A 72,089-nucleotide genomic window follows, 5' to 3' on the forward strand; every position below is an offset into this window, starting at 1 on the left:
CTCGGGGCGTTCCCAGCGGTGTGCGCGACCCGGGTCGGAAGCGGGGAGACCCTGGAGGCGTCCCGAGCTCCCTTCGACTAGGGAACGACGGCGCGGGGGGGGAAGCTGGGCTGGGGGCAGTGTCCAGGAGGGACGGGAGGAATCGGTGTGTTCGTTTTTCAGTTCTTAGACGCTGTTTTTTTGCTTCGTTCAGGGTCCCCGGGCACGTATGTTTAAGGTATTCATGTTGGTGTTTGTTTAAAGTCTGAAGACTTTAACTCTGTGCGCTGTACAGGCCAATGTATGTACAGTCATCCGCTTTAACGGCTTTAGTGTACGACGGCACTATCTGGTTTGGAAGACCAGAATCGCGCTGACAGTGACATTTTACTGTGAAAGGTTTTTCTGCGCTTTGGAAACGCCTTCACTGTGAAGGCCTGAAATTGAGGGACTGCCAGCATATTCTGGTCCTATACCTAGCCACGGTAGTTCAAACTCTGCAATCTTTTTACATCATGTTTCAGATTTATGCCAGGCTTTCTTTCAGTAACGCAGTTCTTCGTGCTTTTTCTCCAAACTACTTGTTTTGAAATTGGTGGGGATGAACAACTAGTTATGAACACACCTACAACTCTGCTCTTAGTCAGCGACTTGTTTGTAAATGCCGTCCTTTGTTTACTGCGTTATGATGGAGAGACATGCCTATAAAATTGAAGACAGTAATGGTCTGAGTGGAAAATCATACACCACTGTTAAATCAGATATAGACAATGATGTGACTTAAATTAGCATTCATATAATCTTAAAAAAGAATTTGTGTTAAACGATTCTAGTTTTAGGTAAAGTAATGGAATAGTTTAAAGGTTATTTAAGTGGATTATCAAATGAAAGACAGGTGGGGTTATAGTTTTGGGGTATTTTTTTAAAAGATTATTATATTTAATCTCTTCTGCAGCCCCTTCTTTTCATTGTCAATCTTTTCACTTTCCTCTATTAATATGTGGAAAATTGAAAGAACTTACTGAAAGAGATAAAATCCAACTATTTTTTAAAAAGCTTTGAATTACCAAATAGTTAAGTTTGCCTTAACGCAATGTTAGGATTATGATCACGTGATTGTCTGCCTTACTGACACATCTTTTTGAGCGAGTGCATTAGTCTGACAGCCCAGGTAGCAATTTCTATTCTTTTTTTTAGATCCTCACTGCAACTCTACAGCTTTCGTATCTGATTTTAGTTCAGCCAAGCACCTTGTTTTCTTCAGTGTGCTACTGCCAGAGTACTCCTCTAAACCTTATGAAAGCATCAGTCTCTAATAAGGGATACTTATTAAAGAACCATGCAGCACCATGTAAAGCAAATAAACTTCCCGTGGTTTTGTACTAATGGTCCCCGCATACTTTTGAACACAAAAATCTCTATGTGCCTCTTATTTAGTGCTTCTGTGGAGACCCTAATCTCCCACCAAATCATATAATACTGCTATTTTGAATGGAGTCAGCACAGCATTTTTTTTTCCTTGTCATTAGCAGGTAAAAAACTTGTTTCCCTAAATATTGATACACAAGCAATGAAATCTTTAGTAAATTTAAAATCTGAATTGCAAAATAGTTGAAATTACAGGTACTAATAAAATATCAATCAATACATGGACTAGTATTTCTTAGAAGAACAAAGCTGTGTAAATTATGTTTTCTTGATTAATTTCAGAGGTTATTTCTCCCAAATAGTGCGATCAGAAAATTTCTCTGGTTGGTTGTCTTAGGCACTTCATAGCTATTTTCTTTCTCTAGATAGTTTTCTCATGGTGCTGAGATTAAGCAGTTCTTTGTCTGTCTGTTGTCTATAAATACTTCCTGTTTTGCTGAGCTGTAAGGGTCAAGGTGTAATAAGGAAGTAAAAAAACCCAATGCCCACTGCCCCACCAAAACTTGAAACCAAACAAAAAAGAAACCCCAACAACACACTAAGCAAACGTGGATATAAAAATGACAAAGGATTATTTTTATTGTTGCTTGACCTCTTATTCTCTCTGTAAGATTTCTAAAATGTGAAGTAGCCCATTTTGTTGTTTAAAGATGGAAGTGTCAAGTGCTTTTATTGTGGGGCAGTTCTATCAGTGCAAAAGGTTTAATAATGTCTGTAAAGTGAAATCTTACTTTAGGATTCTTAACAGCATAGTTTTGCAGATCAGTGCAGGCTTCAGAAACCTATCACAGGTGTTGTGGCATACTGTTTTTCTTTAGTCAAGTGAACAGGGCTGGAAGAAACTCAGTAGGAACTAGGAGATTATTCCCTGACAGAAATGCAAAAGGTCGTCATTGAACTGGTCATTGATACTTCGCTGGAGCTGGAAGGTTTCAGTTTATACTTGTCACTGAATTGTGAATTCAGCTTGACGTGGCAGATGCTGTGGCACAGATGTTTCTTTCAGTATGCTGTGTCTCTCACTCAGTTTTATTCATTACTGTCTGATATCTCTTTCACAGTTTGGTAACTTCCTTGGTGACAATGTTTTTCAGTTGTAATTATGTGTTTAAAATACAAAGTAAGGCAAGAAAATCTCTAGCTGCTTGGTTTTCCAAGTGTTTTAACTTAAATATGCAAGATTTCTAGAAATGTAACTTTTCCCGATCTGTTTGATGATCTTTACCTGAGAATACTTCCAAGACCACAAGAATCAAAAATGGCTGTAGTATTCTAGAAGTACTACAACAAGGAAGAAAAAGCTGTAGTATTCTAGAAATTGCTGAGATATCAAAGATACAAAAACCAGAAGCATGATGGCTGTCTTCAATTTTTGGAGGACAAGGGGAACTACAGATTGGCAGACTAGTCTACTTCCTTTTGAATTCCTGAAAAAAAATCTGGAACAAAAGCCGTTTGTAAGCATCTAGAATATAAACGCTGAATAAAAGACAGCATCAGTTTGTCAAGAAAAATCGTTGAAGTGATCTAACTTACTTCACTGATTGGCCTGCTGTATACAAGAGGATCAGTTGATGTCCCATCTTTGGCCTTTAATAGGACTTCTCTCTTTCTCAGGATGTTTTTGCTGGGAAACAGTTTTTGCTGGGGAAGAACAGCTATGAACAGCTACTGTTGTGATTAAGAAGGCCAGTCCCTTGTCATCTGTTCTTCATGATTTTCATAGTTTCCATAATGAAATAATGTTATTATTAAAGCTTAAGGCATAAATCTAGGAGGAATTGCAGACCCTTTTGAGTGTGGTAGTGGAAAATAAAATGTCTTGAAGATTCATGCGCCGATAGGAGGGAAAAATGTAGAAATGAGTGGAGTTTTGTGCCTGCGCTTAAGAAGGAGCAATCAGCTACACAAATACAGGATGGAGAACAGTGTTGGTTTTCTTGAGGGAAAGAATTTGGAGGATGTAATAAGCTGGATACATGAAAGGAATGTCATGCAGGTTGTACTTCTATTTTTACATTTCAGTAAGGCATGTGAAGCAATGTTGACCCGCAGTTCAGGCCTTCCCAGGTGTTAGCTGAGATACTGCGTGGGTTCCAGCTCATTGTAGAAGGAAGTGGATAAGCTGGGAAGAGTGTCAAGGGCAGTAATGAGAAATCTGCAGAAAGTGTGATACTAGATTGGGAAGGATTGAAGCACCAATTACATTAATGGGCAAAATGAGCAATCTTCTGGTAAAATGCTTTCCTGCAAAGTCTGAAAAAAATAAAACTGTGGTGCACTCTGGGAATTTCTGATTAAAGGGGTATTGAAGTCCACTCTAGTGAGATCAAGATCCTTTCTTCACAGATATTCTCTAATCTTTTTAGCCCTTTTTAAAGAATATGATATTGGAGTGTCTTTGTTGCTAAATTTGGTGCTGTATGAAAGCTCTAAGGAGGTGTGAGGTTTTTTTTTTCCTTCTCTGATGTTTCATTTAGTAACTTGAGTATTTCTGTACCAGGCAGAGTAGTTAATTCATTTGTAATGTAGATGGTCATGAGTGCGGTTAGTCTTGAGGTTGGCAAGGTAATTTAATACTGTTGATAGTAGGGAGTCTCTGAGGGAATTGTGAACTGAGCCCTTTATGGTGCTTATAAAGAGCTGTTAACTGGGTTTGGACTCTAGAGGATTTCATGTTAGAATTTTGACATGTATGTCCTATACAGGAGTAATCAAACTCTTCAATTCACAGAACAAAAAGCTTCTGATTTTCTCTATGTCTGAAACAAAGCAAGAAAATCCTAAGCCTACACAACAGCATACTGATTACGTTGCACTTCCAGTGCCACTCTTTCAGCCTTTGATACTACTTGTACTAATCCACAGCTACCTTACTGTCCAGAAACAGAGTATACCAATAAATACTCTTTCTTTCAGAATGAGGAATTCTCTTAGTTTTGTCACTGTTTAATAGGAGCGTCTTCTGAGCAGTTGAAGGTTGTAGAATATGAGAGAACTCTTCTGAAGTAGTTCATGGATCTCAAGAGAACATTCTTTAGGAGTTCAGGAATTTCAGCCGATACTAGGGAGCTGTGTGCTAATAGTGAGAAGCTTGTCTAAATAAAATGAAGAAACAGAGTTCTGGGTAAGGAACTTAACTTCTTTTGAACTAACAAACAGGTTGAGAGGCAAATGCTGCCTGCCACAGGAAGGCATGGCTTTATAGCCTGCAGTAATACATTTTAAGGCCAGATACAAATACTTCTAGTAGCATGAGTCCCAAGTACAGCTGTCCTGTTAGGCAGGATTTAGTTCATAGTCAGAGGTCCTCTTAAGCATTGCATTCCTCACCTTGTGGATTTTTTTGCATTCAAGTTATTTGTATGGGGAGCTAGTTTTAAGTGCTTTCTCTCTAAAAATTATGATTTGTAATTTTGAAAATGTGTATACATTATTTCAACACAACTCCTATTAGTCATCAGTTGCAGTCTGGTGAAAATCAGGTGTTTAATTTTGTATTTTAAGATTAAAATAGGGACCAGGTGAAGAACAGAAAAATGCAGTTTACTTTGATAACTGCTAGTTGCTTTTGACTTTGAAAGTGACTTAATGTAATAGGATTCAATTGCCTCTCTATTTTAGTATATTCAATACATTTTAATAATATTTTTGGAAGTTACCTCATGGTAATAACTGAATGCAGCATCTCACACAAAAACTTTTCACCTTCTGTTTTGATAGGGACTTTTAAGGTGTTAAGGTGTAGTAAAAAATTTTATAGGTGTGACTAATGAAGGATATGCTGTATAGTTTTTCTTGTTTACCTAGTATAAGGTGTGGTTATAATGAGCACCCAAAGCTGCATATGTCTGATAGCACTGCCTTGATGAAGCTGATATATAGTATTTATTTTCCTTTTTTTTTTTTTTTGGTTGGAATTTCTAACTATACTTTGAATACAAAAGGCTGTTTTCCAAGGAAACAAGAACAGATAAGGTACAGTAGAATAGACAAGAACTTGCTTAGAAAGTAAGTGATTGAGAAATAAGTTAGATATCCTGGAGTGTCCTGGTTCAGCCAGAACAGAGTAAAGTTTTCCCCAGCAGAGAGAGAGGGGGAAGGGATCTCCAGCCGGGTTATCCATACCATGCTGACGTCAGGTCCAGGGGCAGAGCCTTTTCACTTTCGCTTCTGGTGTTGGTTTTTGCCACACACGCGGCGGGTTTGCTCCTTGATCATTTAGCAGTATTTCTCTGTATATCTTTTGTCTTGTTCACTGTTATTGCTGTTTATTGTTGTTACCATTGATACTGTTGTTATTCAGATTGTTCTATCACTCTGTTGTATTAAATTTCTTGTTATTTTGGCCGGGGTCTGTGTTTGACTTCCAGCCCGACCGGCGCGGGTGGGGGAGTGGCAACAGCGACGTGCTCTCTCATCCTGGCAAGAATTAAACCTTGCACATGGAGTCATGATTTACAAATGATCTGGCCAAAATGTAGTAAAGGCAGATAGTAAAGGGATGCTTTGACCTGACAGAAATGCTAATTATTTAATCAACATGTTAGATGAAAGGCAGAAGATAAATGTGCGTGCATCTTTGTTAAGAAACAGGAAGGTAACTTGAGCTATTATCAGAATATGGTGTGCTCTGTGTGTAACAGCCAACATGGAGTAAACATGGTGCTCTCACTATTTGAAAATTAAATGTCAAAGTAGCAAAATGGGGGGAAACAAATCTTTGGGGAAGAATCACAGAATATTTGTCCTGTGTGTCCTCAAGGAGGTACTGGCATTACAAACTTTGAAATTTTTTGGTGGAAATAAGATTACTCTGCTTAGTGCCCTCATCCATAACAGATCTGCTTAAGCAGTTTAATAAGATGTTAGTAAAAGAAGTGGTTCACTTTAACAAATTCTGAAGGGGTAATGTAAATACTTCCTTGAGGAAGTAGTAGCATTTCTTTTTTAAAATTCCAATGAAAAGTGAAAGCACTGAAAATAGAAGAGTGGGGAAGCCATAGCAAAAACTGCTTCTGTTAAATCAAACCAGCTAAAATGGTAATCTTGATGGAGAAGCAAGTCAGCCTGACCATAGGAATAAACGTTTTTTTGTTAATGTGTGAAGTGCCTGTGGTAAAATGATACTTATTAGAAAGGTTAGAAGCAGTTTAACTAGCAATGTAACAAGTCAGTGAAATTTTCTGTACTTGTACATCTCACTGGCCCTTTGCATAATAGCATGCGTGCATGAAGATGTATGTAATTCCTAGGCACTTCTAGCGGTCCTGACTATAAGAGAATAACTAAACACAGAAGGGTGAGCAAAGCAAAAATATATCATGTCAAGACTAATAAATGAATTGAGACTTCCATATCTCCGAACAAGAACAGAAGTAGGAAGGTGAATTAGCTAGCGTGTTGCCTCTCACTACATGAAATTTCAAACCTAAAAGAGGTACATCACAAGTAGACTAGCATATACTTTGCTGTAATTTTATGCTCTGTTAACACTCATTACAGAATTTAAATGCATAGTTGAGGAATGGTCCATTTAAAAAGTTGCTCATTAGCTTTCCAGAAACATTTAATTAAAACCCTTTGTCCAAATCAGTTTATTTCTTTTAAAAGAAAAAAAAAGAGCAGAATGTATTTTCTTTTGAAATTTATACTAGACTTAAAAGTTAGGCTTAGAGTCTAGACATTTGACTTCTGGATCTATTGTATATCAACAAGATGAAGAGAAGTTGCCCTAATATATTCCTAGAAATGACAATATTGGAATGACATTTCTGCAGAGGACTTTAGAGCACCTTGCTGAAAAAATCCTGTTCTTCATCTGGACAGAGTCTTTGTCATGTAAAATAAGAAGTCTATTAATATGTTTTAAAATGTTTTTTTTCTGAATAAATAACTTTCAGAAATTTTAATGTAATTAAATGTCTTTTTGTCTTACAGTTCTGATCTGCTTTCTTAAGTGAGCTGTGCTGGAGTGAACATTCAATAATGAGTGGTGCAGCGCTGGGCCTTGAGATAGTATTTGTCTTTTTTCTGGCCTTATTCCTACTTCACCGTTATGGGGACTTCAAGAAGCAGCATAGACTGGTGATCATAGCAACATTATTGGCTTGGTATCTCTGCTTTCTTATTGTATTTATACTGCCTCTGGATGTCAGTACGGTAAGAAACTTGTGAGATTTTCTGCTTAGCTATGTAAAATATGTACCGTATTTTTTAAAAATCACAATGTTAAAGGACAGTATCTTAAACAGCAAATAAATTTTCTGAATAGTCTCTTATTAATCTAAACGCTTGTTACTTTTTTGCATGACAGTGTCCATGTTTACAATTAATTTTATTTTTTGTTGATCTCATCAGATAACAAATCAATTTAAAATGTTTTAAAATTTAATTTTTTGTTTATACCTTTTTTTTAACCTGTTTAGGCAACATAAAAACACTTCCAGTTTTTTACTTACTTGTCCTTCAGATTGTATGTTGTTTTGAGGGTTTATTGGCATAATTGTTCCCAAATGTAAACCTGGAATACAGGAAACATCTTTAAAAATGGGACTAGCTATTTTTAAATAAATTACACCTTTTTTGGTCACTGATATAAAATTAATTGTCTTTTAGACTATTTATAATCGGTGCAAACTTGCTGTTAACTCCAGCCCCGCAGAAAGTAATGGCTCTTACGTTACTCTTGCTCCAAGGTATGAGCGATATGTTTTCTTCATTGAACTGTTTTTAAATAAGTATTTTATGATTTTCTTTTTTTAAATTATAAGAATTTAAATGTTTTTAAAATGTTTTTAAATTATAAGAATTTAAATGTACAATGTTTTTAATAATAAACAAGTGTTATCTCTGAGGTACGACATTTGAAGATTGTAAACCTAGAGGAAGGTGAGGGAAGAGGTGAAGACAAGTGCCTTGCATCTATTGGTAGTAGTTATGCAATAGTTCTAGCTGATTATCCTAAATGTTGGGGGTTTTTTTTATTTCATGCTAGATTTCTTCTGTTTTGTTGGTAAAGTGATAGAACTAAGCTTTTCAAGCTTATCTATGAGGAGAGGCCTTGGTGAATGCCTATCTTTTCTTCACTATCTTAAGGACTTTAGACTTGAAAATCTAATTTTATATCTTCTGAATGAAGTTAGTAGGCTTGTCTTACATGTAAGCAGCATATCTAACTGCTTATTATAATTGCATGTATACGGTAATTGGAGTTATCTGAAATTTACTGTATTCTACCAAAGTAACAATAGCCTTCTTGCTGTCTTCTGAAAGGAAGGAGGTAACCCCTAAAACATGTCGAGTGTAGGTGGATGTATTCTCTTTCTGTGGCTGCTTTAGTCTCCATTGGCTATTTCCACATCTTGTAGATACGTGCAATGTAGTTAAGAGCATTTAAGATGTCAGTTGATATGTCCATGCAAAGTATTGTCAGTTTTGTTGCCCTAAAGTGGAGGCTCTCTGGATGTATATCCATGGAAGAACAGTAAAATGCCAGACTTAGTGACACAACATTGTACCTTTTATTTAAGACCACCCAGTGTATGTTAACTAAACATAACTACGTAAATGCACAGTTTGAAATCTTTTCAATAGCCTTTCCATTTACCTGCAGTTTCAGAACATGCTGGTGGATGTTATACTATAATATTTGACAAGTATATCAAATAGAAATACCAATTTAAGTAGCAACTGAGCAGATACTGTGTTGTTGCAATGCAGATCTTAAAACTTTGAAACCTTTAGCCACACTACCTGTCATTCTATGGCAATTTGATAGTTTTGCAAATATTTAGGCTGTGTATGTAAAAACTCAAGCTTAACTAGTTTGACCCTGGAAAACACTAATTGTTTCTCAATAGATACTCCTATTAAATTGATTGTATTGTCCTTTGACTCACCATTGCTTCATTACCCAGACAGGTATTTGGAAAAAAAACCCAAGTGTCTTAGTGTGGATAGGCACTTTGTCTTTTGCTCTTCTTTTACTAAAAAGGCTCTCATGGCTTTTACGGGCCCATGAAGCAAACACTACCTGTCAGAAAAGTATTGGCTCAATAAATCAAAGTTTATACAAGCCTGACTAAATCCAGCTGGGTGACAGAAGAAACAGCTAGGTGATGGGGCCCCTAGATGTTTTTTTTAAAACCTGCTAAACTAACTGTGCAAGTTTTAATCATTGCCGGGATCAGGGACCACATGGCCGTTGCCACTCCCCCACCCGCGCCGGTTGGGCTGGAAGTTAAAGACAGACCCCGGCTAAAATAACAAGAAATTTAATACAACAGAGTGATAGAACTATCTGAATAACAACTAACAGTGAACAAGACAAACGATACACAGAGAAATACCGCTAGCTGGTCACGGAAAGACAAATTCCCTCCCATACCAACCAAAGAGTAAGGAAAAAGGGTTCCGCCCACCGGACCTGACGTCAGCATGGGATGAATAACTCGGCTGGAGATCCCTTCCCCCTCTCTCTCTGCTGGGGAAAACTTTACTCTATCCTGGCTGAACCAGGATATAATCCACCCCTTTATTGTATACCATCTACGTCATGTCCAGCTGCCATTTAGCAGTTAACAATAACAAAGTAATAATCTACACAGGCACAGCATAATTTATGGCATGTTCTCACCCAGAATCAAGTCCCCCTGTGGTACACATCGGACCTCCCCATTGTCCTGCATCACCCACCAGGTGCACGCAGGTCCTTGGGCAAAAGCAGTCCCGTGGATGGGTTTACCTTTACCTTTGCCTGGTGCAAGACTAAACCAGACCATTTTTCCCAATATATTCCTCATGCACACCACAGGGACTTTATCCCCATCTGTAGCATGTGGAGGTCTTGACTGAGCCGGGCCAGCTCGACTGGCAGATCCTCTTGTGTTGATGAGCCAGGTGGCCTTTGCTAGATGCATGTCCCAGTCTTTGAAGGTGCCACCTCCCAGTGCTTTCAACATAGTTTTTAACAGTCCATTGTAGTGCTCGATCTTCCCAGAGGCTGGTGCGTGGTAGGGGATATGGTAGACCCACTCGATGCCGTGTTCTTCTGCCCAGGCATTTATGAGGTTGTTTCGGAATTGGGTCCCGTTGTCTGACTCAATTCTCTCTGGGGTGCCGTGTCGCCACAGGACTTGGGTCTCAAGGCCCAGGATGGTGTTCCGGGCAGTGGCGTGGGGCACTGGGTAAGCTTCCAGCCACCCAGTGGTTACTTCCACCATTGTGAGCACGTGGCGCTTCCTGTGGCAGTGTGATGTAGTTGATCTGCCAGGCCTCTCCATATCTATATTTCAGCCATCGCACTTCATTTCGCTGGGGCTTCACCCGCTTGGCATGTTTGATTGCAGCACACGTCTCGCATCCATGGATGATCTCTGCAATGGTGTCAATAGTAAGGTCCACCCCTCGATCTCGAGCCCACCTGTATGTTGCATACCTACCTTGGTGGCCCGAGGTCTCATGGGCCCACCGGGCTATGAACAGTTCACCTTTGCGCTGCCAGTCCAAGTCCACCTGAGCCACTCTAATCTTAGCAGCTTGGTCTGCCTGCTGGTTGTGTCGATGCTCATCAGTGGCCCGACTCTTGGGTATGTGGGCATCCCCATGGCGTACCTTCACAACGAGGTTCTCCACACGGGCTGCAATGTCCTGCCATACTTCAGCAGCCCAGACGGTTTTACCCTTACGTTGTCAGTTGTTCTGCTTCCATTGCTGCAGCCATTTCCACAGGGTATTCGCCACTGGCCACGAGTCGGTGTAGAGGTAGAGCCTTGGCCACTTTTCCCACTCAGCAATATCCAAAGCCAGCTGAACGGCTTTCACTTCTGCAAACTGGCTCGATTCCCCCTGTCCCTCAGCAGCTTCAGTGACTCGTCGTGTGGGACTCCATACAGCAGCCTTCCATCGTCAATGCTTTCCCACAATGCGACAAGACCCATCAGTGAACAGGGCATATCACTTCTCCTCATCCGGCAGCTCGTTATATGGTGGGGCCTCCTTAGCACGTGTCACCTCCTGTTCTGGTGACATCCCGGAATCTTTGCTCTCTGGCCAGTTCGTAATCACCTCTAGTATCCCTGGGCGACTGGGGTTCCCAATTCGAGCCCGTTGTGTTATCAACACAACCCATTTACTCCACATGGCGTCGGTTGCATGATGCGTGGAGGAGGCTTTTCCTTTGAACATCCACCCCAGCACGGGCAGTTGGGGTGCCAGGAGGAGCTGTGTTTCAGTGCCGACCACTTCTGAGGCAGCCTGAACTCCTTCATACACTGCCAGTATCTCCTTCTCGGTGTATAATTAGCTTCAGAGCCTTTGTATCCCCGGCTCCAAAAGCCTAGAGGTCGGCCTCGGGTCTCCCCAGGTGCTCTCTGCCAGAGGCTCCAGGTAGGGCCATTCTCCCCGGCTGCAGTGTAGAGCATGTTCTTAACCTCCTGCCCTTCCTGGACTGGCCCGAGGGCTACTGCTTGGGCAATCTCTCGTTTAATCTGTTCAAAGGATTGTTGTTGCTCAGGGCCCCATTCAAAATCGTTCTTCTTACGGGTTACTTGGTAGAGAGGGCTCACAATCAGGCTGTAGTTCGGGATGTGCATCCTCCAGAACCCAACGGCGCCCAGGAAAGACTGAGTCTCCTTTTTAGAGGTTGGTGGGGCCATGGCTGTTATCTTGTTTATCACCTCCATTGGGATGTGGCAACACCCATCTTGCCATTTATTTCCTAGGAATTGAATTTCCCTTGCAGGCCCCTTAACTTTCTTTTGCTTAATGGCAAAGCTGGCCTTCAGGAGGATTTTAATTATCTTCTTCCCTTTCTCAACGACTTCCTCAGCTGTATCCCCCAATATAATGATGTCATCAATATACTGCAGGTGTTCTGGAGCCCCACCTTTCTCCAGTGCAGTATGGACCAGTCCATGGCAAATGGTGGAGCTGTGGTTCCACCCCTGGGGCAATCAATTCCAGGTGTACTGGATGCCTCTCCAAGTGAACGCAAACTGTGGCCTGCACTCTGGCGCTATCGGAATGGAGAAAAACACGTTAGCAATGTCAATCGTGGCGTACCACTTGGCTGCCTTAGACTCCAGTTCATACTGGAGCTCTAGCATGTCCAGCACTGCAGCACTCATTGCTGGTGTAACTTCATTCAGGCCACGGTAGTCCACAGTTAGCCTCCATTCACCATTAGGCTTTCTCACTGGCCATATAGGGCTGTTGAAGGGGGAGTGAGTTTTGCTGATCACCTTCTGGCTTTATAGTTGACGGATCAGCTGATGGATGGGGACCAGGGAATCTCGGTTGGTGCGGTACTGCCGCTGGTACACGGTCTTGGTAGCAATCGGCACTCGCTACTCTTCAATGTTAAGCCGCCCCACCACTGAGGGATCCTCTGAGAGGCCGGGTAAGGTGGACAACTGTTCAACCTCCTCCAGGGCAGCTACACCAAAAGCCCACCAGTACCCTTTTGGGTATTTGAAGTACCCTCTCCTGAGACAGTCTATGCCCAGGATGCACGGGGCATCTGGGCCAGTCACAATGGGGTGCTTATGCCAGTCCTTCCCAGTCAGGCTCACTTCAGCTTCCAGTAGGGTCAGCTGTTGGGATCCCCCTGTCACTCCAGAGATGCAGATGGATTCAACCCCACTGTAGCTCGATGGCATCAGGGTGCACTGTGCGCCGGTGTCGGCCAAAGCCTTATACTCTTGTGGGTCTGATGTGCCAGGTCATCAGATCCACACTGTCCAGTAAATCCGATTGTCCCTTTCCTCCCCCTGGCTGGAGGCAGGGCCCCTCTAGTCCTGCTCATCATCACTCACTTCTTGAAAGAATGACTTACTGGTCCCCTCAAGAGGGTCAGACATAACGTTCACCATTCTATTCTGCCGGGGGGATTTCTGACTGGACACTGGAGCTGCACTCCTCTTGGAGGATTCCCCTTTCGTGGTGGTCCTCCCTTTCAGCTGCTCTACTTGTGCAGCTAGGGCAGCAGTGGGCTGTCCATCCCACCTCCTTATGTTCTCTCCATGGTCACGGAGGAAAAACCATAGGGTGCCTCATGGTGTGTACCTTCTGCTGCCTTTCTCTTGGGTGCAGAAATGTTTATTTCTAATGGCTGAGACATTAGCCCGTGCAGGTGGAACTTAGGACATGTCCTCTTCCATCTTCTGGACCCTCTGAGACAGTTCCTCCACAGCTGAGACCAGGGAATGTTGAGATGAGGGGAGATTTCCCTCATATTGCCGGAGCTTGCCAACCACTCCATCCACTGTTAGAGTGTGGGTGTCTGTCCACCAGGACACTATTGCCAATGCTTTTGAGTGTGCTTCTGGTGCGCTCTTCAGGAACTTTTGCCACATCAGTTGTGTGCAAGGGGCCTGATCTGGGTCCATGGGTGACTGCTCATCATTCAGATCACCATAGATCATCTCAAACACAGCCAGTTCCCTGAGGCTCTGGATGCCCTTCTCAGTGTTGGTCCATTTGCTCAGCTGACATAGGATATCATCCTTGTAGGGGTACCTCTCCCTCACACTGAACAGGAGTCGCTTCCAAAGGCTGAGAGTTTGAGCCTGTTTCCCTATCTCCCTATCAATGCCAGCATCCTTGGCCAAAGATCCCAGCTGCTTGGCCTCTCTCCCCTCCATTTCAAAAGCACTGGCTCCATTGTCCCAGCATCGGAGCAGCCAGGTGCAAATCTGCTCACCTCCCAGGCGGCCAAAATCTCTCTGCATATCTCGCAGCTCAGTCGGGGACAGAGATGGGACAGTCACCTCTGGTCCTTCCTCCTGTTCCCCTGATGGGCCTGGCTCATCCTCATCCCTCACTCTGTGAACAGACTTTCTGGTATATTTTGTTTTCTGTATTGGGGCGACTGACACTGGCACTGCCTGGCTCTCTGGCTCAGTCTGTGTGCTGGTGGAGGCGACTGAGACTGGCTCTGCCTGTGCCCCCGGTTCAGATATTGTTTGTGTGGCCTTTTCTCCCCCTTGAGGGCAGCGGGTGGTATTAAAGAGGGCACAGTACGCATGGGCAAGTCCCCAACACATTGCAGTGATTTGTGTCTCCTGGGTTTTGCCAGCTTGGTAACACACCCTTTCTAAGCACTCCATCAGTTTATCGGGGCTCTGCATTTGCTCAGGAGTGAAATTCCAAAGCATTGAGGGTGCCCACCAACTCAGGCCTTTGCCCATCTTTTCCCACACCCCTTGCCACTCACTATTATCTGACCTCGGGGCACGTTTCCCGGCACTGCTATTGTTAGAGAAACGCTTCATGGCCAAAACCAAAATCAGGCAGACGTTCAGAAGGCATAGTGCCACAATCACACTGGCTTGCAGGCTCCAGGGGGGGCTAAACCGCCTCAAAGCCGAGAGGATCCCTTCCCCTGGCTCACCCACAGAGGGGGTGATACCCCTAACAAAAGCCCAAAAGGCAAACAGGTGCCGGCCCACCCCCCACACAGCGATACAAAGGCAGCGTACGCGTTCAATAGCCCGTACAACAACATAAGAACCTTTATACATTTTCTACCCATAACAAACGCCACCACAGGGATCATAAACTGGATATAAGGAGTAATCCAGCCGCACCATGCAAACATGTGGGCCGGCATCACAAATATTTTCTTATCAAACAGATACAAAAAAAATTACACCCAACAGATTGCTCTACCACACTCTGGTCAGGGTCTGTCCCTTTTTATTCTTATTCCAATGCCCCACGTTGGGTGCCAATTAATAATGTGCAAGTTTTAAACCTTGCTGGGGTCAGGGAGCATGTGGCCGTTGCCCCTCCCCCACCCGCGCCGGTCGGGCTGGAAGTCAAACACAGACCCCGGCTAAAATAACAAGAAATTTAATACAACAGAGTGATAGAACAATCTGAATAACAACAGTATCAGTGGTAACAACAAACAGCAATAACAGTGAACAAGACAAACGATATACAGAGAAATACCGCTAGCTGGTCACGGAAAGCCAAATTCCCTCCCGTACCAACCAAGGAGTAAGGAAAAAGGGTTCTGCCCACCGGACCTGATGTCAGCATGGTATGAATAACCCGGCTGGAGATCCCTTCCCCCTCTCTCTCTGCTGGGGAAAACTTTACTCTATCCTGGCTGAACCAGGACACTAACAAAAGTTGAATGGTCTTCTGTCTACAGAAATGTTTTTTCTTTGCATGAAGTAAGTACTTTCTGCCCCAAAAGAAAAATTGTAACCTTAAATTTCTTAATTATTTATTTCTCTTTAGTCTTTGAGCTACTGTTTTTTTCTCTAAGAAATCTGTCTTGTCCAGATATTTGCAGTGAGGAGAATGATAAATGTTTTCAAGTGGTGATTCATTTTTTTTTCTTCTGAGACGGTTGATGGTTGACTGTGTACTCAAATACTAGTGTATTACCTCTATGCTATTTTCAATGACCTTTCTAGATAGGGGAATTTATAGAAAGTGGGTTTTCTGCTCTTGGCCCTACAACTAACAATAAGTTTCTTTACATTGTTACAGCAAGCAAAAATGTTTCAAACCATGGAGTTATATTCCTAATGGAATTATGCCAATTTTCTGGCGTGTTGTATATTGGACGTCGCAGTTTTTAACATGGTAAGTAAGGCAAAAAGATATGATACAGATACAGCTTCTAAGTACATCATCTTAACAGTCTCAGCATAGTCTTTAAGAATATATATCACTATTCCACAGAGCTTCTAATCATGTATTATTTGCTAGCAGTGAATTTCTTGAATAGGTACTTACTAAATTGAGCATACTTTTTTTTTTTTTCTCCTTTTCAGGTAGCAACCATTTGCTCTTGGCTCACTTTTAGAGTTGAAACTGAGCAATTTATATATAGAGGTGTTTATGGATACATTGAAAAGAATGAGTTTTAGGCCAAAGAACACCAAAATAATTCCGTGAATTGAGTTGGGTAATTTTTGAGTAATATTGTAAACTATTTGGTTTTATTGTATGTGCTATATAAAGCTGTAGATGTAGCTACAGCAAACAGACTGATTGTGCGTTTGGGTTAGACTGGTGTGTGGTTTCTGATCAACCTGTTATCAAATAATTATTAGATCAGTCAAGAATATCAGGGTTGGTAGTGAGTTCTCAATTAACACAGATTTTTCATTGTAAAGCTAACTGTATTGTTTTTGTCTGCAGCTTGACTGAGGTTTGCCATCAGACCAGTACATCTAGAATAAAAACATATAGCTAGGTAGTTAACCTTGGAGTCTTCAGTTTAAACACCCCTGTCTCAGTATCCTGCCACTACTAAACTACTTTTTTTTTTTTTTTTTTCCTGGTTGGCTGATGTGGTTTGGTTTTGTTTTCTTCCTAGGATTCTGCTACCTTTCATGCAGTCATATGCTAGATCAGGAGGGTTCTCCATTACTGGAAAGATTAAAACTGCATTGATTGAGAATGCAATCTATTATGGCACTTACTTGCTGATTTTTGGAGCATTTTTAATATACGTGGCTGTAAATCCAAACTTCAATTTACAATGGTAAGAATAAGTTGTAAGTACTTGCAGGAGTTCTTAAAAATTGTCACAGGTAATCTCTTCTGTAGATGAAATGGGTCTTTTTAAAAAAATAATTTTAGTTTATCTGATTTTTGATAGGCAGTTGGAAAGTTTTGTTAATTTTTTTATGGAAAGTGTACTTTTGACTTTATAGAAGTTTGTCTTGGTTTTCTGATTTTGATATGTGAGGCAGAGGAATCCTCTTATATTTGCAGTGTGGGTTTTTTTTTCCCCTACAAATGCATTTGCAAAGTTAGTGCAGAAACTTTCTTAGTGTTTTCAGAATAACATCTCTCAAAGTCTGTCAATATTTCCTGTGTAGTGCTTCCATTTACTGTATATTTTGTTTAAGGCAATAAGTTAAAATAATTGGTATTTTTAACATTGCTAATATTCTTCCACACTAGATACAGTTGTAAACACTGTCATGTAATGCCTAGTTGCTTTCCACTTCTGAGTACAAACCCTGGGTTCTGAGGCTGTTTCTTATAGTGACTGCCCTTACGCTGTTTTGACCTCAGTTTCAAGAAGTTTGCCAAGTTCATGTTGTTTCTTAAAGAAACATACTCCTTTGAGAACAAACATTTTTGTCTTCCCTCCAGAGGGGACAGAAACATGGGAGATACAAAAAAAACATGACAACTTTAAATGCAGCCAAGTAGCAGACTGGCCCTTGGCAAGAATTACAGATACTACGTCTGTTTCTGTGAACTTTAAAGCCACCTTGGTACACAGATGCTTCAAGGCTGCTTTCTTGCAGGTGGGGTAGGAGGATATTGTTTGGTTTTTTGTTTTTACTGTTGTTTTTTCCTTAGGAACCAACTTCAGACTATTGGGATAGCTGCAGCAAACACATGGGGTCTCTTTCTTCTTGTGTTGCTTTTGGGTTATGGTTTGGTAGAAATTCCCCGTTCTCACTGGAATGGGGCAAAGAGGGGTTATCTACTCATGAAGACCTATTTCAAAGCTGCCAAACTGACAACTGAAAAAGCAGATGCAGAGGAGAATTTAGAGGATATTATGGAGGTAAGTAACTAGTTTTTGCTATGAAATAAGTGAAAGCTGTTGTTAATTATCTCTGAATTTCTGGGTGTTTGAGTACTTGTGGCAGGAAAACATAAGTAGCATGAACTTACTGTGAAATACCAGTAAATTAAGAAAATCATCATAGTGTGCTACTTAATGGCACTCAATCCTATCTAAAAATCAAAAGATAAATAGGCCCTGATATGAACAACTTGGCAACTTGATAACCATTATTTGTTGTTTTTATTCTTTTAGTGACATTTTTGGAGTTATATTGTTCACAAATGAAATAACATTATAGAGTGAACTTGAAAATACAGTGTACAGATGTTTCACCAGTGTTCATGCAAATTGTGTATGTTTGGTTTTATGCTGTGCTCCAATTATGTTTCTGGATTTCTGAGCAGAGTTTCCAGGACCATTGGCAGGACCATGCTATGGGCCTTTTGAGAAGAGAATATATAGATCATTGTTCTTTTCAAATGGTTTAGTGAGCAATAGGCTCTAATGTAGTTCAAGAACAGAATTCAACCCGTTGAATAGCTATTCCCTGTTCTACTGCTCTGATACCATGGCTTTGAAATAATACTTCTGAAGAGCTGTAGGATAGGGTGGTAGCTTCTTCTGTGATTTTAAAAATGGGGGGTTTCACTTTTCCCATTAGTGGAAACTTCACCAGACTGCCACAACTTCTCAAATATGGTGGATAGTGGCTTAGACACTTAATCTGCTAGTTCCCTCAGGACCCTTGGTTGCATCTTACCAAGTCCCATAGACTTGTGCACCTCGTCATGGCTTGAGCCCAGAGGGCAACTGAACACCATGCAGCCATTCACTCACCCCTTCCCAGCTCCAGCACTGGGAAGGAGAAAATGAAGCAAAAGGCTTGGCTCAGGAATTGAGATAAGGACAGGGAGGTATGTTTCATCCATTATTGCAAAAGACAACAGACTCCTCAGGGGAAGGAAAAAAGAATGTTACTTTAATTCAAACACTAACACCACCACCACCACTTAACAGACAAAGTGGGACAGTAAGAAGTCATTTCCTCCCACCCCTCCCTCCTTTTGGGCTCAGCTCTGCTCCCAATCTCTCTAATTCCTCCTCCTCTCAGTGGTGCAGGGGTCAGAGGACCAGAGGTGCAGTCAGTTCACCACTTCTTCCTTCTTGTTAAGGAGGAAGGGAAACTTCTGGCATTCTTAGAGTGTTCCACGTGAGTTCTCCCCATAGGATGCAGCCGTTCCCAAGCTGCTCCTGTGTGGATTACTCCTGCATGTTGCGGTCCTCACAGTGCCAAACTACAACAGCAGGGACGACTTCTTCCCTCAGAGTCCCAGCCTCCGTGAACTGCAGCTGCCTGCTTTGGTGTGGTGTCTTCCACAGGCCACAGGTCAGCCTCTGCTCCACTGGTGATCTCCGTGGGTGGCAGGGGCACAGTCTGCCCTCTCACCATGGGATACAGTCTCTGTTCTGGCACACCTCCCCGCTTTCCTCCTTTCTTCCACTGACCTTAGTGTTCACACAGATATTGTTCTTGTAACTCCTCCTCAGAAGTCCTCCAACCCCCTCTCAGGTTCTCTTTCTGAAATACATTTATCACAGAGGTGCAGCCACCATCGCTATCCATCTTCAAGCTGGGGAAGCTTCAAGAAGCTTCTCACAGGAGCCACTGCTGTAGCCCCCACCCCTGCTACCAAAAAACCCTGCCACACAAACCCAGTACAACCGTCAGGTTCCTTAGATGGTCTTAAACCTGATCTTCTCGTACAGTGGGCAGTTTTTCATTCTTCCAGTCCCCTTTGCATTCTGCATCTTGGGTGGTATGGCTGGATCACTTGCTGGTGAAGACTGAGACAAAAAAGTTGTTGACTGCCTCAGTCTTCTCCATGTCCCAGGTAACCAGGTCCCCTGTTTCTTTCCAGAGAGGGCACACATTTTCCTTAGTCTTCCCTTTATCACCAGTGTGTACCTATAGAAGCTTTTGTTGTTGCCCTTGATGTCCCTGGACAGATTTAATTCTATCAGGGCTTTGGCCTTCCTAACCTGATGCCTGTATGCTTGGACAGTTTCTTTGTATTCTTCCCAGGCTATCTGTCCTTTCTTCCACCCTCTGTAGGCTTCCTTTTTGTGTTTGAGCTTATCCAGGAGCTCCTTGCTCATCCATGCAGAGCTCCTGGCATTTCTGCCTGACTTCCTCTTTGTCAGGATGTGTCATTCCTGAGCTTGGAGGAGGTGATCCTTGAATATCAACCAGCTTTCTTGGGCCCCTCTTCCCTCCAGAGCTTTACCACATGCTACTCTGCCAAGCAGATCCCTGGGGAGGCCAAAGTCTGCTCTCCTGAAGCCCAGGGTAACGAGCTTGATGTGCACCCTCATTGATGCCCTAAGGATCTTGCACTACCACCGTTTCATGGTCACTGCAGCCAATGCTGCCCTTGAGGTCACATTCCCCACCAGCCCCTCCTTGTTGGTGAGAACAAAGTCCAGCATAGCACTTCTCATTGGCTCCTCTACTACTTGGAGAAGGAAGTTATCATCAGTGCATCCTAGGAATCTCCTGGATTTCTTCTGCCCTTCTGTGTCATCCCTCCAACAGGTATCAGTGGTTGAAGTCCCCCATGAGGACCAGGCCTGTGAACATGAGGCTGCTCCTATCTATCTATAGAGGCCTTCATCCACTTAGTCTTTCTGGTTGGGTGGCCTGTAGGAGACCCTCACTATAACATCTCCTGTCCCTGCCCTCCCTTTAGTCCTGACCCATCAACTCTCGGTCGGCTCCTCACCTGTCCCCAGGCAGAGCTCCCTGCACTCCAGCTGTCACTGACATTGGGGGTGACACCCCCTCCTCGTCTCCCCTGCCTGTCCTTCCTAAAGAGCCTGTATCCCTCCTTCCAACACTACAGTCATAGAAGTCATCCCACCAAGTCTCTGTGATGTCAGTAAGATCATAGCCACAGACTTATTTTGCCACACACTACATTGCCACACTAATCAGATCTCTTTTAGGAGATTTGGAGAGAATCCAGTTTTACTGACAATCATCTGTTAAAACAGCCTTTTATATGCTGAAGGACTGTCTATATGCATTTAGCTTTGTCACACTAAACAAATACAATTCTGTCTGCATAATCATTGTATTTGACAAGATTTCTAAGGCTTTACAATGATTCCTGTCCTCCAGACTCTAGAACTTACATCTTGTTTATAAAGTGCTGTTTGTAACAGCAACAAAAAAGCATCAGAAGTTTTTCCTCTGGTTTGCCAATAGGATAATGAATAAAAGGTAGTTCTCGCTAAGCCTGATAAACTGCTAGAGCCAGTTCTGACACAACTTACCTAGCTTTTAGGTGCCATCTTTTCATTACTAATAAATGCGAAATGGTCTCAGAAGTGACCTATATGGAGATAAATGTGAGGAAGGTACAAAATGAAGTAGTGTAAAATTATATTCATCAAGCTGCTTAAAGTCATAAAAGTGGAACTAAACCAGGTAAGATACTCTTCCTCTTTACCTACAACTGAAGTAAGAAAGTATTTTCCATTTCAACATTTATGCATAGAAACCAATCCTCCACACACTCATAGAATAATATTTCCACACTGGCACTGTGGTTTTAAAAAGAAAATACATATATGCAAAAAAAGTACCTTAAGTTCCCTCTTATTACATGTGCAGTAAAGCTGTGGCTTTTAGGAAGTTTTGTTGGTTTTAAGCATGATGGTTATCTTTTCCATTGAGAGAGCTGGAACTCTTATCTGACCCTGTAAAATTTTTTAATCTATTAAACATAGTCAAACAACTCTTTTTTTTTTTTCAACAGGAAGTCCGTAAAGTAAGTGAGAGTATCAAGTATAATCATCCTTTGAGAAAATGTGTTGATACAATACTGAAAAAGGTAACAAATTGCTCATCTTCAGCCATAATTGTTCAACTGGGAGGGAGTGCTTCCTGCACCTATTGAATACCTGTACATTATTTCCTTTTTCCCTTAACACAAAATCTCTAACTGGCATCTTGTGAATTTCTGACAAGAATTTGAATTGAAATTCTTTGCACAATGCTGTCCTATGATTTTGTAATTATCTACTATAATTATTTTGACATATGTAGTATTTTAGAAACAGAAAAATCTACACTTAGAATGCACTTTTCAGTTCCATTAAATTCCCCAAACATTTCCAAATAATTAGAAAAGAGCACTTGCTATTCCTTCATCTTCCATTTAATTTTCCCTTTTCCTTCTAGTGTCCTACTGAGTACCAGGAAAGAATGGGTAGGAACATGGATGATTATGAAGATTTTGATGAAAGACAGAACAGTTATCCAAGTGAAAAAAGTTTGGTCAAACTTCACAAGCAGGTATACTAACAAATGAGAGAATGCCTCACACTAATGTAGTGAGACTAAATGCTAGTCAAACAAGGATTTTCAATGCACTTTACCTGAATTGCTGAGTATAGTGTGTTTTGGGATTGCTACTTAACAGAAACTTTTCTCAATGAAAGGAAACATAGAAGTTTAATATCCCAAATGGCATCCAGATCAAATTTCTGGATGTGTAAAAAGTGTTCTTGACAGTGTTTTAACTGTCTCTGAGTAAGCGTTGTAATGATTGCTTGACAGTGCATTCTAGAAAAAAAATTGTAATAAAAGCTTTATATTCACTAAGATGCAAAAATAAAGTGGTATGTTGGAAAAAATAGGCTGTTGTTGCTACAGATAGATTGTGATAAAAGAACAGCAAAACTCTGGAGTCATGTGCAGTCCTCTTACCATGTATATGTTTAGAGAATTAACTGCCTGCTTTTAAGAGTATACAGAATTAATGTCTGCAATTCTGTAATGTAGGCATTTTTAAGGGATTTTGCAAGGCTCTTCTCTGTTTCTTGAAACAAGTATATTGTAACCGTAGTTTCTTGGAATTTATTGTAGGTAATTTATTCAGTACAGAGACATCGTCGTACACAGGTCCAGTGGCAAATTCTTTTAGAACAAGCATTTTACCTAGAAGATGTGGCAAAAAATGAAACCAGTGCAACTCGACAGTTTGTTCATACCTTTCATTCCCAGGAACCAGAGAATAAAATTATACAGTATTTCTACACACCAACTGTTGGTAAGTGCTGTCATACAGATTTTGAATATTTAAAGAAGTAATGAGTACTGTTTTGTAAGAACTGATTGTTTTAGATAAGAAGTTCAGTTACAGTAGCAGGGAAGCAAATGTGCATCTTAATGCATTTATGTAATGGAATAGCTATCAGGTATTGACTTACGATCTTGACCATAAGCTTAAATTTCTTTACAACAGTAATATGTTGTAATAGGAATATAAAACTTTGAAGCCTTAGAAGAAGAAAGAAGAAAGAAAAATAACAACTTTAAATTATTTGGTCATGGCTACCTTCTACATTTGTGGGATATTATTGAGGTGGCACCGCTCTTCTAGTAAAGCAGAGGAAAGGACTCTTCGTCTGTCACATACCATACATTAGGAGACATGTCTGCTTGTGCATCTTTTCAGAAAGTGTCTTCTCTTAATCAAGTTTTAACTTTTAATTGGTTGTGTACTAGCAATGAGTTATTTCCAGGATAGGACAGTATAATTTTAGAGTCTAAACTGTTTCTGAGAGGCTAACAGATGAACAGACAAGAAGCACATCACCCATCATACCTGTGCCAAAAGTGGAGTTCTGTTCTACATGCCCCACACCCCCTAGTCCATTTGCAAAATTTGCCTCCCAAATCCCACTCTGTTTTCCCCAGTTGTGTATATGATTCCTTAGAGCTGAACCAGATCTCTGGGCATTGGAAAAGCCCTGAAAAGTAAGTGTGTGACCTCAAAGATTCCAGCCTTTAGAGGGTATGCATGCAAGAAGTTTGTGACTGTTTTTGAGAGGGAGTTCCATTTCTGGCTGTGTAATTTTCATTAACCCATTCCGAATGTGTGTGTGCTTGTTTTTTCCAGAGTGGTACTGGGAATGTCTTCTACGACCGTGGTTTTACAGGGTGCTTGCAGTTGTTCTGGCCACTTTCTCTGTAATTGTTGTGTGGTCAGAGTGCACATTTTTCAGCACAAAACCAGTTTTATCGCTATTTGCAGTTTTCATACAGCTGGCAGAAAAGACATATAATTATATATACATAGAGGTAAGTTTGAGATAATCACACAATGAAATCTTTATTACCATAGTAGATGAGATTGATTTAAAAATAAGTCTCTAAATAATCTGTCAACTTTCAGAAGATCCCTAATATATATAATATCAAACTTTGTTTCTGTGGAGGGAGTCTACGTTTTGCCACTTCTCACAACTCTACAGTATGGGGTGAAGGTGTGACCCAGTTCAGCTGAATATCTTGTGTAGTAATTTGTGAAACATTAACTTGAAGCGTAGGTGTTTAGATTTTGTCTAATTAGCGATGTCTGTGACGTTTCTTTCCTAAACAGGAATTCGCTGCTGACCAGAAATTCAGTCACAGGGGTGGCACGTGTATGAAAAATTTATCAGTAAAGAAACTGAGCTGAAAAATTCCAGTATACTAACAAACTAGGTTGAATTGAACGCACTTGTTTTTATCACTTTTTGTGGGAAGAAAACTGTCAAATCTATCAAGGCAATTACAGCAATTTCATTTACATAGTGAAAAGTAGAAGAATAAATGTTCCTAGAGTCCACTGTGTTAGCTTATATGAAGTGCAGAATGTTACAAGTATCATTCGTAATTTAAATTAGTGTTGTGGTTTAACCCCAGCCAGGAACTAAGCACCACACAGAGACTTGCTCACTCCTTCCCCCCCCCAGTGGGATGGGGAGGAGAATTGGAAAGAAAGGTAAGACTTGTGGGTTGAAATAAGAAGGGTTTAGTAACTAAATAAAATGTAATATAATAATAATTTAAAAATATAATAATTATAATTGTAATGAAAAGGCATGTAATTAAAAAAATAAAAAAGAAAACAAAGATGAAGACAAGTGATGCACAGTGTAGTTGCTTACCACCCACTGACCAGTGCCTGAGCAGTGATCCATACCTCCTGGCCACCCCAAACCCCCCCCCAGTTTATGTACTGAGTATGATGCTTTATGGTTCGGAATATCCCTTTGGCTAGTTCAGGTCAGCTGTCCTGGACATGCTCTCTCCCAGCTTCTTGTACATCTGCTCACAGAGAGAACATGGGAGACTGAAAAATCCGTGACTGAGGATAAGCACTACTTAACAACTAAACCATCAGTGTGTTATCAACATTATTCTCACACTAAATCCAAAGCACAGCACTGTACGAGCTACTAGGAATAAAATTAATTCTATCCCAGCTGAAACCAGCACAATTAGTCAACAAAACTCCTGAAAAGCTCTTCTCAGAGCTGGTGTTACTGTCCATTCTCAAAATGGAAAATTAGACTGCAGTCAACCTGTTGTGTGAACAGACTATGTGCTGAATGCATTAAAACTTCTAGTAGAGTTCTATATTCAAACGATTTTTTTTTTCCCTCAGATGGCCTGTTTTCTTACCATCTTTTTCCTAAGTATCTGTGTTTACTCTACTGTCTTCAGGATCCGTGTATTTAACTATTATTACTTAGCTTCACATCATCAGACAGATGCATACAGTCTCCTTTTCAGTGGCATGTGAGTATGTGGCATATATTTTCCAGATTTTCTGTCAAATAATTGAAAGTTTCCATAAAACTTTGATTTATATTCTTTCATTTATAATCATATGAGTATAAATCCTCATAATCTGTACATCATTATTCTGTGATGTGTCCATTTACGATTTCTTGATATTTCTAGTGCAAGAAATTGTTTTAAATGCTGTTGCCTCTTGCATTTGTGAAGGTTATTTTGCCGTCTCACTCCACCATTATGCTTGAACTTTTTGGGATTGACCCATATGGATGCAACAATCTCTCACAAAAACACACAGCCAACTGCTTATACATCTGTAAGTATAGAAAATGTAATTTTGAGTCGTCTGTATGGTTTGGAGAATAGTAAAAATATTTTAAAATATTTCTTATAGTAAGATTCAGACATTCAATCTCTTCACTAGTATTAAACAGGGTACAAATACTTAGTGATAGACCAGGAGTTTGGTAATGATTGCTAGGGTTCATCACTAGCTCAATTATTTCGTTTTGGTCTCTTTATCCTAAGAAAGTAAAGTATTATACTGAAGAATTCAGACTGTTCTTCACTTCCTAATAGTTTTAGTTTCCACTGTCTTTATGGGACACCTTTATAGATCAGGCAAACCTAACTTGCCACTGAAAACCAGTGAGTTTGGTTTTACTAAACAACAAATTTCTGTAGGACAGCAAGTTATGTCTCATGTCTTAATTAGCAAGTAGATTCTTAGTGTTGTCCAGAGACTCCTTTCACAGTAGATGAAAAGATCCACCAGATTTGAACTGGTTCTGGATTAGGTGAGACAAGATCTAGCATCTTAGAAACCTCTACGTGGATACACTGTTAGAGATGGCGTTTATATCTAGTTGTTCTGGGTCAACTGTCTGAATCAGATCTGTGATGATAATACTTAGTCAGGTTTCATTAACTGTAAAGGATTGTGTGCTTGTGTGTTGCAGACTGAAAATAGTGAGATGGCACAATCTTTATGGATATAGGTAGAATGTATCTGATTAGAGCTTGTTCTTGTGGATTTTTTTTCCAGATAATGGGATCCATGAGAGTGCTGTCCTTCATTGCAGATGGATTCTATATTTACTACCCAATGCTTGTTGTCATTCTCTGTATTGCCACATACTTTAGGTAAGTGATTTGCAAGACAGGTCCGCCATGTTTCTTTACATTAGTAATATTAGTTTCACTGATCAGGAAAAGATTCACTTTTCCTTTTCCAGCAGTTAAATTGTGACACATTAATAAAAATGCAAAAACTAAACCAGTAAGTGTCTATTTATATATGTGAAATGCATGTATTTTAAAAGTATTGACTGTATTAACTCATAAGTGAGTTGTGAAGTTTTTTTCCCCATTAAACTACGTTCCTTGGTTTTGAGATCTGATCTGTTAAAACTCTGAAGCCCATAAGCATTTAGATTCTGCTTTTGAGATTAAAATTACCATGTTTTCAGCAAGATTTTCTAATAACCTAATAAGCATTATCAGAAACTTCAGGTAATGAACTTTCTAACAGACTCATAACAAATTTCTGATCTGTTACCAGACTTCAGTTTGAAAGCATAGTGGTTTAAATCATTTGATCTTGTTTCCCTAAGCCACAGTTTGTTGGCTGGAAGGGTATTTGCAGAAAATACTGTTGTATGCTTGCTTTATCCTTACATTCCAAATATCTGCTTTTGACCACTGTAAGGCATGAGACACTTTCGGTCTGACCTTGCTTGGCTACATTTATGTTCACTTCTTCTATTTTGTATTACCATTCAGTCAGGTGCAACGTGTATGTTTTCAGTCGTGTAAAATGTAGTTAAATGCCTTGAATGTCCAGTAATACCCTGTGTACATTTATAGACAGTAAGACAAGGATCCAGTCCTGGGTTTTCCCTGCTTACCTTTAAGTTAGATGGCAAAAATGGTGGTGGAGGAAAAAAAAAAAACAACCCAAAAACCTAAACGGGAAAGTCAGTGACAAGAAATAGTTTGTGTGACTTCTCATCCATGATGATTCTCGGTGTTGAATGCCATAGTGAAAAGGAAGAACAGAAACTAATGAGGAGGAAGTTGCTTTGCATGAACTTTAATGCCCTCTAATAATTCAGATACATGCAAAACTGTACGTTTAATTAAAATCTGTCAAGGAAAGCTGTCTCCCTTGTTTAATCCAGCAGTCCAGATAGTACAGGAGAAGGAACTTTTCAGCATAAATATACAATTAAGCCAATTTTGAACATGTTAATGATTCTTCGGTCCATAGAGAGGAAAACAAAAACAACAATTGCATTCTCTGGCGTGAATTTGAAAAGGGGAAAGTGGCTATCTAGCTCTAGGTGTATCTTAAAAAAAGGTGGAGCAATATTGTTATTTGACTGCTACCTAATGGATATTGCAAGTGGCAGCCAGCATCCCTGCAGCTTAAGAGTGTGTGAAACGTTTCTCCTGAGTGAAACCTGAGGTGAAGGTGGCTTTCCTATGTTATTACTGTTTCAAAACCACAGAAATCATAATAGGAACAATTTTTACAGTAATTGTCTTCTAGCAAAAAAGAGTCAATGAGATATCATAGGTATAATTTCTGTTATATATGTGAACATTTCAAGCAATTCTCTTAATCATTTGCACTACTCTCAGACTATAAACAGTTTTATCTCTATTTGAATAGGATTATTCTATCACTTTCAGTTGCACTTAGGAACACGTCACTTCTGAATTTTCTGATTTCTCAGATAATATAATAATCTGTCTTCTGTATTGTTTTTCTACTTGAATTGTCCATAAATTTCTGAATAATTTGTTTTACATTTTGCATTGTAGTACATCTAAACTGTTCATTGTAGATTAACAAAGGAAATTGCCTATTCTTTTCCAGTTTAGGAACTCGTTGTTTGAATCTTTTGGGATTCCAGCAGTTCATGGGGGATAGTGAAATGACCTCTGATTTGATTGATGAAGGAAAAGAGCTCATCAGAAGAGGTAAGTTAGGTTCTCTATCCTAGTTTTCATACAAAATATAATGTGTTGCGTTAAACTTGTCTGAAACGTTGCACAAAAATAGCCCCAATATACAGCTTATCAGTAGTTTGTAAACTGTACTGAAGCAGTCTGCTGCACAAAATGCGACAGACTTACAGCATTATGGTTGCTATATACACAGTACTGGACTACACTGACATCTTAAGTGATATATCAGTTTTACTTATCCATTGTCTGAATTCAGATATTTCTAAATATTTTACAGTTCATTTAAGTGATACTCCTCTGAAGTCAGAATAATACCTGAGCAGGTGCTTGTGTAATATGTCGTAAAGGATAGTTAGCACTTAAATTGTCTTTATCACCAACAAACTAATTTTAATCTTTCTTTGTTTAAGTGTGTTGGTTGAGCTGCCCAAATTCTGTTATTTCCTTTAGGATTTTTTTGCTGATTCAACTAACTGGTTTTTATCACAGGAAAGCTTGTTACTCTGTAGAGATGTAATTTTCTGTTGTTTTGGAGAGCCTTTTAATTTTTTTAATGATAATTTTTATTGAAAATGTTTCTTGAAGAAAATAAAAAATGTTTCTTTTTATTGAAAGTCATTAAAAGCTGTTGTGGTTCCTAAGTAATTTTTTCAAAATTTAAATCTCTGGATACAATGTTATAGTATGCAATACTTTTATTCTCCTTTCATAGTCTATGAAAAACAAAACGTAGATTTACTTAGGGTGGTAGTATTTCTTTTCTTGGAGAAAGAGGAATGTCTGTCATTCCCTTAAATGAGGGGTTTCTGTTTCTTTGATACTATGATGTTACACTTCCATCTTAATACCAGATATGGACACAAACTGTTTGGGTCATGCTTTAGGCCTCATAAAATTTCAGGAAGATTTTGATTCAGTAATGCTCAAGTTTCTTTTTAATGTCATACTTTTCCCAGCTATTTTGAAGAAGTTTTGGTTTTTACTTTGCCAGCTGATATCCAAATGTTATGCCTTGGTGCAAGATAATCATCATGATGAATTCACTTCAATGGGAAACTCCATAATAATAGACAAGCAACTTTGTCTTTTGGTTTTATGTAATTGTATAAGCCATATATTTCAATAAGAATCTTTGGTAGATTTTCATTGTTTTGTTTAAAAAAAATATTGGTAGTGATTTTTTCTTGTATGGAGCTCAGATTATTTTTCTTTTTTATATTTATAGAGAAAAGAAAACGACAAAGGCAGGAAGAAGGTGAAAACAGAAGAAGGGTATGAGATTGTTTTAGCTAATTATAATATTAATATACAACAATATCTGATAGGATTTTCTGTTGCTATTTAATTCAGCATGATCTATTTCAGAAAAAAGTAAGTCCCCAATAATTGATGGAATCAGTTTAATCTTGCAGAATAGTCTTTTCGGGGGAGGTGGGGGGGGTGAGTAATCTACATTTTAGTTTTAGATGATAAGAGGGTGATTGTTTCACAGTTCTTGGACACTTCTGTTATTTAGTGTGCTGTGAGAACAGTGTGTGCTGATAGGTGTAACAATCATTAAAAAGGGTCCCAATTTCTAGGATGCAGAATAACATGAAATGGCTTATTATCAGTCTCTTATATTGATACTGCTCTGCTTGAAATAACTGCAGTTGCAGTGTCATCCTATTCACTGAAATGAGGACTGTATTCTCCTCCCAAACTTACCTGTTGCTTTGTGGACTCATTGGAAAGTAATTGGCACAGTTTTTTAAATTTTATTTGATTTTTTTTTCAGATGAGGGAATTACATTTAAGACAGGATTAATAGTGTTACCACTGAGGGACAGAATGTTTGATTCAAGTCGGACTTTGAGTGAATACTGAATTGAAAGATTTGTGAAGACAGTCAATATGAATAAAAAATATTTTATTCAGGCAGTTTCATTTTAAGGAGCTTCAGTTAACTATAGCTTTGGGTTTTCACTAATTTATAATATTTGTAATTTAGTATAGAAAGTCACAATCAAAGAGATAAATTGAAAGGATGCATGCAAAAAATGAACTAACTGGAAGAAGGGGAAAATATTATCTGCAGAAAGACAAGATAATACTGGGACTGAAACCTCTTGACTTTTCAGGCTCAGGAATACTTTAATTGTGGATGACAGCCAATACTGCATAGACCTTCTGATCCTCTCTCCCATCTCATAATTTTAGAATTTGAACTGATTGTGAAACAAAATAGTAGCAAATGCCTGATGCATTTGGTATATGCTGAAATGATCTTACATTAATCAACAATTTTAGTTCAACAGCAGACAATTTCAGATGTACCTGGTTTTTGACTTTACATAGCAAATAAGTAATTCTTGAAACTTTTGGGGCTTTTGAGAGTGGATCATAATTAAATGTTTGATCCTTCTGGAGCTTAGAACTGTAACATATGGCATAAATTAGCACTGTAACTTTGAGTATTCCAGTTCCTACCAGTGCATAATCTGGGATCTAGATATGAATCTGAAACATATTAACTGGAACAGTTGGAAAAGTTTCTATTAAGACATGAAATTATTAATAAAATCATGAGACATTTTATTCTTTAATATTTCATTATACTTCATACAAAAATGTTTACATACTAAGCGTGAAATGAAACACAGAGCAACAAGCTTAGTAAACACTGCCTGTCCAAATGGGGTTTTTTGCGCTATCTGCATCTGGTTATTTTTCCATTCTACCACTAGATGGAAGTAGAAATCAAAAAAGCAATGTTCCCACCAAAACAGCTGAGTGAACTTTGAGTGCAGATTCAATATGTAATTTATTTTCTGAAAGTCTTTTTTCTAAAGAGCAGTTATGGCAGCCAGCTTATTGAAGGGACATATTTTGAGTTTAAAATAAAACAAAAATTCTTTCTGTATCAAGAAACTGAACAGGCACATTTTCAAAGTATTCCTTTCATAGTAGTCTGATGTGACTGATCAGTTAGCTCTAAGTTGTGGGTCTGGAATATTTCTTGATCCTGTATATGCTTTTGTTGTGTTGCTTTTTTCTCACAGCTTACATTTCTTTTTTTGGCCTTTTTTCCAGGAATGGAAGGAACGGTATGGAAATAGAGATGATTCTACTAGAAACAGAGTTGTCCACACAGACCAAAAAGAATCCAGCTTCTCAGAGACAAATACCAATAGACGTAAGCTTTTGGAGGGAGTTTGTTTTGTTTTGTTTTGTTTTGCTTTAATATCTTGCCTGCACAACACTGGCTGTGTAAGTAGCTTCAAATATATTCCTTTTTGTCTTAGATGATGTCCTGATGTATTCCCTTCTGTGGCACAGTGCCATCTTGCCCATTAAAGACACCTGAAAGAGTGCTGTGTTTCTTCCCATCTTCAACACTTCAACTAGTTGAGGCTGGAGATTCTGACTCAGTCTTCTGGGACTTACAGTGTTTGCAATTAGAGTAGCAGTTGTCAACAAAGAGACTTTATTTAGGTTATGTCTTGAAGTGGGTAGTTTTAAATCTTAAAATTTATCTCTTCTAGTTGCGAATTAGTTCTCTCAGACTTGAGTGGTGGAATACTCAGATGACCAACGAATGTAAAGCCACTAACATACCACACAAGTGTATACATGCTCATTTAATAACATCTGTTAGCAAAACTTTTTTGTGAATGCTCTAAATTTCCAAAATGTTTATTTGTCACAGAGTTAATGGGGTTTTTATGTATTTTATGTGCTCTTGTAAGCTAATAAGAAGAATTGAGGCTGAAAAATGGAAGGAAAAAGGGGGAGGAGGAGGGAAACTTTGAACATGGTTTTGAGAAAACTCTGGTAGATTTCCCCATTCTCTTACCAGAGATGGAAACCCAGATTTCCAGTGGTAGACTAACTGAAATATGAAACTGTATTTTAAACATCTTAATATGTAGCATTCCAGCACCAAAACAAGCTGTAGGTACTGGCCTAGTGAAGGTAGCAGAGTGAACTGCAGAACAGCTGCATTTCATTAATTCATGAGATTGCCTCTTCAAAAACAAACAATACCAAACTAAAAAACCTCCAACTAGCTTAAAGTGGGAAGTTGGGAAGAGGAGCGGATGATTGGTTGGTTTAAAAGTAAAATTTGCATATAACTTCTTGTTTTCTTTGATTCATTGCAAAGTAGATTCCATCTACTTGAGGGGCGAAAGAAAAATTATAATTATATTGGTATGGAGATACAAAAATAAAATATTACAAATTCAAGCATTTTAGCCAGATTTGGCTTAATACTGAATGTACTCTAAATCATTATACTTACACTTTGGTTGAGCTAGTAGCAAATTACTATAATGGTCTTCTGAGTTTGATGTCTCCACGTGCGACAAGATGTTCACGGAGCAAATGAATGTTTTCACTTTCCAGCACTATCAAAGTATACCCGATCAAATGGTAGGACTGAAAGAGATACAATAGAACTCCTCCAGGATGCAGAACCTTTGGATTTTAATGCCGATTCAATTAATGATGACCCTCTTGAATTGGACTTGGGAAGGTGAGGAATTTTCTGTTATTTACAATTAAATGATACTCATGTCTTCTGTCTTCAGACCTATGACAGCTGTATTGGATGGTGTCATAATAATAGTTTTGTAAACTAAAAATTTATCATCTCACCAACTCCTTCCCTTTCTTCCTTCTCCTCCATGATATGGGAATTGTTTTAAAACCCAGTTGAAACCTTGAGGTTTTTCAGTTTTTTAGAAATGTCTGAGTAAGATTTGAGTCGAATATTATTTTTTCTGTGGGCATAATCTGAAAAATACTGTATATAAAATCACAAAACTGGAGAATGTCCTGCATATGTAGAATATAAGGTTTTTCTTTAATTTTCTACAAGGCTTTGGAAAGTTCACTTGATTTGTCTGTATAAAAACCATTATAAAGGGATGCAAGAAAGAAAACTGAGTATTGCAGAACCAATAGTTACCGGAATACACCTGGGGATCAGATCTTGGAACTACTGAAGTAAATTAAAATCTGAATTTAGTGAACAAGAAGTCCCAGACTGCACAGTATAGCTGTGTCTATAATAGAGAATTCTGTGATTCTGTGAGTGTGACTGCAACACCAGATTTCCTTAGTCAGGAAATAGACTGTCTTCTGTAACTCCTAAGCTCTGCTCATATTTAAGAAACAAGTAATACATTTTATGGGTGCTTTTTTAATCCAGGCAGTTAGGATGTGGAACCATTTAATGATAAATAATTTTAGATTCACTTATAAAAAGTTACAGTTTACATTATTTTTCAGGTAAAAGTAGCATAACCAATAAAAGATCATAAATTATTTCAGTTGACTTAACATCTGTAACGTCAACAAATAAATGCCAGTTCAAAAACATGGAAAGAACATTCATAAATGGCACTGCCAGGTTTCACAGACTGATTTAGTTTGTATCAACACCTAACTCCTGTAGTCTGATGTCACCACATTTCCGAGGTTGGTTTAAAGAGGAAGTAGCCTAGCAGTTCTGTCAGCTATTGATTTCTGTACAGTTGGAAAGGGGTAGTAGTCTACAAAATTAGGAATATGCATATATAATTGGTTTGGAGCAAATATTTTTCAAGTACAATATCTGAAGATTTCTGGCACCTATACAGACTACAGAGTGGAACATTTTGAACTTTTTCTTTAAAAAGAAAATCTGGAGCCACAGAGCTTAGTTGAGCTTTTCTCTCTAATAAACTGCATTACATTTCATAGAGGTAATAAATCAAGCATAATTGCATATGAAATTTCAATTAACTTAAAAATAGCTTGTGTAACACTTTTAAAAGTATAGTCCCTGCAATAGTTACAAGCATTCTAGGACAGTAAGAGCGCTAGGGACAGTGGGTTCTCACTTTGTCTGTTCAGGTTTTGGTAAGTGCTGTGGAGAGGAAATATATACTTGTGCTTTTAAAATGCTTTAAAAATATATTTGACCAGCAATTTGTGCAGCTTCTTTTTTCCCACTAAATATGCACTCATTTGTTTTAATTATTTTTGATACTGTATTTCTCCTAGGAATACCCAGTGAGGTGTTTTGCTAATTGCCCAAACTACTTTTGGATGCTGTTTTTTGTTTGGGTTGTTTTGTGGGTTTTTTTAAAGAAAACAACAAAACATTCAACTTCTTTCCTTTGTATCGGGAAATCTTTAAGACTCACAATATTCATATCACTGTTTTTCTTGGTCACATGAGATTTAATTTAATGACTGTCTATCAAATTCTCATGGAAACAGTAATTAAGCAGAAGTTCAGATCCTATAATTAATTGAGAGTTAAGGAGTAAGAGTGCAGTGAGAGTTACATGGTTTCATGGGTCCTTATTTTTCTGTTTCCTATGATACTTTTTCATATTTAACATTGATTCTGCAGGTACCAGCCTGGTGGAAGATACCTGTCAATGTCTCGAAGTGAAATATTTGAAGATGTCTAAGCTCCTCAAAGCTAAAGAAAATTCAGTGGACATCTATTTCTTACTCATTGCTTGGGAAATACTGTATTTATGCTATATCACTGAACCAGAAAAGACCATTTTTGTTTAAAAAAAAGAATATGAAGGAACAGCTGTTTTGGAAATGCACCTGTATGGTAACTTTACTACTTATGACAAGAATATGCTGCTTCTATTATAGATATTGTTGTGCATCAGTGTGGGCTTTTGTGTCATGACCAAAAGGAGAAAACTATTAATTAAAGTAGTAGAGGGTAAACTTCATAAATATACCTAGCGCTCAACTTGAACTGTTAACATTGTAAGTTTAAGAAAGGGGATTTTTTGGAAGGAATTTTTTTGTATTTTATCAGATGCTGTGAGAGCATCTTAATGCATCCAAAGTGCAGTTATGTCAATTACTATAGTAAACACTTTCTATAATTTTTCTATTTGAACTTCATGTCTAGTCCAAAATCTAGTGAATTAAATTAAAGCTTCTTTTGGCTTCAGTGGTCTTTGAATCAGACCCTGTATAAGGAGAGAGATTGAATGTCAGGCTGTTCTTCATAAAATCATAAAATGCATGTTCCAGCATTTAAAGGGTGGCTACAAAGGTGATGGAGGCTCCATTTTTACAAGGAGTCACACGGGAAAGATGAGGAGTAATGGGTACATGTTACTGCTGGGGATATTCTGATTGGACACAAGAGGAAAATTTTTTACAATAAGAACAATCAGCCACTTGAATAATGTACCCAGGAAAGTGTGGATCCCCTGACACTGGACGCTTTTCAGATTCAGCTGGATGGGGTGCTGGGCCATCTTGTCTAGACCATGCTTTTGCTCAGAAATGTTGGACTAGATGATCCATGAGGTCCCTTCCAACCTGGTATTCTATGATTCTGTGAAATTTGATGGCATAAATTTTAGAGCAAGGTGGATTGGTCAAGAAAGGCTGTATTTTTTCTTTTCCAACATTATATGCAGATAAATGATTTTAGCATGTGTAAATAGTTGAATTTCAATACGGACCAGAGTTTCACTGTCATATGTGCAATAGCAAGAATACACTATTGAAGATACAATGTCTGCTTAAGATTTTTTACACTTAAAACAGTTGAAAATCTTGGCATATTAGTGTTTTTGTAACTGTAAAAGAAATGTGAAACTTGAGTTAAATGCTGAAACATTTTAATTTGCACACACCTCAGGCACGGCTTCAAATTGTAGAGTATTTCTTTAAAAGAAGGGAAATACATAGCATGACTAGATAATGGTAAACACCTTTAATGTCCCAAATGCCCTGATTGCATTATGTATCTATTTTTAAGGTGCCTGTATTTTGCAATAAGTTGTTGCAAAAAGAATAATGCTTATTCATTTGAATGCCATTCAAAAATGCCAATTATTAACAGTGTAAAAAAGCTTCACATTGATTTCATTGTGTAGATATATTTTTTAAACCATAGTTAGTTGAATGAATTTTCAAATGTAATCATAAGGTAAAAGATGTGGTCAAATTCATGATATCTTTGGAAATTTGATTAATTTAAAATGTTGCTTTATTGCAATTTGTCTTAAGTCTTTACGACTTGGAGGTTTTCTTACGTGCTTATTGCAAAGTTATGTTGAAAACTGAAACAGGACATGTTTCTGTCATGAATTCTTTATCATGCTTAAAACACAGACATCCTTTAAAGCAGCTAGGAATGAGTTCTTCTGAAAAATAAGTTTTCATGAATGAGGTGTTCTACTGATTTTTCAAAATAAGTCTTTGTTTTCTGAAGTAATTGTTAATGGGAATCTAACTACCTCCTGTGATTTAGTACATCATGTGTTCTAACAGTAGTGGCATTTGTAATATATAGATCTGCCTGTTTTAAAACACTGAATTGTTACTATGAAGGAGAAAAAATACTCTATTTGTATAGAAATAACTACATTAATAAATTGGCAGACATAAAATAATCGTCAGTTTTATTCTTAGGTGAACACACTGAACAACAGCCATGCCCACAAGTGTTTCAAGCTCATGCAATTTCCAGATTACTGTAAGAGGGCACTTTTTCGGTTTGGGTATTTCTTATATTGTAAAGGCTTGATTGAAGTCTTATGGCTGTGTCAGGGACTGGAAGTTGAGAAAATGACACTTTTTAAATTCAGATTATTCTTTAGCAACTTTATTCTAGCACCTAGTTAATTTATTTTAGATCTACTTAAGAATGTTATCCTGAGTTCAGCCTTATATGAAAGGAGTTGTATATGTTCCTGAACTTCCATCCACATGAATGTTCTTAGACTTGATATATCTGTTTTTAAAATTTGTATCTCATTTAATTGCCCAAAAGTTTATTTGTAAAAATCTTCGGATGAAATAGGTTCAAGTTCTTTGTTTAACTCTTGAATTGTCACTACAAAGGGATCTAATTCAGTGCTAATGGAAAAATTGTAGAAGGAATATTTTATTTTTCTGAATGCTTGTGGATCCTTACCTAGCCCCTTCTGACTTCAGAGAGTTGGATTAAGCCTTGCTGGGTCTGGTTTTCCCCCTCTTGGAATGGCTGCAAACAGAATTTTCAGTGGAAACTTGGTCAGGATTTTATATACAAAAGCTAACTAGTCCCTGGTGTAAGCCCTCTGTGCAGTTTTCATTAGGATACAATAATTTGAGGAGTTTACTATATAAATTAATGGCAGTGGGATTTTAGCTTCTAACATAGATATTCGGAGTTCATTGAGGTGGGAATCCACTGACCTTTTTTTGGTAATGCAAGTGGAGTAACCAATGGCTGCTTTTTGCAAGCATGGGAATTAGAGCTCTGAAAATCTCTCAGGAGTTCTCCTTTTGATTGCACCGGGAGATCCTGAGTGTCCCTGGATGCTGGGTGTTAAAATAAGGAGTTGATAAGTGTCAGGTTTCATCCATAGTGTTTATTGCTTTAGCAGTTACTCGTGCTTTAATTACGCGCAACTTGTAAGCCAGTTAATCTAGTATGTTTTGAAAAGTAGTTCCTCCAAAAGTATTGAAAAGTTAAGTTCCTATGATTCATATGAGAGACAAATCTGAAAGACTTTCAGCAAAAAAATACAAAGTAAAACTATAAAAAAACATTGTAGAAGTAAGGGATATGCCTGCATAGTATTTGCTGTGTATTTGAGCTAGTTCTAAACTAGTTTGGTTACTGCCAGCGTGAATAACACAGAACTTGCTTGGGGGCTACATGCCTAAGGATTTACCCCACTCCAGAGAGGTGTTAGATGTCCCATCCCTGGAAACGTTCAAGGCCAGGTAGGATGGGGCTCTGAGCAACCTGATCTAGCTGAAGATGTCCCTGTTCATTGCAGGGGGGTTGGACTAGATGACCTTTAAATGTCCCTTCCAACCCAAACCATGAGTTCTTTGCTACTATAGCTCTAGTCCTAACAGTATCACTGCTAAAAAAACTTAAAACTAGCTTTGATATGTTTAAGCAGTGACTGTACTGTAGGTTACTGGTGTTCTTGCACCAGATTTGATGTTCTAGATTAGGTGATTTAAAATATAACTGCCTTGCAAACTGCTTTTGGGAAGTGAATGTTGACATATTTAGTCTGTTGGTATATAGTCATATTTATTTGCAGCTAAAGAATGTCAGTTATGTATTTCTTATTTCACTTTCTGAATTACTGAGCAGTTAAGGTATACTTCACTGTCATTTCTGCAGTTTGCTCTTCAACTGTGAACATCAAAAAATCCCAAAAACACCAAAAAAACTACCCAAGTTGAGCACATAAGCACATATGATTGAATATCTTCATGTCAAATATTTAAACCAGTGAAAAGAATCCATACAAGTTGTAATGAACTTTGAAAAGTGGGAGCGAAAACAGTAACTACTTCCATATTGTGTCAGTTCTGGATTTCTTATAGAAGTATGCATAGCAAAAAGCTCTAGTCAAACTTACTCCTCTTACTAGATTTTTAGTTCTGTTTCTTCAGCTGTTTAAAAATAAACATGTTCTGATATCTATATTGGGAAATTAATCCTCTGCACTCTGCTTAAGAAAGATGCAGCTCTTAGTGCAGTATAGTGAGAGTCTTTTTATGAGGGACGGTAAAGGATATGCAACTTCTAGTCTGTGCTAATAGTGACACCTTGGGCAAACTATGATGTATTTTATTATTTAGATATTATAACATTAAGAAAAAACAAACTTTATACTACTGTAACTTACACTACTGGAGAGATCATGGTATATAATCTGCTTTTATTTTGCAACCAAGCACTTGTAAAATAGTCATTAATGGTATTAATGGGAATGGCAGAAAGCTGCTATCTTTCTGATATTTATTCTTGCTATTTTAAAACATGACAATTTTTACATATGAAGTACTAAAAAAGTGATTACTCTTTCTGTAATGAATATTTGTATTTTATTAAATTTATCTTGGAATGCTGTAAATATTATGTGAAAAATACAGTGTTTTGTTCCAGTTTTCATTATTGCTGTAATTACTTGCAATCTGAGAGGCATTTACAATACCAAATGGGGATCACTTTATGAAGGAAGATTTCTTACAAGGCTTCTTAAAGAAATCTGACCTATTAATTACAAATATCTGCATCTTAATTATTAACAAAAACTCTACTTAGAGTATATATTGTCTCCTAGCTTTTAATTTTTCTTTAACATTCAGAAAATTACTAATTTTGTCAGAGGAGCTTATTTATGAATCTTGTAAACTTTTTGAAACTTTTGCATTCTTTTTTTCCCTAATTGGCTCTGCGGGAATATGTACGGCTTCATGGCAGTTCTCTAATATTAGCCGTGCCTCTAATTAAGTGGTCTAGTCTGAAGCCTAGACACTCCTACACTATTTCATTATGTTAACAAAACCCCAGCATTCCTAGCAGAAAAGCACCTTGAACTAGATCCCTTTCTAATACATTAATTGCTGTTATTGATTATGGTTCATTATATTGAGTATCTTCTGTTTCAGTCATATAGTGAGCCCAGTCAGGCTTATTCTTTGTTTCTGTTAAAATGCACTGGAATGTATTCCTCAGCATGCTTTTATGTGTGTGTGTATGTTTTAATTGTAATTGGCAGGCAATAGTAATATGCAACTTCAGTTATTTATTGAGGATAATGTTATATTTGACATATTCCTGTGAAATATAATACATTCAGAGTGATAGCTTAGCTATCACTGTAGAAATTAATTATTTTCTATAGAAATACCTTACATTTCTATAGAGATATCTGGAAGATAAGGGAATTTGATTGTAAGTATAGGTTTAGTAATAGAAGATCTTCATTCTCCAGTGTATATCAAGGCTAGGCTGTAGGAGTGCTGCTTATGGATAGACTATCTTCTTTTGCCTTATGATATATGTGCATAATACTTGTTTTGAAATTCACTGAGTTACACATTTTTCTCTGTAGTGGTCTAAATTATTGTTGTGATTTTGAAATGTGTGTTAAAATATCTAGACAAAGAGTTAAGTTGGCATGAAATAAATCATTTCTGCAATACATTTTTTCCTGGTGTATTTTAGATATTCATACTTCTCTGAAGTTTTTTTCATAGTGATCTTTTGGAGAGATTGGACCTGTTTCTTTTTTCCAGGTGGAAATTAAGTTTTTTCTAGAAGACAATCTAACCTTGTTCTAGTGATCTTTTTGTATCTTGTTTAAAGCGGATCAAAAAGAGAAACTGAGAAGGAGCTTGTATACCTGTATGTGTCATTGACAGTTTGGGAATGAGACTTGGAACCACATTGGGCTGGTATCTACTGACCATTCACCCCAACTGTGAAAGTGCAAGCAGCTTCTGTGAAGGCAGGGAGACAAAGTGCAGCCAGGCTAGCTGAAGATGTGGGCTTCCTGCAGGGCCTGGAGGAAGCCTGTAAGGACCCTCTATGCTAATAGCACTGACTGGGCATGGGGTATTTGTGTGGGACATAAGGTGGGGTAGAAGGTAGGGCTCCTATGCCCCTGCCTCCCTTCTCTCAGCAGTCAAGCTGGGATATAACGCCTTATAGATGTACCTAGCCATTGGTGAGAATAGAGGCAAGAGACTTTCCACTACAATTGTGAGGAGACAAGGAAAATGAAGGAGTTAGCTCTCTTCTTTCGTTGCCTGCATATTTATCACTTTTGTCTTCCCCACCTAAAAAAAAAAAAAAAAAAAGTTAAAAATAAGGTGAATAAGGTGAAGGAAGAAGAGCAAGAATTTTTAAAAAATTTAAATATTGTCTCTATATAGCTACCGTGACAGGGTATGTTTTTAGGTTCTCTTTTTATTCTGATGAAGTGGCATTTTTCTTGAGAGGCACAGAAGTATCTTCTGCATTATTGTAAATTGAAAAGCCATACTCTGGAGCAATTACTTTTTAGCACATCAGAAAACTAAGTGATTCCTGTAGTTGATTATTGTTTCCTCTAGTTAATCTGCAACTCTGTTTTAAGTGAGTTGCCGGAAACATTTTGCATGCTCAAGACCAGACTGTTCCATCACTGCAGTAGGAATGTCTTGGCACTATTAGTAAAGACTTCTGTCACACCCCTTCTGGGACTGTCACCCTCTCTGATCTGGACTACTAAGTGTCTTTTCTGGATCTTTTTGTAAGGCATTTTTAATATATGTGAGTTTAGAATAATGTAGTGAAGGAATGGTGCATGCAGATTTTACAAAAGACTAGTAACAATGTTCAGTGGACCACACTGAGCCAGCTATTATAATCCAGTAGATGGCATTTTCTCTACTGCCAGAAGAAGAGATAGGAATAGCAGAATGGGGATGAAGGGATTGAGAGCAGCCCTGTGGAGAAGGGCTTGGGTGTACTGGTGGATGAAAAGCTGGACATGAGCCAGCAGTGTGTGCTTACAGCCCAGAAGCCAGCTGTGTTCTGGGCTGCATCAAAAAGTGTAGCTGGCAAGTAGAGGGAGGGGATTCTCCCCCTCTACTCTGCTCTTGTGAGACTCCACCTGCAGTGCTATGTCTAGCTCTGGAGTCCTCAGCATAGGAAGGACATCGACCTGTTGGAGTGGGTCCAGAGGAGGCCACAAAGATGTTCAGGGGGCTGGAGCACCTCCCCTGTGAGGACAGGCTGAGAGAGTTGGGGTTGTTCAGCCTGGAGAAGAGAAGGCTCTGGGGAGACCTTATAGCGGCCTTCCAGTACTTAAAGGAGCTACAGGAAAGATGGGGACAGACTTTTTAGTAGGGCCAGTTGCGATAGGACGAGGGGCAATGGTTTTAAACTAAAAGAGGATAGATTCAGATATATATACTTACAGATAGATTCAGATATATATACTTACTTATATACTAATTATAAGTAAGAAATTTTTTAGGATTAGGGTGCTGAAATGCAGAGGTTACCCAGAGAGGTGGTAGATGCCCCATCCCAGAAACATTCAAGGCCAGGTTGGACGGGGCTCTGAGCAACCTGATCTAGTTGAAGATGTCCCTGCTCATTGCAGGGGGATTGCGCTAGATAACCTTTAAATGTCCCAATCCAAACCATTCTATGATTGATCTTCTGTGTACGTTTTTTTTACTTTTTTCCAGAGCCAGTTTGCATATGGAAGTGAATCACTCTCAGTATGGTTAACCAGCCATGCTCTTCCTCCAGACTTGCTTGATAAGTAGCCACTGTAAGCCCCACAGTATATAGTTCAGAGGATGGGAGTTTTCCTATATTAAATACTAACTTTCTATTACTCATTGTCATATTTTTATTTGCACAAAGAGCAGTCTAAATTCTTATTTTTCATTGTCAGCAGTTGCTAATGAAACTACCTTGTATGCTCAGTGACTTTTAAGTGTTCTGAAATAGCACTTGACTTACTGTCAGTTGTCAGGGTTGAGAATTAACCTTGCTCTGCCCTTCTCCCTCCACCTCCGCCTGCGCCATGCCATGGTGTGCCTGCCACAGGGTGTTGCTTGTTCATCCTGGTCTCTGCTCTGTATACGGTGATAAAGATCTTAACTCTTCTCTTCATGAATGCCCTATCTTTACATCATCGTGTTATGTGTTAGTTCAGTACACACCATTGCCTTCAGGATTTTTTGAGAGCTTTATCAAGAAGACAAAGCTGGCCAGGGCCTTCCTTGGACAGAAGACACAATTTTTCTTCCCTTCTCAAGGAACGTAACCTGAGCTGCAAAGAAAGATTCAACTCATAAATAGAGGCCAGGTATTGGAGTGGTTTATGAATGTGGGTTATGCACAAACAGAAGAAAAGCTTTTAGGTTCATTCCACAGAAACAGCTTGTCTGGTTAAAGCTGTGTGTTTTGTGTTGCTCAGTCAACATCAAATGTGTAACTGAGGCAGGGCCTAGGCATGCTCTGTGGAAACCTGCTAAGCCTTTGAAATCCAAGTGAACACTCACAGTTAAGCAATTCACTGTCAGACAAAATAATTTCCAAATCTTAGAAAAGGTCATCTGTTCTAAAACAAGTTCACAAATGCTGGGTGCTGATGGGAATTTTTCTTGTGTGTTCTGTGTTCCTTCTGTCCCTCAGAGGCTGCCTCCTTCCATAAGCACTAGTACTCCTGTAAAAGCATCATGCCTTTTATTTTGGAAGATTTTGCTGTTTTTTGAATCTATGGGAATTAAGAACATGCAAAAGTGGTGTACTACTCTGACATGCTTCAGTGAGCAAGCAACAGCTTTCAAGCCCAGGCTTCACAAATAACTGGCAAGTCAACTGCAAGAGACTAGCACCCATGGCAGCCAGTGTGACACAGCATTACCCCCTTCAGAGGATGTCTGTGTATCAAACCGTGTGTGGAAAGGAATGAGGCAGAGCAAACCCAGGGCGGAGAGAGATGGGACAAAGGAAGTGGGTTGAGAGGCAAAGCAAAGCGTGGGAGAGTGAGCTGTGGTGACAAGGGCGGTGTGAGCTCTACCTGCTGCTGGGTTAACCTTGCGTTGCCTACAGCCTCACCTCAGACTTTCTGTAGGAAATCTGATAGCAACATGCTGCCGGCTGGCCCCAAAGTCTAAGAATATGTAGCTCTGACTGCAGAGCGGTGGTAAAAGCCTGTGTTGAGCTCAGTACTGTGCAAACACCCTGTAGCTTTCGCCTCTCATTTCAGGTATCTAACCCAAGCACAACTCCTGGCTTGAACTTAAGAGTACCCTGACAGAGCAAAAAGGAGCGAGTGAGTTGGGGGAGAGATTGAGAGCCACTATAGAGCAATCCAGAGCACCAGAATAAAAACTTACCTTGTGTATTGTCTCTCACAGACAGTTCAGTGGTGGATTGGGAAGACAGACAGTTGGAGTCAGGCTTTCTGGACTAATGCTTAAAACATCTTTACAGATCACCAGAAACTTGTCAGTGCTGAGGGCTAAGCATTGTGGAGACTGTCTGCAGGCTTGAATGCTGATGTTTTATAAAGCAATAGTTAGGCCAGTGCAGAACATTAGGACTGGGGTCTGCAGGCTGTGGGTAGGTGGGGTGTGTTCTAGGTACACACAGGGGCAGCAGCATGAACACTGATGAATGTACCCATCTTAGTAGTTCTGAGTGATTTAGAGCTAGAATTAAATGAAACCTTAAAAACACTTCTGGAAAATAAAATGGACTTACTTCATGTTTAAGCAGACATCTGTTGAAATGCTGCAGCCATATAAGCAGATGTTCAGTCACCATTTACCAGGAATAATAATTGCTGTCAAGCTTTAGGAATTACAAACTTAATTCTACTCTTGAAGTGAAGACAACCCTTCTCACTAGCAGTCCCAGACCATGTCTTACATGGTTATTTCTCTGTGAACTTTTTCTACAGAGATTGTCTGAATCATAGAATGCTTTGGGTTGGTTGGAAGCAACGTTAGATATCATCTAGTCCCAACCCCCCTGCCATGGGCAGGGACACCTTCCCCTAGACCAGGTTGCTCAAAGCCCCGTCCAGCCTGGCCTTGAACACTGCCAGGGATGGGGCAGCCACAGCTTCTCTGGGAAACCTGTGCCAGTGTCTCACCACCCCCACAGGAAAGAATTTCTTCCTTACATCTAATCTAACTCTACCCTTTTTCAGTTAAAAAACCCTTATCCCTCATCCTATCCCTACACTCCCTGATAAAGTGTCCCTCCCCATCTTTCCTGTAGCCCCTTTAAGTACTGGAAGGCCGCTATAAGGTCTCCCTGGACCCTTCTCCAAGCTCAACTATCTCAGGCTGTCCTCACAGGGGAGGTGCTCCAGCCCCTGATCATCTTCGTTGCACTACTTTGGACTCACTCCAACAGATCCATGTCCTTCTTACGTTGAAGTCCCCAGAGCTCATGAAATTGGAGTAGAGAGGCAGAATCCCCTCCCTCTCCCTGCTGGTCACACTTCTCTTGATGCAGCCCAAGTCCTTCTCTGCAGGGATGCTCCCAATCTACTCCTCACCCAGCCTGTATCTGTCACGTTGCCCCAAACCATGTGCAGGAACTTCAGAAGGTTTTCATGGGCCCACTTCTCCAGCCTGTCCAGCTCCCTCTGGATGGCACATCCCTTCCCTCCACCGGGTTGACCATACCAGTTGCACTAGTGTATTTGAATAAAGAACAAATATGAAACCAGTCTTCATATTTACTATATATTCTAGCTACTGGAGTCCATAGCTAGTAGATGCTAAGCTGCAATGTTTGCAGTGTGGTAATATGAGTTCATCAACCACAGGGCAAAATAATACTTCCATTTACTTTGGGGTAGAAAGGCCAAACCAGTATTCCTCCAGAAGGGCATGTTCAGCAGCAAGGTTGAGAGTAGCTGGCCCAATGTCACAATGAAAAAAACTGAGCTTTTTATCTTTGCTATGAAGTCTTTTTAACACTTGCAGAGAACAATAAAACATGACAGTCTGTGAAATGATTCTTTGATTCTAACAGTACCAGTGTTGGTTTCAAGCAGTTATGTCCTTGGATGCTTACACTATTAAGATATTTTTTCATATCTCTATTACTTTAAAATCAAGAACTCCTACAATCTCTGCTATCTGCCACCTTGGCTTCTGCCACACAATCAGAAAGGACAGGGTAGCAACTGTTACCCTATGTAGGTTGAGAGAAGCGTTAACATCTTTTTTAAAAAAACAAAACAGATTCTATATAGACAGCCAGATTTGGCTTTTCCTTCTTTGCTGATATTTTCAAATTTGATATGTTCCCAAGTTTCTGCTATTAGTGATCAGAGAGGCACAAAACTCTTCTTCACATGGCTCCAGAAGCCCATGGCTAGGCAGGGGTGCAATACTGAGACACAAGACATAGGCCTGTCCATTCCAGCTTATGGCCTGCTAGCAGTAGGGAACTCTGCTACAGAGCACAGCTTAATTTTTCTACAGCAGAACAGGAAGGATTAAAAGAATCAACCATGTTATGCCAAACTTCTCCTTCAAGGAATTGAGGTCTTTGAGTATAATGTTGGCATGCCAGTTGATTCATAAAACTCAGGTAAGTGCTGAACATCTGTATGGAAAGAAAAACAAGACTAACGGAGTGCTATTTCCTTGTCAAACCTATAAATTTTGAATTCTTTGAATTTTGATGGTTTAGAACTTAAAAAATTTGGTTAACTTTTCAATTAATCCTGTTGAAAAGAATAACAAAGTATTAGAAAAACCCCATGCACTAACTGTATTGAAAAAATATCCTTGATGCTTGTTACCACTGAAATCCATACTCATAAGATTAATTAATTTCAGAGCATGTCTGCTTAAACAGAGCATGTACCTTGTTTCAGCAGCCTCCTTCACTTGCCGGTGAAGACTGAAGCAAAAAAGTTGTTAAGTACTTCAGCCTTCGCCATGTCCCAGGTATATCTCCCTTTCCTTCCAGAGAGGGCCCACACTTTCCCTTTTATCACCAACATCCTTACAGAAACCTTTCTTGTTACCCTTGACATGTCTGGCCAAATGTAATTCTATCAGGGCTTTGGCCTTCCTAACCTGATCCCTGTCTACTTGGGCAGTTTCTTTGTATTCCTCCCAGGCTAGCTGTCCTTGCTTCCACCCTCTGTAGGCTTCCTCTTTGTGTTTCAGCTTATACAGAAGCTCCTTGTTCATCCATGCAGGCCTCCTGGCATTTCTGCCTGACTTCCTCTTCATCAGGATGCATCACTCCTGATCTTGGAGGAGGTGATCCTTGAATAGCAACCAGCTTTCTTGGGCCCCTCTTCCCTCCAGGGCTGTTCAGGTGGCCTGTAGCAGACCCCACTATAATGTCTCCTGTCCCTGCCTTCCCTTTAATCTGACCCATCAGCTCTCGGTCGGCTCCTCACCCATCCCCAGGCAGAGCTCCCTGCACTCCAGCTGTCACTGACATCGAAGGTGACACTTGATCCCACTGTCCATGATGCTGAGGACGCACTCAATTCCACTCTCAGCAGCATGGACAGTGAGATGAGAAACCCCTGGACTTGAAACTGCAGAGGGAAATCCCTGGACTTGGAAGTGCAGGACTTAATCCTACTAATGTGTTTGAAGTCTGTTTTATCTTGCACGTTATCTTTGCCTAGGAATAGCCTGGTAAAGAATCGTACATGCGTGGGGAAGGGAGAGAGAACTTCCATTGAATGATTTCTGCAGCCTTATTTCATTATTTAAAGCCTAGTATTTAAGAAGCCACTATCTGGGACTGTCAGGAATGCTGATAGACTTTTTGCAGGTAATCCAAGCAGTTTAAGCAATTGTACGCCGAAATCACCAGGACTGTGTACTTGCCCTCCATAAACCTGTCAGTGTTGCTCACATACCCTTTTTTATATTCATCAGTGCAGTCCTGGCCACCAGAGCACTCAGTAACTTGGTAGGGACTGGGCTACTCCTATTTTTAAACCACATCATATTTCCAATATTTTTAAAGGGAAGATAGTTTTGACATACTTCCTTTAACTCAGCCTCCTTTTCTTTTTCCTTTTAACTCTCTGGAGACTAAAATTAACCTTTTCTTGAAAAATGAGGAATGAGTATTGCTTTTTCACAGCTCTGGGGCAAAAGAAGGTGAAGAGTTCACAATTTATTCTGGTTTGGATCCCAGTTGTGACAGTGATAGTCAGAGAACAGCTAGATGTCAGGCACCAAACCTCTTGGAAAGATTCGCTGGCTGGGGGTGTCTGTGTTTTCATCCTCCCATTTTACCACTTTGTCCATAAGTAAGAAACAAGCACTGATTGGTGCCATATAATGACAAATCCTGCAAGATATTTGGAGTCCCAAATTTTACAGAGGTCTGGGGCCCTCTGTTTTCCTTTTGGCTAGAGGAGGTCTGGTTCATTATAGGCAACCAGGCACTGGGGTGATAGTGCAGTTAGGGGTTTACCTGACATTTGGGTCAAAACATTACTGAAAACAGTCAAAACAGTCTCAGGACTCTGCTCCTACCACTTTCTTGATGTTACGTGTCATGTTGCAAAGGCAGGACAGGGCTGTCCCAGGTCAGGCAGTGCAGGCAGGGTGCTACACCAGGCAACGTCAGAGGAAGGGCTGGACTTGCAGCGCTGAAGGTGCTGCTCAGCAGAGACTCCTGTGGTTGAGGAGTAACGCACCATGAACTGCAGCACAGCACTGTTCTTGACAGAGGCAGCGGATGGTGGACTAAACGCATCATTACTAGAGTTTACATAGTCTTTACAGTAGTAGTATAGTTGGGATTCACATCATTCTTATAATATTCTGTTCTGACAAATGTTCTGTTAGTTTTTGTTGTTACTATGTGAGCTGGGTATTTGGTTTGGATTTTTTTTTTTTTTTTTTTTTTTTTTTTTTTTTTTTTTTGGCTTGGCATCATCAAAACAGCCATCTTTGGTGACATCCGGATCATATGACTATACAAATACTTGCAGAGGTTTCATCCATCAGAAGATAGTGACTTCTTCCTGTAGATAACAAATGTGCCAGATTATGCAATTTCTGGGTACATAAAGTTAACAAACCCCTGTTAGCAAGTTTATCTGGCCTCAAATGCAGGACCAGTGTATCAGAAACACTTCAGTAATTGTAGTCTGGCTGCTTGTTCATATGGCTGAACTGCATTTTTCATCAGCCTAAATCCATGTGAGACAATATGACTAACAGTTTTAAAAAGGACAAGTCTTCAGGCAGAAAAATTAGTTTACAAACTCTTAAATGCTGACTGGTATCACTATCCTAGACCTGATGGTGTGTAAATGACTGCTTCCTTGACCCTACTGATGGTTTGTACTGTGAGAGGGTCCCCATCAGCATCAGTGTCTGTAATGGAGATACACAGTGAGGCACAGAGTGAGAACATTAGCTAGTGTAAACAGTCATGGCCCAGGTGACTAGCTTCAGGGACAACTATGGATACTGGACGCTTCATCTCTATTGCCTCGGGCCTAGGTGCACATGTTTGATGCCATGCTTCTAAAATCAGCAGGAACTTTGTTAGGGAGTTAAATTATGACTTGACTAGTGGAGAAGGTCTTGAAACAACAGAGGGTCTGTAACATGTAAACTGGCCCGTGGAACTAGAAAAGTTTTGGTAATCCTGTTGCTGTTTCTGCAGCATTGGGTGTGCCTACTTCTCTGCATTTCACTGTCAGATGTCCTGTCAAGCATATGCCTACGGAACTGTGCCACCATACAATGCTTCTTAGTCCCTTCCCATACAAGCCACATAGATGTCTACTGCACTGCCAAGGTGTGGTCATGAATGATTGCCTGGGAGCTGTGGTCTCCTACTACTGGTGGCACTCCCACCTAACCTGCAGCTAGACAGGAGATCCTGGGTTATGGAAGAAAAACTTGTGTACATATAGGGGAGCTTAACACAGATTTCTTTGTTTTCCAGCAGTTCATAAAATAGAGGGCAGACAGAAGGGAACAAAGATTGAAGGAAAGAGTTTGGGCGTATTTCCTCACAAGCTGGACAGAAGGGTCTTTGCTGGAAGATCCAGAGAACTAATGCCGAATCTGCTGAGCATAGCCAACACATGCTATCACCTCTATTTAAATTAATTCTTGATTATATGCTAAACAGGGATCAAGGGTCAAGTGAATGGCATACACAAAGCCATCACTACCCTGCAGCCAGTATGGAGAAAGACATCACCTGCCTAACTTCCCAGCTAAGAAAAAAACATCGTCCCATTCCAAGGGGAAAAACTGCAAAGGGGCAAAGCAATCTCACAGCTGGGGCAGACCTCAACTCTGTGGATGTGAAAATAACCAAACACAACGTAACAGTTAAGCTTCTCATTAACGCAGGTCACCGGTGGCAGCATGTGGAAAGAGCAGGAATGATGTTACAGAGTGACTTTTGGCCTCTTGCTAGGCGTTTGAAGAGGCCCTCATGCTCATCTTGCCTCCCTTCTGTTATGTTCAAGGTCTTGTTTATGGGCAAAAAGAACAAACACCTTACATATCAGTAAAGCCAAAATTTATTGTTAATTGAAATCTGAAAATTGTCATAGTTTTTTATCAATAATATTAATAATGCAATTAAAATACTTCAATACAGAGAAAAGTGTCAATAATATTAATAATACAATTAAAATTATAACACACACCTAGGTTTATTGATTTTCTTGGGATTATGCTCACCCCTCTATTCTTCTGGGTCCTAAATTCAGTGTCTACAGCCTGCAGAATGACTTAATACTGTAAATCTTCAGCTGATGGTGTCCTTTGTTGGGAATATTATCATGCTGATGGTCTAGGATCTGCTTGAGGTCATTTGTGTTTCCTAACATCCATTTACACATTTTCTTTTTTTTCTTTTTTTTTTTTTACTGGTCTACAGCTCCATTACAGCTGAATTTACTGTATGTGGTGTATTTCACATATGTTAAAAGCTATTTCTTTGTTCTCTTTGCTACCCTTGAATCCAGTTTTATCTAGCTCCAGGTCTGCATTTCTCTAAGTGGCAATTGATGAGGAGCTATTGGAGTCCAGTGAGAAGCTTGTGCCCCAGCTTTTATCATTTCATGCCTGTACTTCTCTGTGCTCCACTTTTCATGGCCTCTGCAATTGTACCAGTCTGGTACTTCTCAACCCTGTATTGTGTTAGTTATAAACATCTCATTATACATAGATTTGCTACCTGTTACTGCTGTCTATATAAAACTGCACTGTACAAAGATAAAATTAAAATGAATTAATATAGGCAGATGGTCAGGTAAAGAAATTGCTGTCACAGAAGGAAATAGTACAAAGCTACAGGTAGATCAAGAAAAGTTCAAGCAAAACAAGCCTGGCAGGCCCTCAACCTGAAGCTCTGCAAACTCACGACAAAGCTGGTGGCCTGTTGCTAGTAATGGCAATGCCAGGTTACAGGGCTACACTGCTGCACTTCCCAGCATTTCTTGACTGATTTTCAGGGAATAAGGCATGCTAACGTGTGGGGAAATCCTTTAAATTTTTATGATATAGTACATCCAATGCAAGTCTATACATCTTTAGTTGAATGTTCATCGATGAAAGAGACTATTGAGATATTGGTAGTTTTAGAGATCAGTAGCTATGAGTGGAGCAGCAAGACAAGAAGAGCTCTTTGTGGTTTTTTAACCTCACGTTATCATCCTGCAGTGAGTTAAGCTTTCAGTGCACACACACATATTCCAGGACCTTTCCTACCACTAGTATTATGCTGCCAAACGGGTGTCAAAGGTTTGAATCATTTGTGTCAAAGGCATGAGAAAATCTTGCTTGTAAGAAAACCCTCTCAGCATAGTGACTGTTTCAGTGGTTTGTAATACACTAGGGGTAGTAAGCAGATGGAACTAGTTTACATGCACTCCTTCATGTGAATTCTTTTTAAAAGGACTTTTAAAGTAAGATCCATTTGGCTGAAGCCTTTCATGCCATCGTAACAGAGAGACAGAACAGTATAGAAAGACATCTCTAATTTGATTTCCAAAACCGCCATGTGGGAGAAAGGAAGCCTGTGAGATTGAGATCGTTTGCAGCTGCTGAAAAGAATCCTCTAGTTCATTCCATGTTAAGAGGTATGAAAAAAACCCTGAGAATTTTAAAACTAAAGTAGATGTTTTGTTTTTAATTTTGCACATCAAAAGCTAGAGGGGAAAGAGAAGCATCTTTGTGTTTCCTTGCTTCTAGGATGGCTAGCTGACCATGTGCAGTAAGATCCATGCCAGAGCCAAAGTCCTTTGGGTTTATCAAAACTGGACATTATGATTTACCTGAAATGGCACTGCAGAAAGATTTTTTCACCAGAGATTTCAAATGTGTTTTTGCCTTAATTTAGAATGAAAAGCAAACACGGGATTGCCTTTGAAAGGGAAAGTCCATAGAACTCTTTCTCTTCTCACCTGACAGCAGACTTGTTCTCCCACGTCACCTCAAAATAAAAAAGACATAAGTATGTGAATTTTGCTAAAATGGAAATGAATACTAAGCTACAAGGGCTACAGAATCTGAGCCTGTTATTTAGGTCCTGCTTAAACTGGAAAACACTAATTTTGCTGCCAAACCCCAGAGAAACTGGGGTTTGGCAGTTTCTCCTAGCCAGCATCTACAAAGCCACAGAAGTTCACAAGTTTTAGCTGGTGTATCCTGTCTCAGTGGTCTGCTTCCTCCAGTAATGAAGAGCATGCCCAGACTGGATGCTGGACGATGATACTGGAGAAAACAGTCCAAAAGCCAAACTACAAGGAGCCAGGAGATAGCGGAGAAGGAATCTATCTTCATCCTTATCCCATATACATGCCCTGTGAGAACTGTGGGCTCAGGTCAGTACTCCAGGCTGTAATGGCAGATCCCCCATCTCTCTGCTGAGTGCTATGAATTCTGTGAAAGCCTCACTCTCTTGGAAGCTTTTGGGAAAATGGACATCAAACTCCCTTGGGCTTACCTGGAGGATGTCAAAGGCACCTACACATGTCAACTGTTTAGGTAGGGTATACGTACACATAAGAGAGACATTTTCCTGGGGACCTAAACTTTTGAGACTTATGAAGGTCCTCCAGGTGCTAAGCAGATTTTATTCCACCAAGGCTAAACAGTAGCATCTTCAGAAATTCATGTCTGATGACCTAGCCTGGAATTACAAACCCATAAGTCCGACTCCTACGTCAGGTAAGCAGAAAGAAACTAATCAAGGAAGAGTGTGCTTAGACTTCTATTTCCTTCTGTTCTCCTTGTGCATATTCATCTGTGCTATGCAGGCACTTGAGTTGGTTGCCAGCAGTGCTACTTTCAGCTGGAAAATGTTATGGCCATCCCATGACTCTCCTTCTCCTCAGGCTTTGGTCACGAGTCCCAGAAAATCTGGGTTAAAGCCCTCATCAAGAAGTTGACAAGCCTGTTGGCAAAGACGCTCTTGCTGGACTTTGCCAACCACATCACCTCTTACCTTCCAGTTCTCATTCATCACTGAGGATGCCCCAAAATCTGAACAGCTGCTTGCAACACCAGATGTGATCTGCAGGATATGACAGCTCAGTGCTTGTGGTATTTGTTACTGTGAGATTTTCACAAGGGCCAAATCTGCTAATAGATTCAAAAAGGGACTAGAGAAACTCATGGAGAATAGCTCTATAGGTATGACTTCCAGCTCAGGAAACTGGGACACGGCTGGTTGCTGCAGGGCATATGGCGGGGGAGAACTCTACAGGCATGCCCAGTGCTTATACCTGTATGGTGGCTTCTGGCCACTGTGGGGATTAAGAGATTGGGCCAGCAGACCTTTGGTCTGATCCAGACAAACTGATTTTTAACTTTAAATGTTCTTATGATGCTGTAATTCTATAGAAGGGACAGGTTGAGGGTAATTCAGTTGCCTAAATGCCAGCATCTGGTATCATGAGGCATTCTGCCATCCCTTCAGCTCCTCTGCAGGGAGAGCTCAGGTAAATCCTGTGTGGCTCTAAGAAGATACCTGGAGTGTCCTTGGTAGCTAAAATGGCTCTAAGTACATATGGTTGGGTTTTTACTGTTTCTGGGACCAGGTTAGAATTGCAGAGGGGGGGCCTCTTTGAACAGCAGTACTTTTGGACGAGTTGAATGTTCAGGTTCCGGTGGTCACAAACCACAAGTTTCTGGGCATTGCAGCATTAGGAGAGGGTAAATGCCCATACTTGACATTAATCAGTTTTGAGATCTGGCCCTGGTTCTTTAGTCTGCTGACTCACCCCGTATGAATCTGCTTTTCACACCCAGAGAAGCTGAGGCAACAGCAGCTCATATGCCAAGGTGGCAACATCTCAGGGCTCAATGTGTGCAGAGCAGCCTGACAATAGCTAATCCTTCTGTGTGACAAAAGTCACTTCTGAAGTGAGAAGGCCATGGAGAGAAGGGAATTTGGGACATCACTAAGTTCTCTAGACTGCTGGTGTATCACCAATGCACTGATGAGTGGAGCAAGTGAGAGGGTGGCTGTTAGGGTAGGTGTGCTGTGCTGAATCGTGCTGCCGTCCCTGGTAGGGAAAAGTATCTGACTCACATGCCACCAGCAAGTTTCTGTAGACAGGAACCAAAACAGTCCCTGGTAATTTGGAGAGGAAGCTTCGGAGAACAACAAAGAGAAATACATCTTATTTGTGGTTATTTTCGAATGGTACCACACAGACTGAAGTAATAGCTGCAGTCAAACGGGCTCCAAGCAAAGTGTTCCCCTCACTGGCAACTCGTACAGCTTCTTCTCCTCACACCCTCCAGCTACTCTGAAAGCCAATGCTTTGCCCATGTCCTAGAAGAAAGAGCCTCTGCCCTCTCTTGTACAACTACTGCCATTACTTCCTTACCACCTTTTCCCCTCCTGCCTAATTGTGCCTGCATGATCCCATATACCTGTAAAAATCCACATTTCAGAGAACTGGGAGGGATATCAAATGATCAAGACTTCCTCTCTTGACATGTGCCTGTGCCAAGGGCAGAAATTTCACAACCATTCTTCTTTCCCCAGCATATTCCAGCACTTTATGATTGTCTTTAGGGAGGCCTCCTTGAGAAACACTGAAATCTTCTCCGCTCTGGTTTTGGCTCCCTTCTCTGTGCCCTCTTCACTGAGGACAGATTGTTCTGGGGTTTTTTGCAACAAGCTGCAGACTGCATTCCTGTTCTTCTTCACCTCCTCCCCTCTTCAGTGATGAAGCACAGCTTTTCAGCATCAGAAGGTATTTGCTCCCACTAAACATTGGTTCCATTTAACCATTTTTGTTTTCTCTGGAGGAAAGAGAGGATGTTGAGCACAGAAGATTCCCATGTATGTCAGACCTCCATTGCATTGTTTGACTGTGGTTGACAGAAGCTTGTCAATATTTTTGAGAAATGTGAGAGAGTTAAAAAAAAAAAAAACAAACCTCACACCATTAAGTTTTTTCCACTTTGCCTGAAATCTTTAAAAACTTAAAGTTTCATTATTTCAAGCACGGGGTAAAAATAATTGGGTTTTGGTAAACATTAGTTGTTGGACTTTTTAAAAAACTGAACTATCTAGTGGTTTTATTTTCCGTTCTCCAACTGAAAACAGATTTATGGTAGATTTGCAAGTAAAAAATATTTTAAAATGACTACCTCCTTTTCTGGAATGCTTCTGATCTCAAATCACCTTAAAAAACTTGTCAAGCAACACATGTCTTTAACAGCAGGCATAGTGTTAAAAAAAAAATAATATTTGTGCTTCTGCGAAGTGAGGGAAAAAGGTAAGGCAAGACAAGGTAAAGGGAATGCTGAAAATGAGCAGCCAGGCAGAGCGATCCATTGTGTAGGCGCTGCCAGCGCTGTGCACTCTCCAGGTTGGAAAGGCTCCTCGGCCTGGAGGGATGAGTTGAGGGTCACTGCAGTGGGGTCAGACCCATGCGGAGAGACTGGGCTGCGTGTCTTTTGTGAGCAGCGCAGAGGGCCATCCCCAGCAGGCAGGTTGGATGTGACCACCGTCCTTGGAAAGAGTTCAGTAGCATGGGCCTGGTCTGCGTATGCCAGCTGGTCTCAGCTCTAGAGAACAATCGTAAGTATAATTAATTCCAGCTGGGTAACTACAAACCACACAGGGAGATGGCATTTTTGGATATAAAAGCATTTTATTTGGATTGGGAGCTCAATTTAATTGGATTATAGCTTGGTTTATAATGGGAATACTTTTCCCTTGACAATGTTACTTACGATGGGGGTTTCTTTTTCAGTGTATGTGAAACTTTCTCAATTTTAATAGCAGGAAAAAGCCCCAAAGGTTTATCCTGTAAAATTAGTCTTCTTTGGTATATAGTGTTCTAATATTTCATGCTTGCTTTCTTGGTTTTGTTTTTTTGTTTTCTGTTTTTTTTTAACCTGCTTATTTAGTGTATTGAAAATTAAACACCATGCCAATTCCCTTACCAAGTACAAGCAGATGTGTTCATACATGCACTTCTCACTGCTGGAGAACTTGGCAGTGATAATCACAGGTAGCATGTTAAGAAACAATGCTAGTGCAAGTAAACTAACTATGGCAAAATACCCAGTGGCTTCTTTCTTTTCTTTTAGACACTTTTTACAATGCTTATAAGGCATGTCTTATACATTTTCTCCTGCCAAAATTCGACAAGATATCTGAACTTTTGAAAACTTACGTTGACAAGATTTCAATCTCTGTCATAAGTGATCATGTTAGATCTCATAAGAGATCGTGTTAGATCTCACAGATTTTTTTTCTTTATAGATTCGGTCCAGTGCTGAACCACAAATGGAACAGACAGTTCAGGCTGTTCAGACTGAAAACCAAAAATTGAACAGGTATGTATTCAGAGACAGAAATGAGGAGGAAAAATTAGAAAGTTCTCATAAAATCCCCGTCTCCTTTATGATGAATTCTGAATGCACGGAGCTCTGCTTACAACTTTGTGCACAGTAACAGAGCAGGTACAACCAAATAAACTTAACCACAACTCGATGCAATTTGAAACACTTGAAAGCATATTAATAATTTTTCAGATTTGTGACTCATTAACCAGATCAGACATGACAGTCCAATTTTCAGAGTGTGTGAAATGTAAACTGAACAACGATCTGCGTATGTGTATGTCTGGGCTCACTGGCAGAGGTCAGGAAAGGCAGCATAAGGCACTGAAGTATCCAGATGTTAAATTGACATTATTTTGCTTTCAAGAACCTGTCCTTGATTTTCCAATCTACTGGCACCCCTCTGATAGTCAATGCAATTTCCACATTTGAAGAATTTCTTTACTCAGGTGGGATGCTGAATTTCAACGACCGAGTTGTTGTTCATTAAGAATTATCTCTTCTGTTTTCACTCTCCGTTTTGTCTTTGCAGTGTGTGCTGGCAGACGGCAGGGGCTGCTCCTCCATCGCCGACAGCCCAGGTCACATCAGAAACCCTTTATCTCTTCTGTATTCCCAGGAGGCCTCTGGAGATCAATTCACAAAACAAAGATAGCAGATGGGGGGATGTTACATTGTCACAAAGTCAATATTTTTGAATCACAGAATGATTAAATAAGCATTGTTTCCTGCTTGTGCATTAATGTACAATCAGTTGCCAGATGAGAGATATAAAGCGTCATACAAAGTCTTGCGCAATCTACGGTTTAGTACCAGGAAGTACCTGTCGATGAAAGATAGCAGCCTGCCAGGATGCAAATGTTATTACTCTCTTAATTGCCTAAAATAATTTTCTGCTCATGTCAAGAAACAATACACTTATTCATTCTTGCTCAGTGTTTTATCCGTGAGCATGTGGGCTCGCTCCCCATTTCCCATGTGTTCTCGTGCGGACTTGTAGGAGCTGCCATTGCCATTAGCCCCGAGCCTTGTGTGCTCAGCTTGCTGCTGCTGCAGAGGGCCAGGGAGTGTAACACAGGCTATTTTTTGGCCCCTAAGGAGTCTATCAATACACCAATTCTCTCCCCAAGTGTTACACTATGTCACTGATAATGTTTGTGACCTTCTGCAGACAGAGTTGTTGATAGCTGTGTCTAGGCGGAGGGCAATTTTTCCTCATCATATGGGTGTTTCACCTTTTCAGTTCTCTTCTTGCTGCAAATGAACACAATCGCAACGTCTCCCTAGAGGTTCTCATCACCATTAGGTCTTCAAATTGGCAATTAAGCAGCAGGACAAAAAATACACCAGCAACTTGTTTTGTGTGAAACACAATTGGCAGGCTTTTACTTATTTTCTCCTATTGTGTTTTGAGTAAAGAACTGAAGCAGCAAGTTTTTTCAGCCCTATGAACTACAGAGCAGAGAAACATATTATCAAAACATTGCCATGCCCAATGCTGGCATGGTGATACTGCACCCTCCTGCTGGCATCTTGGTGAGGAACAGCGTGAGGTGTCTCCCACTCTCTCTCCCCCCCAGCCCATGTGGGCAGAGAAGAAAAGGAAGGCATTGATTTAAAAATAAGTTAAATAAAAAAACTCTTGCAACCCAGTGGCAATTGCCCAGGGAAGTGGCGTAATTGCAGATTGGGCCAGCCGCAGCCACCAGTGTCACCTTGGAGACCGGCTGGTAAACTCTAGGCCTCCCAAAAAAGGGGGGGCCAAGGCAGCTGGGTGTGCAAACAAGTAAAACGAGATGGACAAGGAAGCTCTGCAGTGAGTCTGCGGTCCTGCATCCTCTCCACTTGCCACCTGAGCCCGGTGAGAGCCTGGGAGCAGGGAGGCAGGTGGGGCACGACGTTGCCCCAGCCCCCCGACACCTCCCAAGTCCGGGGTGGAAACCCCAAGTGCAGGATAGCATTGCAGGTAAAGGATTCTTTTCTCTTGTTTTCTAGCTTGCAGTGAGCTTCTCTGATCAGTTGAGCTTGCGGTTCAGCCAAGAGTGGGATTTTTTATACACATATATTACTATATATATATATATATATATATATAAAATACATGTTTCATATATAAAACATGCAAATTATATATATGCAAAATAGAAAGGGTGGTACTGCCCCACCTGCCAGAAGATAGGAGCTGGATGATGGTGGGGGTGGTGGAGAGGCATAGGGGAGGCTGCTACAGAGGGGTGAGTGGGACTGGGAAACCAGATTTTTAAGGAGGTCTTCAGATGATTGCCAAACACTCATGCAGTTTTCACACTTTTAATAATTTAATGAAATTATTAGGAACAAATCAAATGCGTGCAATTAGTTTAGGCCAGTAAATCTTTTCTCAGACTCTGAGATCTGCTCAGGGATGGTGTGCAACTCATGTGTTTGGCCAGGACAGGGACTTTCAGGAGCCTGCGATAATGGGGAGGCTAGTATGGGTTTCTGCTTGCCACACTGGGGTGTTTTTCAGGACTTCCACAAGTGTCTCTTGGACTCAGCTGAAGGCTAACATATAAATGAATGGTGCTGAGCTTAGATTAAATCTTTTTCTTCCCAGATTTAAGCCTCAGGCTTAGAGGGATGTAAAGAGATCTGATTGCTGAACAGCCTAAGATTCTTCTGCAAAAAAACCAAAACCAAAACCAAACCAAACCAAACCAAAACAAACCAAAACAAAACAATTGATAATTTCAGGTTTTGTATTCATTAAGAAGAAATGCAATTGTTTCTGTCCAGCCTTCACAACACAAAAATTGCCCATAGAAACAAAGAATGCTGAGAACGCGGGGTACTGTAACTGTCCAGGGTGGTACACAAAACAAAACACTCTAGCAATCAGAATTAAATTAAACAGCTTCTTTCATTTCACTGTGGGAGATGTCTGATGATCTTGGAAGAGATATAAGAATTAAAAACATGAAAAGTTTAGGTTATGAGCTTTTCTTGTTTTATTAATTGTTATTAATGCATAACATGTTTGTAAGGCATACATAGAACCGTTACAGCCAGCAAATGCTGACTGTATCTTTACCTACTTCACATTATCCAAAAAGGGGGAAAAGCAAAATGGAAGGAGAGACCAGGTGAATGTGATTCCTCTATCCTTGCTCTGATTCAGAATCTGTGATCTTACAATGCAGCATAGACTTTTAACAGCCTAGGAAGGGTTTATCTCTAGTTTAAACCAGCAGCCAACAGAAATAGTGAAGTGGTAGATGTGTTACTACTGACCAGGTTTGCATGTAGTAAGCTTTATGTTTAACTGGTTTTCTGTATTTATTGAATGTATAGAAAGGATTCTCAAATGCATGCTGCTCTGTGATAAAGGAAGACAGATCATGTTTAAGAAGCTTTAGTGTGATGTCTAAGTGAGTTTTATATAGCAATGTGGTGTTGATGATTTTGTTATTTAATATTACAGAGAATGGAGATTTTCAAAGAGCAGCAGAAATATTTATTATTAGTGTTTTTAACCATGATACACGGGGAAAAAAAGAGTTAATATCTCAGCCCATGGCATTACTAGACTGCTCTGTCCCACTTCAGGAGGAACACTGGAAAAAACTGGAAAAGTTCAGGACCAACAACAGAACTATCTAACACCTAGAAACTCATTTTGTAACAAGAATCCTAAGGTCTATCTAATTACTTAGCCAAAGAGGGCTTAAGAGAGTCTTTCAAGTGTTTGCATGTGGACAATTTTTTAACAGGTAGCTCTTTAATCTAGTAAAAGAAAGTAAAACAGCGTCTAATACAGGGGAAATTCAGACTAGAAACAAACATATTTTAAAAAGAAAATATTCAATACTAGCACAACTTAGCCTAGAGATGGTGACTTCTCAGCTAGAAGTGCTTGTGAGTGTAGAAGCAAACTTTGTACTTACTGCAGAGATAACCGAGGACTGGCCAGTTTCAGTGGCTTTTATTGAGGTGCAGGAGATCCTAATAGATACCAGAGAATCACAGAATCATCAAGGTTGGAAAAGACCTTAGAGGTCACCCAGTCCAACCATTAACCTCACACTGACAGTTCCCAGCTACACCAGATCCCTCAGTGCTAGGTTGACCCTACTCTTAAACCCCTCCAGGGATGGGGACTCCACCACCTCCCTGGGCAGCCCATTCCAACGCCCAACAACCCCTTCTGGAAAGAAATGCTTCCTAATATCCAGTCTAAACCTTCCCTGGTGCAACTTGAAGCCATTCCCTCTTGTTTTATAGCTTGTTCATTGGTTAAAGAGACTCATCCCCAGCTCTCTGCACCCTCTTTTCAGGGAGCTGTAGAGGGCCATGAGGTCTCCCCTCAGCCTCCTCCTCTCCAGACTAAACACCCCCAGTTCCCTCAGCTGCTCCCCGTACGACCTGTGCTCCAGACCCTGCACCAGCTTCGTTGCCCTTCTCTGGACACGCTCGAGTCATTCAATGTCCTTTTTGTAGTGAGGGGCCCATCTGATACTGTATCAGATGATACTTTCCTAGCCTCAATTCATGAATCTCACTTGCAATGATTATTTGATGTGCATTGCAGTATGCTGGAAATGTCTCTGCAGAACCCAAGGCAAAGAGCTGCTACACTCTTTGCATTGTGTGTGCTTGTGCAGATTTTTGCAGTGTACAGTGGAGACAAATTATGTAATCACTGGTCTCATTATTTATAGATCTGTATAAATACATAACATAGTATAGAGGCATACTGCACAGTGCTATGCATGGGTTATGCACTCTGTATACAGATTTATAGACATCATATATATGTAAGCTATGGTACATAATTATGTAATGTAAATATAGTTTGCACTGTGTTCATGTAACCTCACTGTATTTTATATTCTTGCCCGTTAAACATCACTTAAAGAAAGGTCATTGTTTGTGGAAAACATTTGTGACTGCTGATCTCACATAGCTGTAAGGTCTTTCTGGTCATTCATTAATGACTTCCCAGAAGAACTTTGCTCATTCTGGCTGAAGCAAAAGCTGAAATGGTCTCTTTTCTACCATGTTAGATTTTTACAGTTAGCTACTACTGAAACCATTTGAGAAGGAACAAAACCATTTTACTTTTCTGTTTTTCTAAGCCCAGCTGGTGTTTTCTGAAGAGGTTGCAAAAGTCAGTACATGTGACATAGCCATAGCCAATGCTCTGTAGACAGGAGCAGAGTAGTTAAGATGAAACAGTTTAATTCTGTTTCTCAGATTTCTCTGACCATTTCAATTCACACCTCTGCATGTGCAATAACAATGAGGTTGGAAGTGCAATGTACATGGATGATGCCTCACAGGGCTGCCCATCTTTTTCATCTCCCCACCCTCAGCACCCTTAGCAGAGCACCAAGTGGCCTGAGTCAGGAGCTCTGCTGTAACTCAACCCAGTCCTTCTGTAATTCTTTTTGTGCCCTGGTCCTGTGATGCTTTAAAGGCTGGAAAATATTTTGGGGGCCTTTGTGATATGTAGACCCAGCAGCCAGGCTAGAGAATGGCAGTCCTGGTCCTGACCATGTGCTCAGGGGTTAAGATTCAGTGTACCCCTAAATGTCAGTATGGCCATGGGCAGCCCTGATGCTCTTAGCATTAGGCACAAATAATACATGTGGGAGAAGGAGCAACCCTCTGCCAGCCCAGGTGTGCTAATCTTGGTGGTGCTGTTGCAGTGCGGCAAGTCCATGGTCTGGTTTTCCCATTTTTTATTCCACTGTCTTCCTCTGAGGGAAGCTGGAAGCCTTATGTGACTGTTGGCAATGTCCTGAAATCCTGGAGTGCTAAATGCTGTGCAAGTTTAAGGTATTATTTTCTTCTGCAGTTGTGTTGAAGTAGCACAAGGTGTCATTTGTAGGTGAGGTCAGGTCTTGGGTGACTGCCATTGCAATGGGAGAAAGCCCTGCTCCGGAGAATTACAGCTACAGTGGAACAAAAGCAAACATAAGGGAAAGGTCCTCAGCCAGGACAACTGTGCTGTCACAGCTCTACCTGTGAGCAAATTCTAGCTGCACACCTGGCAGGCTGAGAAGGCTCAACAGGGTGCTGGGGCTGTGGAGGCAGCAGTGCTCTCCTGGCTGCCTTCACCAGTTTTCACTGTATTCATACACTGTAGGCAGCAAATTCTTACCCACACTTTCATATTTGCATCTGGGTTAATCCCAGGGTGGTTTTCTGAGCTTTTCTTTCAGGGCTGATGGCCCATATTGGCAATTTCCCCTTCTGATAAAAGGATATAAGGAAAAGAGAGGGTCAAAATGAGTCCTCATGGAGAGAGCTGCCAGCACCTTTCAAGTGAGGGATTTGGGATGCTTCATATACTAAGGCAGGTTTCAGCACTCTGCCTTGTGCATGTGAATCCATACTATATGAGCTCTTTGGTCTTTCAGATGCCAGGCACAGCAAGACATGACCGAGAGATGGCAATCCAGGCCAAAAGAAACCTGTCCAAAACGACTGACCCTGTAGAAAGACTTCGCCTGCAGTGTTTAGCAAGGGGATCTGCAGGCATCAAAGGACTTGGCAGGTGAGTCTAAGAAGTCAGATCCATTATTCAGCTTCAGAACTTTAGCTGTAGGAGACTGATGGGGTAAGCAGGGACCAAAACTTGAATTTCCTGATTCCAATGCAAATGATACAACCCACAGAGCCTGGTCTTGGGTCTCCTGTGTTTTGGGAGACAGGACTGAGCTGCTCGTTTGTTGAAGGATGCAGACCATGAATCCCTCAGAGGAAGGTGTGTCCTTGAGAGGGGGAACAAAGGAGGGGGAACATTATCTCTCTCTTTGATACTTTCTATAATTAAGTATCTCAATGCTGGGATTTTGTGCTTCCTTTCCCTTGGGGTGTGATTCCCCTGTGTGTAATAATCTATTAGCTGTTTGGTTGATGGGAGGCATCTAGAATTCTTCTGCAGTCACACTGAGAGTGTAGGTCACCCCACCCTTAGGAAAGGGTACATCACACCCTGAAACCACTCCTGGGCCTCATAAACCACAGAGGGATACAAGGTCACCAGCTGGAACTTCATCTACAAACCCAACTTTTAGATGACTCAATGTATAATGAATAGGAAGACTCCTTCAGTTAAGTCAGACTTCACCTCATTTAAGTTTAGCAGTGTAATATTCAGGCACCCAATCTAAGCAAGTCACCACTGCTGCCAGTAAGTGTGGTGGGTTTTTGTTATTGTGGTTTTTTTTTCCTTCCCTCCCTAATTTTTTTTCTTTTTCCCTCAGAAGACTGTACAAGGGGGAAATGTTACCTCAGAAAGGTGTCCCTGTGCTCTGTCATTGTGCTAAACTGCTGCAGCATTGTCCAGGTTGTCCAATGCATTCTCCTCAAATTGCACATTTTTCACAGAGTATTTCGAATTATGGATGATGACAACAGCAGGACTCTTGATTTCAAAGAATTTGTGAAAGGATTAAATGATTATGCTATGATGATAGACAAGGAAGAAGCACAAGAGATTTTCCGGATATTTGATAAAGATGGCAATGGAACAATTGATTTTGATGAATTTCTTGTTACACTGAGAGTAAGTCTGGGAATTTATGTTATTACTTCAAAAATGGAAAAAAAATCCTTAATTTCTCATTGGGTGAATATGAAACAGAGCACTTTTTTTCAACTTAGTAGCTAGGAAAGTCTACAGCTCTATTTAAAAAATCAGTAACTCTTGAAAAGTTAAAATGTTCTATGTCCATCTAAATACACTAAAGGAGGAAAATCACCCTAAACACCACCTCTGTGGATAAGAGAGATAAGAGAGCCGTGAAGTGAATAGTTAAAAAGAAATGGTTGTGATTTTTTTTTTAATTATTATTATTTGCTGCCTTGATTTAGGTACCTAAATTCCTATATTGCAGTCCAGGTACTTATGTGGTTCAGACTATTAATTGCACTTGTTTTTCTGTCATTTTCTCATGCATCTCCTTATAATATGAACTAATGCAGTGGTGGTTTTACCAACCAGCCACAGTAATGCTGATTTCGCTTGGAGGCTTTTTGCTCTGCTGATGTCTAAGCAAGTAAGAAAGGAAATAATTAATGCTGATATCTAAGCAATCAAGAAAGGAAATAATTAAAGTAGATAGAATAGAAAAGTGTTCTAGGTAGCATTTTCTCTCTTACTGTCCGTTTGTTATCATACTGATAGACACTGAATAGTCTTGATCGTACTGCTTTTTTTTTGGTGATATTTTGCCCTTCCTAGCTCATAGACAGTGTAAACTGTCAGCAGTTTGTTGTCCCAAGTGCCTTGAAACAGGATTATTATTAACAGCAACAGTTACTTGAGTTTGGAACTACGCAAGTAATTGGCAGAAATAAAATCATTCTGTTATTCTTTCTTTACAGCCCCCAATGTCAAATGCAAGAAAAGAGATCATCATGCAGGCGTTTAGGAAGTTAGATAAAACTGGAGATGGTGTCATAACAATTGAAGATTTACGGGGGGTGTATAATGCAAAGCATCACCCCAAATACCAAAATGGAGACTGGACAGAAGATCAAGTTTTTAGGGCCTTTCTGGATAATTTTGATTCACCCTATGACAAAGATGGGAAGGTGAGTAAAGCAAACACCTAATGTCAAACCATGAAATCACCATCTGACTCAGTATTTGACTTAAATTATTAAATGTGAGAGTGATTGCAGTGCCAAACATGCATTTGAGTTACATATGGGGTGTGTGTGTGTGTGTGTGTGTGTGTGTGTGTGTAGCATTAAAATGGATGCATAACCTCTGCATAGGACTGTTGTTACAGCTTGCTTACACATTCAGAGACAAAGGGGCTCTGCAGGAAGTGCAAGGGTAGTTGTGAGATTGCATTTACAGGTTTGTAGCCTTAATGATCTACTTTCATAGACTAAGTATATCTTCAGAGTAACCCACATGATTGCTGATTTTCAAGATCCACATAAATTGTAGGATTTTTTACTTCTTAGGAGAATAAGTATGAGGATCCATTTAAAAAGGAGGTTCCCTAATGTGAAACTTTACAGTTACCAGTTCTCCAGTGTGTGTAATTACTGAAAGACATGGAAATCAGTCCATAACACAGATAGATTTATTGGCAGAGAGTTGGAGGGAGGGTGGGATTGGCGTGGCTGCCACCAGCCATGTGCCCTGAGGAACCACTGGCTGGGCTGGGGCTGGAAGCCCCTCCTGCCTTCCACTTTGACTCTCCAGCGCAAGTACAAAGCCTGGGCACTTCCTGTGATGCACTTCTTACACATCCACTTTGTAACATCTCCAAGTCAAGCATGCTTTCTTTCCCCTCGCTATGTGTCTGCAAACTTCTCTGGTCTGAACTTAGACGTGTCTGATGAACTTAGAGCAATTGTGGATCTCCTCTGTTCACATGGTGGTATTCTTGGTCTGAGTTGTTCATAATAACAAACTAGATAAGGTTTCATCAGTGCTTTGTGGAATGTCTTTAACACTTCACGCTTCTGAGGTGTCACCTGGGTTTAAACAGCTGCACCACACTGGTGACTCTTACCTGTCTAATGGCTGGCTACTACACCCAAATCCTCCACTTGCTTTGCTTCCAACAGGAAGGCTCTCAGTTTGTAGGGAGGCAATGCTTTTTATTTCCTTCAGGCATCACTTCTCACTTGGTGGAGCTGAATTTCATCCCTTTTTCTGTTCTGCCATCCTCAGAGGTACCAGTCGTGTGAGTTGTCTCCTTCCTTCTCTGTAGCAGTGGTGACATCTAGCAAACCTCAGGCAAAATGTTCCTGCTTTTTGTGCTGATACATGAACACATGAGAGTCTCCAAAATGATCCTTGACCAGTTCAGTGCCTTGTACCTCATAAATTCTGCAGTGTTTGAGCTTATGAAAAAGTTACTCTGAGCACCCACATCTTGTTCAGCAATCCTGACATTAGTTCACCCAATTGCAGTTTCTTCCAAGAACTGTGACAATCCTGTGCCTGATTCAGAGGTCACTAATGACACTGGTATGAGCTGAAACCTAGAATGTTTTTAGCAGAAATGCTTAAAGGCATCTGCTAGGAAGGTCCTCTTCACCATGATCTTGCTGGATGCCTCTGAAATTGGCAGGGTCAGTGAAGCTTGTAATTGTTTCCTGACAGTAAGACAGTCCGCAGTGTTCACTTCTCCCCATTGTGACTTTTACTTAACTTTCAAACAGTATAGGTCATTCCTTGAATAAACATCACATAGAAAAATATTTGCTTCTACTGCATTGTGCATTTGAGAGCTAAGGCATCACAAGCGACATGCACTTTTGTATCTGCCAATCTGTTTGGGTTTTTTTAACAATAATTTTAAAAGCAAGTCAACCTCAAAATCTCCATGAAAGATTTTCAAAACTCAGTTATTTGAAAAAATGTTTGCTTCTTTAAGTGAGACCTGTTTAAAACAATGATATTTTATCTTTAGTGAATGGATATAAAAATCCTAGCTGTCCCTTGGTTGCATCAGAAACCCCATCCACTTTTGTTAATAATAATGCAAAAAAACCCCCCAATTTATAGCATCGAGAGGGGTGCGGGGAGCATTAAAACATTTGAGCAGCACTGATTTTAACTTCAGTTCCTGGTAAGGTTAGTTTAAGTCTACATGTTTCATCTCCATCCAAGTGTTCCCGGAGGACAAGAGCTCTTATTTCTAAAAAAAGAAGTGAACTGATGCAAATTTGCAGTGTCTTCATTCTTCCGGTTGGATTCCTTTTCACCAGCAACAATGTGAAATAGCGGGTGTTAAGTTCCATTTAGAGTTCTTCTCAATGTGTGGTTTTGACTTATAGTATTAAAAACACAAAGGTTCAATTTTCTATTTTAAATCCTTCTGTCTCAGGTCACAACTGAAGAATTCATGAACTACTATGCAGGAGTCAGTGCGTCAATAGACACAGATGTCTATTTTATCATCATGATGAAGAATGCTTGGAAAATCTGATCATATGATTAAAGGAGCAAGACTTTACTTCCACCTTTTGTAGGTTCCCATGATCAAGTTTATGCACAACAACATGCTCATTTTCCGTAATAACAGCTTCCAGTAACTGTGCCAATTACAGTCAATCTGCAGAAATAATTCCCTGATGCTTCTGTAGGCTCAGCCTCAGGGGAATGGAGCATAATCAGAGCAGATCTGGCATCCAGTCAGTCTGCATATCTGTCCCTTTTCTCCCTGCATCCCTGACACTTCTTTTCTGAGATGAGATGCTCCTTTCTTCTCAGACATCTGCATTAGGTCCCTGTGGCTCCTGATTGTATCCCTCCTCCAGTGTTAGTTCTGCTTGACAGAGGATGCAAGAGGAAGAGACTGAAATAATCCGGAAGGGTGGTGGTCTGGGGAAAACTGTTATAAATGTGAGGAGGTCTGTCCCAGGAGTGTCACATAACCTTCTCGCCTGTAGCACTGCAACATCTCTTGACTTCTTGGGACTCACTTGTGGGATGGATCAACTGCTTGGCTCACTGCTGAGAACATGTGAGTTCCCAGTGCCAGGAGGCTGGAAGGAGAAACAAATAAAGAAGGGGAGACATGGACCAGAATAAATGCAAGCTGCTCTTTAAAGACCTGTTTTCTCCCCAGCTTACAACTCAACATACAGGCATCTTTCCTGTGCATGCCTTGTTTCAAACCTGCCTGGGCCTGCTAATAGCTTTTTTCCCCACTTTGGTTTCTTTCTTTTTGTACTGTGAGATCACCTCACTAATATTTTTCTTTAAAGGACATACATATGTTACTGTAGTTTCTTCTCACTGTTCCTGGAACATTTATTGGTCCCGTAGCTGCTGTCTGTACATATCTACACCAAAAGTTGCTTTCTACTTTTTGTATTTATACTGGTTTGTGACCAAGCTATGACTTCAGGGTACTTCTGGGAATTCAAGAACTTGTAACTTTCTTGCCTTGTCATCTTCTGTTTATGTTTCTAAAAAAAGGATGGGAGCCTGCCCTCTTGTTCATGCCAATGAGGCTATCTCAGTTCTGAGATCTTCTGTCCTTTCCCCATATAGAGAGTGGGGAAATGTGCACAAAGGAAACTGGGGGGAAAAAAAAAAAAAAAAAAAAAAGGGAAAAAAAAAAGTAATCTAATTCTTCTTGCCTTGGTTCCTTTTCCTTTTGTGATCTTCTTTCTGCTTCTCTTGCATTGTTGTGCTGCTCTTCCATACTGAGATGCTGCCTCTGTAGCAAAGGGCTTGATATGACATTTGCTCCATTTCAGGCTGGCCACCAACTAAAAATAGGCTTACAGATTGGACTTTCAAAAGAGCTTGACTGATAAAGTCTCAGCTTTTACTTAGCCTGGCCTGCTAGCAGTTCAAACTGAGGTCCTGAGTTCCTGCTTCTCTGGTCTTGTTCAAATTCTGCTTTTGTTTTGTCCAGCCATGATCTCAGTACAAGCAATAGCTGCTTGCAATTCCTTAGTAAAGGCTGTGCAAACTCAATTATTTTCTTTGATCTGTAAGCCTCCAGAAACTTACATACTGCCTGACACAGGAAACTGTTAGAGAGGGTCTCTTTATGATTGACATCAATAAGAGGAGCCTTTACTTACTGCGATGCTACAGAAGTGCCAACATACCTTACATGAATAACAAATTTATTATCAAATAGAAGCTGTACATGTCCTGGCAGCTTTAGTAGAATCCATTTATTTCTCATTTATTAATTGGCTTCACACAGGGTGTCATGTTATCTGTATTCTATATTAAAAAAAAAAAAAAAAAAAAAAAAAAAATTTCCTTCCGACACACTATCTCATGTCTTCAGACCCCACAGTGATCTGTTGTGTTGACATTTAATCAAGTGTAGTGGAAGTTTTAATCTCATCTGCAACCAGTTTGTCTTCTCACTGTTAATATTCTCCAATTTTCTTTAATCCCAGATGCAATATATCTTTTCAGAAGGGAGGAGTGGTACTGGAAGCAACTATGGGTTTTTTTCAAAACAGCAGAAGCTTTGTCACGGGCTGTCAGATTCCTGTGATGGCTGGGGAAAGCTCAGTGCTCCAGGGTGAGGTTTCTGCGCTGAGCTTGACTAAAGGGGGTTTGTGTGGGGATCTGGGGGACGTGAGCCAGGAGACCACAAACTCTCTTGTCCTGGTGGGAAGGCTCAGCACCTACCCTGCGGGTGAGAGCTGCAGCAGGTGCAGCCCTGATGCCCTCAGACCCACTCCCAGCTCCTTGGGTCTGCCTGCCAGTGGACCTTATTGCTCACTGCATACCTTTTGAAGCATCAGGAGGACATTTTTCACAATGTACTCATTTTGAAATTTGTATGGATCATGTTTCCAAAGGCTGGTTTTAGTTTGGTTTGAAGTGGGTTACAAAGTTTCTTTTCTCTTCTGTGGGAACAGAGTTGCTCCTGGAGCAATCTGAATAAACACTAGTAACTGCGGAAAAGGTATAATGCTTTCAGGAGAAAGAAATAATCTGGTAAAGAATAGCATGTGATTTTTTACTTATAATCAGATGCCATAGAACACAAATTGGACTCTGTGCTGTAAGAAATGTCATTTGATTAATATGTGTGCAAATTCATGGAACAAACACAGGCATTACATTGGCTGCTAAACTAGGAAAATCTCTACTAGGAGATGCGCAGCCATAATGACACACTGGGCACGCACACCTGAGATTCAGTGGAAGCAGTCTGCAGAGGTTAAAGTCGAGTTAAAGGGATTTGAACCAGACTTGAAGGAATATCAGGGCTAACAGGGGGTGACCAGAGCCCCCCTTCAACACTTCACTGTCCCTGTCTGCTGGGGCTGCTGCACTGTGATCTGGGAGAGAAAAAAAATGAAGCTCAGGCGTTTGCGTTCAGCTGCAGGCTGCTTGCTGTCTTCTGGTTAGAGACCCAGCAGATGCTGGAGATGGTGATGCAGGCTGTCCTGCCAGTCTGTGGTTGCACAGCGCACACAGCAGAAACTGGGAGATAGGTGGCAATGCACATGATCATATCTGGTGCTAGCATCAAGATTGTCAGATCTTGGTTGATGCTTCATGTTCAAAGCACTATTTCTTCTTTCTGATTGTGCAACAGATGCCAAACAGAATAGCACAAACCATAAGAACATTTAAGTCTGCAGGGCTGTGGGCCAATACCAGAGGTAAAGGTTTTGCTTGAACCTTGGGCTCCAGCTTGCCCCACCACACAGCACCTTGTCAGGGCTTCAGGGCTGAGCTCTGCCCTCCCCACCGGGCTGCACCAGAAGCATACTCTAAAAATTCTGGCTGAACCCTCTTGTCCCTCATAGAGGGGAAAGACTCCCTTATCTCCCCCCCCAATATGCTTCAAGCTCTACCTGAGCCATCAGAGCATCTCTGTGATCCACCACCACCCCAAAATAACACAAGGCCTGGGAGTGGAGAAGCAGGGGACAGCCTCTCCCTCTGACATGTTCCCTGGGGAAAGTCAGCACTCCAGCAGAATTCTTTACTGCATTTTGGTTTTACCCCTTGTGTGCTTTTGTGGCTTCATGTTTTTTGTCCTGGATGGGAAATTTTTGGCTTGATATGGCCCACAGCTGTTGTTTGGCTCATGTTCACTCCCACAGCATAAATTTCTGGTTCAAGAAATTGAGTTTTAATGCAAGCCCAACTCACTGGCATATATTCTTGAAATTACACCACAAGGTATATTCACTGATGTGATTCTTTATGTTGGTCTCCTGGCACAAAGCTGTCTTGGCAGAGGCAGGTGGAAGCAGCTGGGGGTTTTGCAGATGAAACCACCTGTGCACATTGCTGTATGAAAGCCAATTTGTCTTTATGTAACAGCTTTTACAAGGTATTGCCTCAAGCCTCTGTAGCTGCATGAGCAGAACAGAGCTTTGCCACTCCAGAGCAGGCCTCCCAGCCTCTGCTGTCACTGGCTGGCAGGAGGAGTGAGCCTGGGGATTTTGGCTATTTTTGCCTTCCAGCTGCTGTCCTCCACACAAGAAGCAGCAGCAGCATGCTTAGCTTTCCCTCATAAAAGAGATAATGCCGAGAGCAACCTGCCACCGTTGGCAGCTGCCCACTTTCTATGACTTTTGCTATGCTTACAGCCCATCCTGTTTCTCTAGAAATGCTTTCTCATAGACAGCTCAGGAGGAAGGGGTGAGCAGGAAGCAGGTTTTCTAGTGGTCTGTACTTAATGCCAAGTTTTCAGGTGGTTGAGAGCAGCCTTGGTATTTGACACAGCCCCCAGCCATACTGGTTTACCTCAGATGAGCGAGCATTGGTTTCAGGTCTAGCACCTCTTCAGCTCTCACACCAACAGAGGCTGCAGGAGGCATAAGCACGGTAGGATGCAAAAGCTTCAGCTCGCTGGTTTGCAGCCAACCCCGCGTATGGCAGCCCCACCTCTGACAAAACATGGACCCAGGCTTCCTCCCAGTTTAAAATAT

General features: G+C 40.4%; 2 protein-coding genes across 3 annotated transcripts in view; both read left to right on the forward strand.

Moving 5' to 3' along the window:
- The first annotated feature begins 7,350 nt into the window (after positions 1-7,350).
- Positions 7,351-40,533, forward strand: LMBRD2 (LMBR1 domain containing 2). Its single transcript, XM_026865560.1, has 17 exons — positions 7,351-7,569; positions 8,026-8,105; positions 15,913-16,008; positions 16,748-16,915; positions 17,749-17,959; positions 21,781-21,855; positions 22,206-22,319; positions 22,893-23,076; positions 23,929-24,110; positions 25,462-25,595; positions 25,806-25,911; positions 26,641-26,738; positions 28,477-28,580; positions 29,794-29,840; positions 31,641-31,743; positions 32,955-33,084; positions 34,954-40,533. Exons 1-17 carry the CDS (start codon positions 7,396-7,398, stop codon positions 35,012-35,014), a joined length of 2,067 nt encoding a protein of 688 aa, XP_026721361.1. The 5' UTR covers positions 7,351-7,395; the 3' UTR covers positions 35,015-40,533.
- Positions 40,534-58,524: 17,991 nt separating this feature from the next.
- Positions 58,525-72,089, forward strand: part of CAPSL (calcyphosine like) — a 15,625-nt gene continuing 2,060 nt past the window's right edge. For both annotated transcript variants that reach the window (XM_026865631.1, XM_026865630.1), the window contains exons 1-5: positions 58,525-58,662; positions 63,098-63,234; positions 64,071-64,248; positions 65,070-65,279; positions 67,541-67,681. In XM_026865631.1, the coding sequence (XP_026721432.1) occupies positions 63,098-63,234; positions 64,071-64,248; positions 65,070-65,279; positions 67,541-67,642 (627 nt within the window). In that variant the 5' untranslated portion in view covers positions 58,525-58,662 and the 3' untranslated portion in view covers positions 67,643-67,681. The remainder of the gene's footprint in view (positions 58,663-63,097; positions 63,235-64,070; positions 64,249-65,069; positions 65,280-67,540; positions 67,682-72,089) is intronic.

Source organism: Athene cunicularia (genome assembly GCF_003259725.1).
Source record: "Athene cunicularia isolate RWA chromosome Z unlocalized genomic scaffold, athCun1 chrZ_part1, whole genome shotgun sequence".
Classification (NCBI taxonomy): Eukaryota; Metazoa; Chordata; class Aves; order Strigiformes; family Strigidae; genus Athene; species Athene cunicularia.

Bases quoted from the DNA above. Each gene is read 5' to 3' on its own strand.
- LMBRD2 (XM_026865560.1), top strand. From the start codon at position 7,396: ATGAGTGGTGCAGCGCTGGGCCTTGAGATAGTATTTGTCTTTTTTCTG. The intron at 21,856-22,205 runs GTAACAAATTGC...TTTTCCTTCTAG, and splicing joins TTGATACAATACTGAAAAAG to TGTCCTACTGAGTACCAGGA. The intron at 33,085-34,953 runs GTGAGGAATTTT...TTGATTCTGCAG, and splicing joins CTTGAATTGGACTTGGGAAG to GTACCAGCCTGGTGGAAGAT.